This window comes from Monodon monoceros, unplaced genomic scaffold, assembly GCF_005190385.1.
Source record: "Monodon monoceros isolate NGI ecotype Baffin Bay Population unplaced genomic scaffold, NGI_Narwhal_1 Super_Scaffold_1, whole genome shotgun sequence".
Classification (NCBI taxonomy): domain Eukaryota; kingdom Metazoa; phylum Chordata; class Mammalia; order Artiodactyla; family Monodontidae; genus Monodon; species Monodon monoceros.
This window is the reverse complement of record NW_021703765.1, coordinates 61,146,577-61,213,019: the sequence shown is the minus strand read 5'-3', so window position 1 is coordinate 61,213,019 and position 66,443 is coordinate 61,146,577. Positions and strand designations below refer to the sequence as shown.

Here is a 66,443-nt window from a genome sequence, read left to right as displayed (position 1 = left end):
CCTGCAGGGGTGGCGCGAGCATGAATGGCAGGTCTCAGCCCTGCTCGCCCTCCTCACCCTCCTCCTGCAGCCGGCCCAGGACACCAGCCTGGCCCCCCACTCACCGATCAGCAGCCAGATGGAGAAGCGCACCCAGGTCAGGTAGCTCAGCTTCAGCATGAGGCAGATGTTGAGGAGAATGCTCAGGGCTGGAATCAGGGGCACCATGGGGATCTGAAGGGGCAAGGGTAGGGCTGGGCTGGGCTGCAGGGGAGGCTGCTGGCCCAGGGCCCAACTGCTCTAGAGGCCTCAGAGCCTTTCTCTGCCTCTGGAGATTCTGGAGACCAGGGCCCACTCACAGACACAGGTGGATGTGCATGCTGCCTCCCCAGCCTGTGAGCCGTGGTCATCCCACTGCAGCGGAGGATGCGGGGGAGAAGGGAGCTGGTGGGCTGACAGCAAGTGGGTGTTGGGAGTGGAGAGAGGTACCTGGAAGGTGTCCTGCTGGCGTTGCTGCTGGTGGGCCCCCAGGATGAGGAGACTAAGCAGAAACATGATGCTGCAGAGCAGAAGCAGCAGGATGTAGCCCCAGCGAGGGAGGTGCAGGGCTGAGTCCCCGAAGATCAGCACACAGCCCAGGGTGATGGCTGAGGCCACCAGGACGCAGATCGCTGAAGCCACGGCCACTCCAGGGCTGCACCTATCCAGGAAGCCCAAGTAGGGCCTGAGGGCTGGCCGCAGCTGCCCAGGCTCGGGGGCTGGGACCTGCTCGGTGCCCACCAGCTCTATGTGGTCTGAGAAGGAATTGTACTCCTTGGCCGCAGGGCGGGGGCTGGCTGGGCTTGGGGAACTGGACAGAGGGGACTTCTGGAATCGCAGCACGATAATGCTGATGGCCACGAAGGTGTAGGCCAGCAGTGTGCCAATGGACAGGAACTGGACCAATGCCTCGAGGTCCAGCAGCAGCGCCACCAAAACCGTGAGAACCCCGAACACCAGGATGCCTACCAGAGGCACCTGTGTCCGGGGGTGCACGTAGGCAAATGCCTGGAAGAATAGCCCGTCGGCGGCCATGGCGTAGATGATGCGGGGAAGGCAGAAGAGACCGTTGAGCAGGACAGTGGTCATGGCTGCAGCAGAGGGCGGGGGCTGGTCAGCATGGCACATAGACACCCCACGGGCCACGGCTGGGGCACCTCGGGAGCATGCGCACGAGTCTGCCTGGGTTCTCAGAGTGAGCCTGAGTGCCTATAGGGTGCAGGATTGTCACTACCCCAACCCAGGAGTGGGACACCTCAGTTTAGGTCACAGGCCACTGGGGAATCTGGTGAAGGCTGAGTACCTCTGTCCAGGAAAGGACACAGAAGCACACGCCCAGACCGACATACCATGTACAACGGGGAGTAGGTTGAGTAGGTCTCTGCCAACAAGCCTGGGTGGAGTCTAATAAGTAGCCCATTCCCGGGTCCATTATACAACTGGTAAAACTGAGGCCCAGCTGGAGATGTGTTCCCCGGGAGGCCAGGGCAGGACCCCACTTACCGCAGATGGAGCCAGTCGCCACGAGGTAGCCAGCCCAGCTGTAGCCCCGCTGGTAGAAGGCGTCAGCGAGCGCTGAATTAGGGTCCAGGCTGTGCCAGGGCACCATGAGGGTGAGCACCGTGGAGACCAGGATGTAGGCGCTGGCTGCGAGGCCTAGCGAGATGGCAATGGCCAGGGGCACGGCTCGCTTCGGGTTCCGGGCCTCCTCACTAGAGGCGGCAATGACGTCAAAGCCCACGAAGGCATAGAAGCAGGTCGCGGTGCCGGACATGATACCGGAGAAGCCGAAGGGTGCAAAGCCGCCCTCCTCCTTGCCCCAGTTGTGTGAGCGGGCGAGGACAAACCCCAGGATGATGATGAAGAGGATGACGACCATGCTGATGGCAGATAAGGTGTGGTTGAGCCAGGAGGAGACACGGGCTCCGCAAGAGACGAAGGTGGAGGCCAAAAGTAGGATGCCGGCAGCCAGGAAGTCAGGATATCTGGCCAGGAGGGGCACCTGCCAGATGCCCACATGGGCCTCGGTGAAGTTGCGGATGTGGTGGTCGAACATGGCGTCCAGGTAGCCGCTCCAGGCGCGGGCCACAGCAGCACCAGCTATGACGTACTCGAGCACCAGGTTCCAGCCGATGAGGAAGGCCCACAGCTCGCCCATGGACACATAGGTGAACAGGTAGGCAGAGCCTGTGCGGGGCACACGTGCCCCAAACTCAGCGTAACACAGGGCCGCCAGCAGGGAGGCCACCGCGGCCACAGTGAAGGACACGATCACGGCCGGGCCGGTTATCTCCTTGGCCACGGTACCAGTGAGCACATAGAGGCCCGAGCCCACCATGGACCCCACTCCCAGCAGGGTCAGGTCCAGCGCGGACAGGCAGCGCTGCAGCGATGTCTCCATGGTGGCCTCCTCCAGCGGCTTCAGCCGTTTCAGCTTCTGGCAGAAGCGCGCCAGGCCAGCAGTGCTGGGCAGTCCTGAAGCCATTGCAGGCAGCTGAGAGGAGCACCAAGCCAGCTGCTGGCACCTACCAGGGCCAGAGGGGAGTGACAGGCTGCCCAGCCTTCCGTCCTCCCTCTGATCCCACCCAGGGGTAGTGAGCCGCTTAACACTGGCCTGCCAGAGGGCAGGGCTGGGACAGGGGTGGGTGGGAGGCCCTCTCTGCCTCAGGGGCTCCATGGTGGAGCCGAATCTGGGCCTGTTGGTGGGGGTGGGGGGTGGACCCTGAGAAGGGGGCAGCCCCAGGGAGCATGGCTGGGAACCAAGCCCCTGTGATCTGGGATCCCAGAGCGAGGTGGAAACCCGAGGCTTTCCGGGAGCTGGGCCAGGCCTCCAGGACGCGGAACAGGAGCGGAGCTGCAGCCCTGGGCGTAGCCCAGGCGGCCACCTGGCCCCAGACATCGCGGTTCCCCCCTTCCCCGCCCCGCTGGACTGGAGGAACAGCGCACCTGACGCGAGCCGGGGCGCCCTGGGCGTGGCGCCAGATCCCTGGGCTCGGCGCTGCACTGCCGGCCCCAACATGCCGCCGCCGCCCCTGGAGCCAGTTTCGCCTCACCCTGTCCCCAGGTACCTGAGCCTTCGCCTCCTCCTGGGCCTGAATCTGTTTCCGCTGGACTCTGCTACCCACCTACTGTTGCCACCGCCGCTGCCGTCGCTGCCGCTCTGCACGCTGAGCCTGCCCCGCCTGCGGGTGAGGTCCGTGCGCAGAGCCCGCCCCAACCCCCAGGGCGCCAGACCCAGCACCGGGCCCCACCTCGCTGTCACAAACACCCAGGTAGCCCACCCCCTCTTAACTCACCAGGTCCTAGGGATGCCCTATCATTGTGTCTGCTTCACAGATAAGGAAGCTCAAGCCACCAGAGTGGCCTCGCAGCCAGGTGCAGGTCAAGGTCCAGGTCTGGGGGTGGGGGCCTGGAGCCCACCCGCGTTCCACTGGGGCAGACACCCTCTTTGATCCCTCCTCCCCACATGTGCATTCCACCCCGCTGGGCACCATCCAGCCACCCCCAACTCCGGGGGTATGGGGGCGCAGAAGTCAGGCAGGCCCTGGTAAGCTGAGGGTAGAGGTCTGGCTGAGTGGCCCTGGGCAGTCCTGACCTCCCCCGCACAGTGGGATGGCAGGAAGCCACCTCACACATTGACGAAGGAGTGCCTGGCTTCAGGAATGTCCTGTGAATTGGCAGAATGCACACTGGCTGTTCTGAGCTTCTTGTTACAGACAATGTCCCCAAAGGAGGCAGCAGTCTCCTGGAGACAACGCACAGCCCTCTAGCCCAGGATGCCCCTCAGGCCCCTGCTAGCCAAGGAGCACCTGCGTCAGGCCAGGAGGACCCTGGGGGACCCCACAGCAGCCCCCCACTCATGGATGTCAGTGAGAGGCACAGTGTACTGAGCATCTACACCATGCTTAGCCCTACATCATGGACAGTCCCCGCGTCCCATCACGTGACATGTTTATGACAAGGCATGTTTATTCCTGGGACTGAGGGGTCTTTGTCCTGCTCTTGCCACTTCTTTGAAAATGAAAAGGTGGGTGTGACAGGGTGTTTACTTGTTCACAGCAGAATGATGACAATCCATCCAAGCAAACCAAAACCAAAATGGATAGCCTTTTCTCCCAGAACTTTGTACGTGTTTTCAGGTTTATATGTGGTTTGTGGAATAGGATTTTAAGGGCACCTGCCACCTGTCTGCTTCAGTGGGCTCGTGACAGGATGGTGGACTCCCTGGTAAGATGGTGCCACTTGGAGCACTCTGCCTTAGCCAGCCCCCTTGCTCCCTTCTGTTATTTGGCTGATAATGTCTTGAGGAACTTCTCAGATGGGGTCCCACTTCCTGCAGGGAAGATGTCCCCCTTGCTTTTCTCCCATGTGGCCTCAACAGAACTGAGCAGGTGTTCCTTGTTCTGAAATGCCTCCACAAAAATCCAGAAAAATGCATTTCAGACCAAGACGGTTGGGCAGTTTTGTAACAGGAGGTCCCGAGACACCTTATTGATGACCCCTTGAGAGGTGGTGTGCGGTGCTTCATGGCCCTGACTTTGTATCTACCCAGAGAAACACTCTTACCATAGGCACTAACACCCAATGGATATTTGAGGCCAAGCACAATTGACGCAGTGAACTAAACTTCCAAGGGTATGGCTGGGACCCCTGTGAGCAAGGCAGTTACACAGAGGAGCACCAGGAGGATGCAGAGAAAATAAAGCACCAAAAAATAAAGGAAGAAGAAGGAGGGAACACTTCCCAACTCGTTCTACAAGACCAGGATTATCCTGACACCAAACCCAACAAAGACATCACAAGAAAAGTACAGATCAATATCCCTTAAGAATATAGATGAGGGGCTTCCCTGGTGGCACGGTGGTTAAGAATCTGCCTGCCAATGCAGGGGACATGGGTTTGATCCCTGGCCCGGGAAGATCCCACATGCTGTGGAGCAGATAAGCCCGTACGCCATAACTACTGAACGTGTGCTCTAGAGCCCATGTTCTGCAACAAGAGAAGCCATGACAATGAGAAGCCCGCACACCGCATGAAGAGTAGCCCCCACTTGCCTCAACTAGAGAAAGCCCATGAGCAGCAACGAAGACCCAACACAGCCAAAAATAAAAATAAAAAAATAAACTTATTAAAAAGAATATAGATGGGAATTCCCTGGCCATCCAGTGGTTAGGACTTTGTGCTTCCTGCAGGGGGCATGTGTTCGATCCCTGGTCGGGGAACTAAGGTTTTGCATGCTGTGGGCTTGGTCAAAAAACAGAGAGAGAGAATATAGATGCAGAATTTATCAACAAAATACTAGCAAATCGAATCCAGGAAAGTATAAAAAGGAGCAAGTGAGATTTATCCCAGGAATGCAAAATTGATTTAACATATGAAAATCAATCAACGTAGGGACTTCCCTGGTGGCACAGTGGACAAGACTACGTGCTGCCAATGCAGGGAGCCTGGGTTCAATCCCTGGTCAGGGAACTAGATCCCACATGCATGCCGCAACTAAGAGTTCACATGCCACAACTAGGGAGCCCGGGAGGTTCAACTAAGACCTGGTGCAACCAAATAAATAAATAAATAAATAAAATAAAATAAATCAATGTAATACACCATACTAATAAAGGACGAAAACCACATGATCATCTCAACAGACAGAAAAAGTATTCACCAAACTAGGAATCGAAGGGCTGTCCTCAACCTGATAAAGACCATCTACGAAAAACCTTCAGCTGCTATACTTAATGGTGAAAGACTGAAAGCGTCCTCTTCCCATCAGGAACATAAGGATGCCCGCTCTCACTTGTATTGAATGTTGAATACCACTTGTATTCAACATTTTACTGGAGGTTCTAGCCATGGCAATTCGGTGAGAAAATGAAATAAAAGGAATCCAGATAGGAAGAAGGAAAACTGTCTCTAGTCACAGATGACATGACCCTATGTATAGAAAATCCTAAAGAATTCACATACACAGAAATATTACGACTAATAATCAAGTTTAGCAAAGGTACAGGATTGAAGATTGATATAAAAGAATCAATTACAGGGACTTCCCTGGTGGTACAGTGGTTAAGAATCTGTCTGCCAATACAGGAGACGCAGGTTCGATCCCTGGTCTGGGAAGATCCCACATGCCACAGAGCAACTAAGTCTGTGCACCACAACTACTGAGCCTGCGCTATAGAGCCTGCGAGCCACAACTACTGAGCCCATGTGCCACAATTACTGAAGCCTGTGTGCCTAGAGCCCATGCTCTGCAATGAGAGAAGCCACCACAATGAGAAGCCGCGCGCTGCAACGAAGAGTAGCCCCCGCTCACCGCAACCAGAGAAAGCCCGCGCACAGCAACGAAGACCCGACACAGCCATAAATAAATAAATAAATAAATAAAAATCATTTACATTTCTATACATTAGCAATGAACTATTCAGAAATGAAATTAAGAAAACAATTCTGCTTACATAGCATCAAAAAGAATAAATTTATTTTTAAACATACTTAGAATAAATTTAACAAAAGAAATGCAAGACTTGTACATGGAAATGTACTAAACATCACTGAAAAAAATTAAGACCTAAACAAGTGGAAACACAGCCCATGTTCATGGACTAGAAGACTTCATATGGTTAAGATGGCAGTATATTCCCCAGATTGGTCTGCATATTCAGTGCAATCCCTATCAAGATCCCAACTGCCTATTTTGCAGAAGTTATCAAGCTGATCCTAAAGATGATATGGAGATGCAAGGGACCCAGAATAGCCAAAACAATTTTGGAAATGAACAAAGTTGGAGGACTCACACTTCTTTATTTCTAAACTGACTACAAAGCTACAGTCATCAAGACAGTGTGTTACAGGGACCTCCCTGGTGGCCCAGTAGCTAAGACACTGCATTCCCAATGAAGGCGGCCTGGGTTCAATGCCTGGTCACAGAACTAGATCCCACATGCCACAACTAAAGATTCTGCATGCTGGGACCAAAAGATCCCGCATGCCACAACGAAGATCCTGCACGCGGCAATGGAGATCCCGTGTGTTGCAACTAAGACCCGGTGCAGCCAAATAAGTAAATATTAAAACAAAAAAAGTGTGTTATTGAAATAAGGATAGACACATAGGTCAGTGAAATAGAATTGAGAGTCCAAAAATATGTCCAGTTAACTTTTTTTTAAATAAATTTATTTATTTTATTTATTTATTTCTGGCTGCATTGGGTCTTCATTGTGGTGCACGGGCTTCTCATTGCGGTGGCTTCTCATTGCAGAGCACGGGCTCTAGGCACACAGGCTTCAGTAATTGTGGCACCCGGGCTCAGTAGTTGTGGCTTGTGGGCTCTAGAGCACAGGCTCAGTAGTTGTGGCGCACGGACTCAGTTGCTCTGTGGCATGTGGGATCTTCCCGGACCAGGGCTCGAACCCGTGTCCCCTGCACTGGCAGGTGGATTTTTTTTTTTTTTTTTTTTTTTTTTGCTGTACGTGGGCCTCTCACTGTTGTGGCCTCTCCCATTGCGGAGCACAGGCTCTGGACGCGCAGGCTCAGCGGCCATGGCTCACGGGCCCAGCCGCTCCGTGGCATGTGGGATCTTCCTGGACCAGGGCACGAACCCGTGTTCCCTGCATCGGCAGGCGGACCCTCAACCACTGCACCACCAGGGAAGCCCTGGCAGGTGAATTCTTAACCACTGAGCCACCAGGGAAGCCCTGTCCAGTTAACTTTTAAATTTTTATAGCCAATTTAAATTTATGGCCAGTTTATGGCCTTTTGATTTAAAAAATAGACGTTATTTTTTAGAGCTGTTTTAAGTTTGCAGGAAAATTAAACAAAAGGTAGAGTTCCCACATACCCCCGCCCCTACACATGCACAGCCTTCTCCACTATCAACATCCTCCACCAGATTGGTACACTGGGTGTAATTGATGAACCTACATTAACACATTATTATCACCTCCAGTCCACAGTTTACTTCGGGGTTCACTCTCGGTCATGTACATGCTGTGGGTTTTGAAGAATGTATAATGAAACATATACACCATTACAGTATCGTGGAGAATTGTTTCTGCACTGTAAAAATCCTCCATACGTCACCTATTCATCCCTCCTTCCCCACTAACCTCTGGCAACCACTGATCTTTTTATTGGCTCCACAGTTTTGCCTTTTCCAGAATGTCATGCAGTTGGAATCATATAGTATGTAACCTTTTCAGATTGGCTTTTTTCACTTGGTAATATGAGTTTAAGGTTGTCTTATGTCCTTTGTTTTTTTTTTTTTATTTTTGGTCATATGTCTTTTCATGGCTTGATAGCTCATTTCTTTTTAGTGCTGATTAATATTCCTTGTCTGGATGTACAACAGTTTATTTACCCATTCACCTACTGAAGGACATTTTTTTTTTTTTTTTGGCCGTGCTGAGCGGCTTGTGGTATTTTAGTTCCCCAACCAGGGATTGAACTGAGGCCCTCGGCAGTGAGAGTGTGGAGTCCTAACCACTGGACCACCAGGGAATTCCCCTGAAGGACATTTTGGTTGCTTCCAAGTTTGGTAAGTATGAATAAAGCTGCTATAAACATCCATGTGCAGGTTTTTGTGTGGAAGTAAGTTTTCAACTCTTTTGGGTGAATACCAAAGAGTGTGATTACTGAATCATATGATAAAAATATGTTTAGTTTTGTGAAAAATCACCAAACTGTCTTCCAAAGTAGCCCACCAGAATGTTCTGTGTTCCCACCAGCACTGACTGAGAGTTCCTGTTGCTCCACATCCTCACCAGCATTTGTTGTTGTCAATGTATTGGATTTTGGCCATTCTAATAGGTGTGCTGTGGTATCTCACTGTTGTTTTAATTTGCAATTCTCTAAGGACATATGATGTTGAACATCTTTTGATATTCTTATTTGCCATTTGTATATCTTCTTTGGTGAGGTGTCTGTTCAGATCTTTTGCCCATTTTTAATTGGGTTGTTGGTTTTCTTTTTTTTTTTTAACTTATTTATTTTATTTTTGGCTGTGTTGGGTCTTTGTTGCTGCGCACGGGCTTTTCTCTGCTTGCAGCGAATGGGGCTACTCTTCGTTGTGGTGCACAGTCTTCTCATTGTGGTGGCTTCTCTTGTTGTGGAGCACAGGCTCTAGACGCGAAGGCTTCAGTAGTTGTGGCACATGGGCTCTAGAGTGCAGGCTCAGTAGTTTTGGCGCACGGGCCCAGCCGCTCTGCGGCATGTGGGATCTTCCCAGACCAGGGCACGAACCCGTGTCCCCTGCATCGGCAGGCAGACTCTCAACCACTGCACCACCAGGGAAGCCCATGGCAGGCGGATTCTTAACCACTGTGCCACCAAGGAAGCCCTGGTTTTCTTATTGTTGAGTTTTAAGTGTTCTTTGTATATTTTGGGTAACAGTCGTTTATCAGATATGTCTTTTGCAGCTATTTTCTCCTAGTCTGTGGCTTGTCTTCTTATTCTCCTGATGGCCAGTCGATTTTTGACAAGAGTGCCAAAACGACTCAATGGGGCAAAGAATAGTCTGGAACAGCAGGGTATCCTCATGCAAATAAATGAAGTTGGACCCCTACCTCACATGACATACAAAAATTAACTCAAAATTGACGAAAGACCTAAATGTAAGAGCTGAAACTATAAAAATGCTGTTGTGACTTTGTTAAATTAACATTTGTTAAGTGGAGCCCTGAGGGTGTTGGGTGAGGAATCTCTGATCAACAAAAGACCAGGAAGGAATTGAGAGAGAAGTTTGTTACAGGTTCTGGAAGAAGTACACCATACACTGTGAGGGGCCACACCAGGAGGCTAAGGCATAGTGCAGGCAGAAAGCATGGCAGGACCTAGGGGACAGGCTTTTATTAGGGTCTGCAGGTAGAGTGCTTTGGGGTTTCCAGGCTGAGTCTGGATTGGTCAGTTCAAAGCAAAAAGAGTGGGGTTCTGGCAAGCTTATCTGAGGATCACACAAGGGGCCATTCCTGGGAGGTGGGAGAGAATGCTTATCAGGAGGACAATTGAGGAATTCATATCAGGAACTTACATTATTTACCTGTGAGTCTGTAGGCTGTTATCTAGGGCATGCACTCTTGGGAGGGGTTAATAGCAGTTCAAGACCCCAGCAGGCTGCGTGGCCACACAAAATGGGTCCCGAGACAACAATGTTATCTAGTAGTTTAGCTAAACTCTAAACAAACTCTTACAAGAAAACATAGGAGTAACTCTTTATGACTGTAGATTAGGCAATGGTTTTGTAGGCAGGTAGGGTAGGAGGTCCCTGAAGGAAGAGAACCAGACATAATTTCTTGACATAACCAGATTAACTGGAACCTAAGGAATGACGGTGTTGACTTTTTCTGACCCTCGTGATCCAATCAGCTAGAGCCTGGACTCTGTCAACCTTTGCCACAATTCTAGGCTGAATTCTCCTCTGCTCAAGCCCCTTCATGAACATGTATGCACCCTCAGCTTAAGTCATCCTCAATTTTGCTGGTCAGAGAGACTCTGCTTTGGGAAATAACCCTGGTGTTCTCCTTACTTGCTGCAAGTAATAAATCCTTCCTTCTCCAGCTCTTTGACTTGGTGTTGTCTTTTGTTAGATACCCACCAAGGGGCGAATGCAGTTTTCAGGTAACGGTTTCACAAACATGACACCCAAAGTTCAAGCAACCTAAGAAAAATATAGATGAGTTGGAATTCATCAAAATTAAAAACTGGGGACTTCCCTGGGGTCCAGCTAAGACTCAGCGCTTCCACTGCAGGGGGCGCAGGTTTGATCCCTGGTTGGGGAACTAAGATCCCGCATGCTGCACGGTGCAGCCAAAAAAATAAATAAATAAAAACAAAATAAAAAACTTTTGTGTTCAATGGATAGCACCAAGAAAGTTAAAAGAGGGAATTCCCTGGTGGTCCAGTGGTTAGGACTCGGCGCTTTCACTGCTGTGGCCACGGTTCAATCCCTGGTCAGGGAACTAAGATCCTGCAATCTGCGTGGCTCAGCCAAAAAAAAAAAAAAAAAAAAAAAAAAGGAAAAGATTAAAATCCACAGAACAGGAAAAATTTTGCAAATCATATATCTGATAAGGATATTGTATCTAGAATATATAAAGAACTCTCACAACTCAACAACAAAATGATAAATAGCCCAATTTAAAAATGCACAAAGGATCTGAATAGACATTTCTTCAAAGAAGACATACAAATGTCCAATAAGCACATGGGAAGATTCTTAACATCATTAGTCTTTAGGGAAATGCAAACCAAAACCACAGTGCGATGCATCCCCTAGGATGGCTGTTGTCAAAAAGTCAGATAATAATAAGTGTTGAAGATAATGTGGAATAATTGGAACCCTCGTACACTGCTGCTACGGTAAGTTGGTGCAGCTGCTTTGGAACACCACTGGCCAGTGGTTAAGACTCCGCGTTTCCAATGCAGGCAGCACGGGTCAGGGTAGGATCCCACGTGTCCCGCAGTGCAGCCAAAAAAAAAAAAAAAAAAAAAAGAATAAAGTGGTGATACCACCCAAATAAATCTTGAAAACATTATGCTAAGTGAAAGAAGCCAGTTACAAAAGACCACATGTTGTCTGATTTTATTTGTATGAATAGGCAAATCTATAGAGACAAAGAGTAGATTAATGGTTTCCAGAGGGTTGGGGGGTGGGGTATGGGAAGTGACTGTTAACATGTACAGGGTTTCTTTCTAGGGTGATTAAATGTTCTGAAATTAGATAGTGGTGATGGTTGCACAATTACGTGGATACCAAAAAAAACCACGGAACTGTACATTTTAAGCTGGTGAGTATTATGGTATGTGAATCAAGTTGTCATAAAAATAAAAGATTAAGGGACTTCCCTGGTGGTCCAGTGGTTAAGACTCTGCACTCCCAATGCAGGGGGCCCGGGTTCGATCCCTGGTCAGGGAACTAGATCCTGCATGCCGCAACTAAAGATCCTGCATGCCGCAATGAAGATCCCGCGTGCCACAACCAAGACCTGGTGCAGCCAAATAAATAAATAAAAATAATAAATATTTTAAAACTAAATAAATAAAAGATAAAGCACCAAACTGTTTGCAAGAAAGAATTCCAGGGACAAGAAGGGCTGAGTGGCCAGAGAGAGATGAAGCCTCTGGTTGGTACACAGAGGAACAGACTAAGAAGTTGGGAGACCATTGTTTTCCCCTAAACTGGCCCCTTCTGCATTGCTTGACTCAGGTAAAGGCCATTACTCTCCCAACTACTCTTAGTCACTGAGACTATGTACCTACCACATGTGACCCAGATGTCCCTACGTCCTTTTGCCTCCTGGAGCTCCCCTTTCTGTTAGCATCCGAACAACGTGGCTCAAATAGCTCCTTTATCTCAGGTATCCAGGCCCTCCCCAGCTTCCAGGAGCTTTTTTGGGGGGAAGCGGTTGAGGCAAAAGAAATCTTACATTTTTCCCATGTCATCGCTATCTTTTCCTCCACTCTTGTCTGTCTCCTGCAGCTTTTGTCCTCTCTTGTCTACATGCTAGCAGCCCCCTCCCCCAGTCTGCTATTCTCCCCAGGGCCAAATTTAGCCCAAATTCCACCGTTCAAAGTCCACCACCATGTTGTTGCATATTACCTTTCCAAAATGACCCCCATTACTCCTCACCATGAGCTGGTTTCCCAGCTCTTCCTTCTTTTTTTTTCTTTTTTCTTTTTGGCTGAACCTCTTAGCTCGCGGATCTTAGTTCCCAGACCAGGGATAGAACCCATGTCCCCTGCAATGGAAGCATGGAGTCCTAGCCACTGGACCACCAGGTGGTGGTCTCTCTTCCTTCTTTATGTCCCCCGTCCCTGGCAATGACAGTCATGTCTGTCCCCACCTGTTCCAGTCCTTACCAGGGGTGCATTCTCTCCCCCATTTCCTGTCGGCCCCTCTGCCCAAGGCTGGCCCCGGTTCCTTGCACCGATCCTGTTGGACCTCCCTGGGAAGAGGAGGGCTTCTGGACTTCCCTAGCTAGCTGCCCAACCCTTCTAACCCCCTGACTGCACTCTGAAATCTGCCAGAGCAAGGGAGGAGTGGAGCTGAAGTTAGTCCCGCTGAATCCATGGTGGTGGTGTGTGTTGCTCAAACCCAGACCGTTTGATCTGCTACTATGAACATTACCCCAGGCCTCTGTTGACCTAGCAGTCGTAGGCAGGGTAAGAAATCTGCATTTTGCATCTACATTTTAAAATTTGTTTACTTTAAATTAGCATATAAATGTATGTTTATAAATTATTATAAGTAATTTGTATTTATTTATATTCTCTTTATTTAACCCCTTTTTGGTCCTCCCTTCTCCACGAAGATTCTAGCTCATTCAGGTTGTGCTTAGAAGAGCCAAGAAGGGGCTCTTCTCTGTGGTGTAAACACAGATTCTCTCATGAACCAGCAGCAGGAGTGGGGGGATCTTGGGAAGGTGGTGAACTGAGGATATCAGTCCCCCTTCCAGGAACCTGGGAATTTCTGTGTCCTTTCGCCAAGGTCTGTGGGTGGGTAGTTCTCTGGCCTCCTGCAATAACCACCTGTGGAGTCTCCTGCCCCATCCTCCCCCTAAAAATGGCCAAGCCAACCCGCCTCTGCTGCCAGCTGGCTCCCCACCCCCCCAAAAGCCAGGCCCCCCCGGTCTAGCTGAGGTCAGCCATCTTCTTTACTGCCATTCTCGGACCTCCCTGTCTCCCGCCTGCCTTGCCCACCCACCCTGCTTGGCTGCTTGTAAAACTCGCGATACTTTGAGACCCACGCATTAGTCCCATTTCCTGAAGGCGGAACTACCCTCCTCAGCTTCACAGCATCTCCTTCCGGGAGTCTATCATGTGGTTGCCACAACGTGCTCTGGCGCGAGTCGGGGGGTACTGAGGTCTGCACCAGTAACAGGCTGCTAACCGAATAGTCTTTCCAGGTATCTGCCAAGTCCGCAAAGCCCTTTCAGTTACCAGCCCTGTCCCTTCTCACACCCCGGGCAGCTCTGCAGGAAGACCGCATTTTACAGACAAACTATGGAGCCTCCCTCACCCGCAGCGACCAGGTGTCAGCCCGCAGCTTCCAGCCGATGCAGCATGAGACCTTCCGGTCGCCATTTCCCGCCCAAAGTGACGACCAATCAAAAGCGAGTTCGCCCGTTGAGGAAACGGCCAATCGCCATTGGGGTCCTGGCCTGGGGTCCGCCCCCAAAGTGGTCGGAGCCAATGGCAGTTGCGCGGCTGGCAAGCCAATCAGGACACAGCGTGTGGTGCGGCTGGTCGGCAGTTGGGCGCGTGGCGTCAGACTGAGGAAGTTGGATTGTAGTGAAGCTAGGTGGTGACCGCCATGGTACGGGGCGGAGGGGCCTAGGGGACGGGCCAGGGCGGGCGGCAGGACCGTGGGGGACGGGCCTGGATGGGCAGCAGGACCTTGGGGGACGGCCCTGGACCGACGGTGTGGCCTTGAGGAACGGGCCTGAACCGGCGGTGGGGCCTTGGGGGATGGGCCTGGACCTGCTGAGGGGCCCCGGGGACAGGCCTCGACGGGCGGAGGGGCCTAGGGGATGGGCCCAGGTGGCGCGGTAGTGTCCGGAATGTGCATGTCAGGGGCAGGCGCGGGGCTCACTCTGCAGATGCAGTAAGCAGCCCCTGCCCTCGCTGTTCCAGACTCTTCCTTCTCGAGGCAACGGTCCAGGGTTGCTCTTGAGCTCTGTCATTTGTCTCAGCTGTGCTGTGAGCTCGCGAGGGCACTTACAGAAATAGGCCTTTAAATAAGAGTGAGAGAAGACTGTATATGCTGAAAAAGTTGCTTTCTCCATTAGATAGGGTTGTGAGTTGTTTGGCCGCTCCACGTGGCATGCAGCATCTTGGTTCCCCCACCAGGGATCGAACCCGTGACCCTTGCATTGAGAACTCAAGAGTCTTAACCACTGGACTGGCAGGGAATTCCCCCTCCCTTCCCCCCTTTTTTTAAGCAAAACTAAGCAAACAGGAATAGGTAAGCTTATATCTCCCCTTTCTCGCGCCTTGTTTTTTCATTGTGCAAACAGTCCGGCTCCCTCCGTGTCAGCATGCAAAGACCTGCGTCCTTGTTTACTGCCATGTAGTATTCCAGTGTGTTGTTCTGCGTCTTCAGCCTGTTCTGAGTCGCTGGACATGTGGATGTTTTCCAGTCTTTTATGCATGGAGTTGGAATGAGGAATCTGTGCCGGCAGTTTCCACTGGTGTAGGTGTATATGGGATACCACAAGTGAATGGTATATAGTTTCAGATTCCGTTCCATCAGCAACACACATATGAGAATTCCTGTTTTCCCACATCAGGGTAGGCTTCTGCCTTTAATTTGTTCAGTTTTATGTCCTCAGGTCATAGGGATCTAGTTAATTGTTGAATTAATTACATTAGTATTTTGCACACCAATGGAACTCAACCAACACCTCTGTCATTGTGCACATCTAAAACCTTTATGTGGAGAAAGGCTGGAATGACCCCTGACAGGGCTTTACCTGGCCTGGTTCACGTCTTGCTTGTTCCCAGTTAATTGAGGCTGATGTCATCCCAGCCTCTGTGTTCTCATCACTGCGGTAGCTTCCAAACTCTATTAAGAGTACTAGATAATAACTCACACTAACATCTGCATTATCCCTTTGCAAAAGTTGGTTTTGAGGCTTCTCTTATTGGTTATTGAACAGCATGACATCAAGCTGCTCAAATTTTTTTTTTTTTGTAGAGGTGATATATTACAAGTATAAAGAAGAGGTATCTGCTGTTACCTGACAGGTAAAAGGAAGCTTCAGGATTAGAAGAAATTTGTGCATTTCATCATTTTTTAGGAGCTGTTATTTTTAGCAAAGCCTTTGTCTTAAATAAGAAAAATACCGTGGTTAATACTTTTAGAAGAGCTGTTCAGCCGTTGTTTGTTGGTATAACAGGGTCTTCTCAAGTTGAAATGCCTAAGTTCACAGTACTTAGTTTAACCAACTAAATTAGGAAACGTCTAGTGAGGGGGAGGTGGTGATGAATTGGTGTGAAGATAACCTAAACGAAATTACACTGATCTCTGGGAAAATGTCCATTACAGATGCCTTCCCTTTGTGTTAGAACGGTTTGTGTCTCAAGATGAATTTAATGGGAATTCCAGCAGTAGAAATTTTGTTTTAAATCCTACTTTATGCATCCTAGAGCCTCATCACAAAGTTGAGTACCTTTTGGAGAATCTACCCAGCCTCATAAGGGTAGATTTTTTCTGGCTCAGTATTGCAGTTTGCTTGGAATCGGACTATCAGCTATGATTTGGCCCCTTGTCTTTCAAGGATAAGACTAGAAGCTGAATTTCTAGGCTTCCAGACCATCACTCTTAAGGGTTAGGAGATTATAAATCTGGGATGTGATCGTAATTGTATGATGAGAAGATAATACCCGTGTTTAGAATTATCTGTTTCATGATGTGGCCATTTTGATGGCCTATTTTCTCTTCCTTCAGGTTATCTCCTTTTTTTTTTTTTGACCGCACCCCACACGGCTTGCGGGATCTTAGTTCCCCAACCAGGGATTGAACCTGTGTCCCCTGCAGTGGAAGTGCCGAGTCCTAACCTCTGGACCACCAGGGAATTCCCCAAGTTATCTCCTTTTGAATGCGCTTCAGTAGTGTGTGTAAGGAGTTTGTCCATTTCATCAGTGTTGTTGAATTCATAATATTCCTTTATCCCTTTAATATCCTAGTAGTTATAGCCTCTTTTTTGTTCCTGATACTGGTAATTTGTGTCTTCTCTTTTTCTGGGTCAATTTGGCCAGGGGCTTATCAATTTGATTGTTCAGCTCAAAGAACCAGGTTTTGGTTTCACTGACTTTTCTCTCTTTTTATTTTCCTGTTTTCTGTTTAGTTTATTTATGCTAGTTATTATTTGCTTTTTTCTGCATAATTTGGATATTTGCTCTTTTTCTAGTTTCTTAAGGTGGAAGCTTAGGTCATTTAATTTGAAATTTTTGAACAAACTTTTGTGTCTAAGTTCATGAGGGGTATTGGTCTGTAGTTTCCTTACAGTGACTATCTTTGTGTTTTTAAAATTTATTTTTATTATTTGTTTATTTATTTATTTTTGACTGCGTTGGGTCTTGCTGCACACGGACTTTCTCTAGAAGCGGTGAGCGTGGGCTACTCTTTGTTGTGGTGCACGGGCTTCTCATTGCGGTGGCTTCTCTTGTGGAGCACGCGCTCTAGGTATGCAGGCTTCAGTAGTTGTAGCATGGGGGCTCAGTAGTTGTGGCTCACGGGTTTACTTGCTCCGAGGCATGTGGGATCTTCCCAGACCAGGGCTTGAACCTGTGTCCCCTACATTGGTAGGCAGATTATTAACCACTGTGCCACCAGGGAAGTCCAGTGTCTTTGGTTTTTGTATCAGGGTAATGCCTCAGGGAATGAGTTGGGAAGTGTTTCTTTCTCTTCCATTTGCGAGAACAGTTTGCAGGGGGGAAGAAATTTTCCTCTTCTGGGTTCTTCTCGTTGGTCTAATAATCTGATGACAGAAGACAGATTAACGTGAGAAAAACAAATTTAATTTTGTACATATGGAAGTCCTATAAGTATAGGATCTAAGAATTGACCAAAGCAGGCTGTTTATATACCTTTTTAGACAAAGAATCAGTAATTTATGAAGATTTGAGGAAAGAAAGGGGTTTTTGCTTGGGCTAGCAAGTTAATGAAGAAGTAACAAAGTTTGTTTATGCAGCTTTCTCAGCCTTAAATTCCCTATCTCCAGGGATCATGATGCCTCCCCATGGGAGCTTTGTTTCCTGCTTTCAGGGGAACAAAGGGTCAGAGTGTTCTTCTTGTACCAGCTGATTCTCAAGTAACTTCTTTTTTTTGTAAAATTTTGTTTATTCATTTATTTTTGGCTGCATTGGGTCTTCGTTGCTGCTCACAGGCTTTCTCTAGTTGCAGTGAGCAGGGCTACTCTTCGTTGCGGTGCGCGGGCTTCTCATTGTGGTGGCTTCTCTTGTTGCGGAGCACGGGCTCTAGGCGCACGACTTCAGTAGTTGTGGCATGTGGGCTCAGTAGTTGTGGCTCGTGGGCTCTAGAGCGCAGGCTCAGTAGTTGTGGCACATGGGCTTAGTTGCTCTGCGGCATGTGGGATCTTCCCAGACCGGGGCTTGAACCCGTGCTCCCTGCATTGGCAGGCAGATTCTTAACCACTGCACCACCAGGGAGGTCCCTCAAGTAACTTTAATTCAAAGTAATCAATATGCCACCAGCATATTTTGGGGTGGCCTGCCCTGAGCTCCATCAAGTTTTATAGGTCATTGATTTTATGCCTTTATACACATACATGTTACCCTCTGAGTACTATTTTAGCTGCATCCCACAAATTTTGGTATGTCATGTTTTCATTTTTATTCCATTCAAAATACTTTCTAATTTCCCTTGTTATTCATTTCCAAATATTTGGGAATTTTTCAGATACCTTTGTGTTACTGGATTTGTAATTTAGTTCCAATATTTAGAAAACATATTTTGTATTATTTGAATATGTTGTGTTAATCAAGACCTTTATTAAGAAGTGCCTGGGGGAAAAGAAGAAAAAAAAGTGCGTGGGGAATTCTCTGGCAGTCCAGTGATTAGTACTCCACACTTCCACTGCAGGGGCACAGGTTTGATCCCTGGTCAGGAAACTAAGATTCTGCATGCCGAGTAGCATGGCCAAAAAAAAAAAAAAAGTGCAAGTTGTAAACTTTTAATACAAATTAAAAATGAGGTTCCTAAAAACTGAAGTTGCCGAGATATGAAACAATTTAAGAACCTTTAAATATATATTGAGAAAAGCCAGGCTTTAAGAAAAACCAGGTTTGTCATTATCCAAAAGAGATGTCTTTAAGTAAAAGCCCATGCTGCATAGATAATGCAGATGGTGCTAGTGATCTGGTCAAGCACTTAAGGTCTTCAGCTTCCATCTTTTGTTCATTTCTTTTTATTTATTTATTTATTTATTTATTTATTTATGGCTGTGTTGGGTCTTGGTTGCTCCGCGTGGACTTTCTCTAGTTGTGGCGAGCAGCGGCTGCTCTTCATTGAGGTGTGCAGGCTTCTCATTGCGGTGTCTTCTCTTGTGGAGCTCTAGGCATGCAGGCTTCAGTAGTTGTGGCACGCGGGCTTCAGCAGTTGTGGCTCGCGGGCTCTAGAGCGCAGGCTTAGTAGTTTTGGCACATGAGCTTAGTTGCTCCGCAGCATGTGGGATCTTCCTGGATCAGGGATCGAACCCGTGTCCCCTGCATTGGCAGGCGGATTCTTAACCACAGCGCCACCAGGGAAGTCCCGTTTCATTTCTTATTGCTGCAATTTCATGTTCATTCTTGTTGGATGACTAAACCAGATGTCGGTAGAGATGGTTAGTGGGCTTTTACCCAGCCCACCCTGCTCACTCAGTTTATCCCAGTCTGCCTTCAAGTGCTGCTACACCACTTCACAACAATATATCAATACCTCCATTTCCCCCTCCTTGGCCTTTATGCTATTGAGTTGTTTTTTTAAAAATAAACTTATTTATTTATTTTTGGCTGTGTTGGGTCTTCGTTGCTGCGCGCAGGCTTTCTCTAGTTGTGACGAGTGGGGGCTTCTCTTCGTTGTGGTGCGTAGGCATCTCATTGCGGTAGCTTCTCTTGTTTCGGGGCTCGGGCTCTAGGGGCGTGGGCTTCAGTAGTTGTGGCATGCGGGCTCAGTAGTTGTGGCTTGCGAGCTCTAGAGCGCAGGCTCAGTAGTTGTGGCGCACGGGCTTAGTTGCTCTGCGGCATGTGGGATCCTCCTGGACCAGGGCTTGAACCCGTGTCCCCTGCATTGGCAGGCGGATTCTTTTTTTTTTTTTTTTTTTTTGCGGTATGCGGGCCTCTCACTGTTGCGGCCTCTCCCGTTGCGGAGCACAGGCTCCGGACGCGCAGACTCAGCGGCCACAGGCCCCGGACGCACAGGCTCAGTGGCCATGGCCCATGGGCCCAGCCGCTCTGCGGCATGTGGGATCTTCCTGGACCGGGGCACAAACCTGTGTCCCCTGCATCGGCTGGCGGACTCTCAACCACTGCGCCACCAGGGAAGTCCTATGCTATTGTTTGTTGTATGTTACTTCTATATGAGTTGTAAACCCCACAATAATAGATCTTTATTTTTGCTTTATCGTTCAATTATTTTTTTTTCAGTTTTTAACTTTATAGCATTACCTTAAACGTGTAAAGAGTTAATCTTATCACACTACACATGGCTGAATTTATTAAAGATATAAATCACAAATGAGGGCTTCCCTGGTGGCGCAGTGGTTGAGAGTCCGCCTGCCGATGCAGGGGACACGGGTTTGTGCCCCAGTCCGGGAAGATCCCACGTGCCGCGGAGCGTCTGGGCCCCGTGAGCCATGGCCGCTGAGCCTGTGCATCCGGAGCCTGTGTTCCGCAACGGGAGAGGCCACAACAGTAAGAGGCCCGCGTACCACAAAAAGAAAAAAAAAAAATCACAAATGAGTGACACAGTTACTTGCTACATATTCTTCCCATTACAACGGACAGGTTCATTAATCATACAGTGTATTTTATTATTAGAAGCTACAAAGGAGATCAAATCTCTAGTAATTTTTCTCCTTCTCTTTGATTAGTGTGTTGTTTCAGTGTGCAGATAAAATATAGTGTTAGTCACCAAGAGTCTCATGAGACTTTCGTTTTTCCAGTAAGAATATCTTTGTTAATTTGCAATGTAAAAATTCCCTATATCATTCTCTAGATCATGCATCATTTTCCATTAATTTGGTCATCAGATCAGGTAAAAAGTCTGTGTGCACCAATTTGCAGAAGTGGTCATCCAGAAGTAAGTGCTGGGCTCAATTATATTTTTTAAATATGGTATAAAGTCTTTTATATTTGCCCACATATTTAGCAGTTTTGTCATTCTTCAGTCCAATTTTGCAGTTACAATTTTCCATCTAGTATGATTTTCCTTCTTCCTGGAGAAATTCCTTTACCATTTTTTTTTTGTAGTGGTGACTACTACTCTCAGCTAATGATTAATTCTCTCAGCTTTTGAATGCCTGAAAACGTCTTCATTTTGCCTTTTATTTTAATTCTGTTGAGGTATAATTGACAAAGTATTCACTGAAAGTGTATAATTTGACAAGGTTTAATATTTATTAACATCTTGATTATCCATGAAATCATCACCTCAATCAAGATAATGAACATATCCATCACCCCCCAAAATTACCTGGTACCCCTTTGTAAATCCTTCCTTCTGCCTCACCCCCTTTCCCTCCCCCACTAATCCACATTTCTGTATTTTCTAGGATTTTATATGAATGGGATCATTGAGTTAATTTGTTGTTGTTTGGATTCTTTCACTCACTATAATTATTTTGAGATTCACCCATGTTGTTGCAACACGGTTCATTTTTATTGCTGAGTATCTCCTTTTTTGTGTGTGGTAAACTACACATGACAAAAGTTACCATTTTAACCATTTTTAAGTGTATAATTCAGTAGCATTAAGTACATTTACATGCTGTATAACCATCAGCACTATTTCCAGAACTTTTTCATCATTCTCAAATGGTCTTAGTATATAATCTGCTGGGGAGTTTTTTAGTTTTTATACAATTTTTTAAAAATAAATTTATTTATTGATTTATTTATGGCTGTGTTGGGTCTTCGTTGCTGTGCACGGGCTTTCTGTCATTGGGGTGAGCCGGGGCTACTCTTCGTTGAGGTGCGCGGGCTTCTCATTGTCGTGGCTTCTCTTGTTGCGGAGCATGGGCTCTAGGCACATGGGCTCAGTAGTTGTGGCTCGTGGGCTCTAGAGCGCAGGCTCAGTGGTTGTAGTGCACCGGGCTTAGTTGTTCCGCGGCATGTGGGATCTTCCCAGACCAGGGCTTGAACCCATGTCCCCTGCATTGGCAGGCGGATTCTTAACCACTGTGCCACCAGGGAAAGCCCTTTTATACAATTTTTAAAGTACACTTTTCATTTATAGTTACTACAAACTATTTATAATCTGTTGTTAATCTCATCCAGTGTGTTTTTCATTTCAGACATTGTCTTTTTTTTATCATTAGCAATTTGAGTTAGGTCTTTTTTATATCAAACATGTCTCTCCTTATCATGCTCATTTTTTCCTGTACTTTCCTGAGCATGTAGATATATAATAGTTATTTTAATGTCCTTGTTTACTAATTCTATCATCTGTCATTTCTGGGTCTGTTTTTATTGATTGCTTTTTCTCTTCATATGGTAATATTGTCTGACTTTTCTAGGTTTTATTTTTTAATTTTCTGGTGTATATGGTAAGTTTAGGTTGGATACCAGACATGAATTTTACATTATTGGGTGTTAGAGTTTTTTGGCTGTTCTTTCAACTGTTTCTAGGCTTTTGGGAGGTTGCTATTAGTATACCTGGGAACAGTTTGATCCTTTTGAGGCTTGCTATTCAGCTTTCTTAAGTGGGTTCAGACCAGCCTTTAGGGTTGGCCTCACTTGGCCCCACTACTGAGGACTCCACCCAGTGCTCTGTGAGTTAGGATATCTTTCTGCCATGGCAGGTGTGAGCTCAGGGGTCCCTCCCCACCTGTGCTGAGCAGCCCACAGTGGGGACTCGGGGGCCCCCTGCTGATCTCCCTGAGCTCTCTCCATGCAGCTGTCTCTCCTCCAAATAGAAAGCCAGCACCAGGCTTTCTAGCTGCCTTGACCTCTCTCAACACAGGATTCTCTCTGCTCACCTCAGGGAGATCCCTGGGTTTCTCCTCTCTCAGCTGCAGCCTGGACAGTCCCCAGCAGCCTTCTGGGGCATCTGTAGGGCTTGCCTTGTTTCCGTGCTCTAAGGAATCACTTGCTGTCTTCTGCTGCCTATTGTCTAATGACTGAAAAGTGTTACATCATGTTTTTTTTCTAAGCCATTGTTAATATCAGGTTGGTAAATACAGCCTTAGGTGGAAATAAAATGGCTTGACTGCTTATTTGTATAAATTTTTAAAAATTTATTTATTTTATTTTTGGCTGCATTGGGTCTTTGTTGCTGCATGCAGGCTTTTCTCTAGTTGCGGCGAGCGGGGGCTGCTCTTCGTTGCGGTGTGTGGGCTTCTCATTGCGGTGGCCTCTCTTGTTGCGGAGCACGGGCTCTAGGCGCACGGGCTTCAGTAGTTGTGGCACATGGGCTCAGTAGTTCTGGCTCACGGGCTCTAGAGCACAGGCTCAGTAGTTGTGGCGCACGGGCTTAGTTGCTCCGCGGCATGTGGGATCTTCCCAGACCAGGGCTTGAACCCGTGTCCCCTGCATTGGCAGGCGGATTCTTAACCACTGCGCCACCAGGGAAGGCCTTGTAAAAATTTTTAACGTTTTTTATTGATTGCTGGGAAGATGTTTTATTTACTTGTTTATTTATTTATTTATTTGGTTGTGCTGGGTCTTAGTTGCGGCAGGCAGGCTCCTTAGTGGTGGCTCGCAGGCTCCTTAGTTGTGGCAGGCGGGCTCCTTAGGTGTGGTATGCGAACTCTTAGTTGTGGCATGCATGTAGGTTCTAGTTCCCTGGCCAGGGATCAAACCCGGGCCCCCTGCATTGGGAGTGTGGAGTCTTAACTGCTGTGCCACCAGGGAGGTCTCGCTGGGAAGATGTTTTTAATGGCTGTATTCCTGTTCACAGTTCAAGTGTGTCTCCATCCATGCTCAGACATAAAATGACCATTGGAAGCTCATGGGAAAATAATGTCTGATAAGACGTTAAGAAACCAAAAGATTTTAGAGATATTAATTTAAGACGTTGGGTCTCATTTGCGTGCCACATAGTGACAACTGCCTTGAAGCTGAGGGGGCCTCACGTGTATATTCTCGTTCCCAGCGCGAGTGCATCTCTATCCACGTGGGGCAGGCGGGGGTCCAGATCGGCAATGCCTGCTGGGAGCTCTACTGCCTTGAACATGGAATTCAGCCCGACGGCCAGATGCCAAGCGACAAAACCATCGGCGGTGGGGATGACTCGTTCAACACGTTCTTCAGTGAGACCGGGGCTGGCAAGCATGTGCCCAGAGCCGTGTTCGTGGACCTGGAGCCCACCGTGGTCGGTAGGTACCCTTAGACTTAGAAGGGGAAGCACAGAACCTTTGCTGCGTTCCTCCAGATCAGAAGCCCGAGGTAGTTTCCAAGGGGAGCTGCCAGGAGAGAGCACCTTTCAGTGGTGGCCACCCAGGAGAGAACAGAATGTCACCTTAGAGCCCGTGAGACCCAGGCCACAGAGGGCGCCCGGCAAAAGTCACGCTGATGTCTAGTATGTCAGGGCCATTTCAGCAACACCCCGGGTGTAGCTGTGGGTGTGAACAAAACACGCACACGCAGAACCGCCTGTGCGGTGTGAGCATTCCCTCGCCTTTGGGAACTGGCCACACTGGCATTTGTTCCTCGGGTTGACTGGACCTTCCCGGAGCCATAAACAGCAGATGAGGCATGTGTATCACACGGAGACCTTTTCTGTGAGACGCTGACACTGCTGGCCTGCGAGGCGCAGCACGTGCCTGTAGAATTGAAGGTTTCCCCGGACCTGGCCATCCCGGTGAGTCAGCGACCGTCCTTAGAGTCTCGGGCACGCTGTCCTCTCTGCAGATGAAGTGCGCACGGGGACCTACAGGCAGCTCTTCCACCCGGAGCAGCTGATCACCGGGAAGGAGGACGCGGCCAATAACTACGCCAGAGGCCATTACACCATCGGCAAGGAGATCGTCGATCTGGTCCTGGACCGGATCCGCAAACTGGTGAGAAGGGCCCTGGGAGGGCCTCCTGGACAGGAGGGGAGGCCCGGGATCTCCCCGGGACATCACTTTGGCAAAACCCAGCAGAACCATGAGTGCAGGGTCTTCCTTTCCGGTGTGGCCGCAGTGCGTCCACGTCTGTAACTGCTAAGTGTGATGTGTGTTCCCTGTGGATGGGTTGAACCCGTATAGTGAACCTGCAGAGGAAGAGTGTGCCGTGACCGGGGCCTGTGGGGGCCCGTGGGAGTGGTGGCACGGCTCGTGCGGGCGTGGCCTCACGGCCTCTGCTGTCCCGCAGGCGGACCTGTGCACGGGCCTGCAGGGCTTCCTCATCTTCCACAGCTTCGGGGGCGGCACCGGCTCGGGCTTTGCGTCTCTGCTCATGGAGCGGCTCTCGGTGGACTACGGCAAGAAGTCCAAGCTGGAGTTCGCCATCTACCCGGCCCCCCAGGTGTCTACAGCTGTGGTGGAGCCCTACAACTCCATCCTGACCACGCACACGACCCTGGAGCACTCGGACTGTGCCTTCATGGTGGACAACGAGGCCATCTATGACATCTGCCGGCGCAACCTGGACATCGAGCGGCCCACGTACACCAACCTTAACCGTCTGATCGGGCAGATCGTGTCCTCCATCACGGCCTCCCTGCGCTTTGACGGTGCCCTCAACGTGGACCTGACGGAGTTCCAGACCAACCTGGTGCCCTACCCCCGCATCCACTTCCCCCTGGCCACGTACGCCCCAGTCATCTCGGCCGAGAAGGCCTACCATGAGCAGCTGTCCGTGGCCGAGATCACCAACGCCTGCTTCGAGCCGGCCAACCAGATGGTCAAGTGTGACCCTCGCCACGGCAAGTACATGGCCTGCTGCATGCTGTACAGGGGGGACGTGGTCCCCAAAGACGTCAATGCGGCCATCGCCACCATCAAGACCAAGCGCACCATCCAGTTTGTGGACTGGTGCCCGACTGGGTTCAAGGTAGGCTGGGCGGTAGCGCATGTTTACATTCCGCCTGTGGCAGATCCTGGGACGGGGTGCTGCCCCTTTGTGGAGGGTACCCTGATACAGGGAAGCCAGGCTGGGTCATGGATTAGTAAGTTGGGGGACAGTTCTCATTCTTTCACTGGTGTCTCTAGAACTTCCTTCCTGAGTCATCACGTGATACAGCTCTGTGAGTGTATTTTTACGGAAATTATCTGGAGGAGTTCTTGGGTGGAAAACATAGATTGATTTAGAAATAAGATGTTTTTTCTTATAGTAATTTTTCTTAGAATATAAATGTAGGAATTTTCTGGGCGTTTTGGTAATTTATGGGGATATTTGAACTTGGGGCACTACTGTAAACTGACTGTTGTCTCTGAATTCTGCTTGATTCCATCGGCATGTAAAAATTACATCCAATTTAAGTGTCGTATGGAACGTTTGATTTACAGCACTGTCATGAATCCTTCTGTGGAGAAGTGGAGATTGGGGAGCCTATACAGTGTGTCTTGGGTTGTCCTTAGACCCAGCTTGCTCCGACCTTCCACTGGACACAGGACAGAAACCTTGCTCCTTACTTGATTCCCAGCCTTCCCTCTGGGAATGGAATTGTGCTTCCCTGAGCCCTGCTCTTAGGGCCTCCGCTGGCTCAGACATTCGCTGCTGCGGTGGGTTCTTACCTAGGAGTCTGGGTTTCTTCCTCTGGTCCAGGGCTCAGCACAGCTGGCCGACCCATCACCTGGTTTTGTTAATGGTTTCATGTGAGCACAGCCGTCCCCACTCATTGGCTCATTGCTGTGGCAGCTCTTGTGCTGCAAAGACAGGGTTGAGTATCCGTGACAGAGCCCCTGTGGCTCAGCAGCCTAGAACGTGTGCTGTAGCCCCCTTGACAGACCCTGTATCTCCTGCCAAAACCTCTGGTCATGTGATCCCTGGTCTGAAGCTTGGACTGCCTCTCCCTTGGTCCCAGTGCTGGGATCTCGTTCCCTCCCTCTTACTAAGCGTTCATGTGGGCCACGTCCATGGCAGTGGTCACACAGCGTCAGGGACCTCTGACAGTGTGCTTGTTACTCTGCTGTGTACACTGTTTGTTGGGAAAGCAGGGGGTGTGACCTGCCCTCGTGATTCTGCCACAGTTGTGTTCTCTGGATTTGCCTGGGTGGAAAAGGCTCAGCTACAGACATTAATCCCTATCTTGTTGAACCCTCTGGAGAAAATAACATATGAAGAATCCCAAGCAGTGTCCCTTCTTAGAGGGAAGATAGTCCTATCACCTGGGTACCTATCACGTCACAGTTGCTGGGACACAGCCCCTCCAGCAGCTTGGGTGTGAGCCAGGGTGGCAGGCTCTGGGGCTCCTCTTTCCATTTTCCTTGTCTGGAAACCAGAACCCTGCTTTCCTGGCACCTTGCCTGGCACACAGCTGGGCCCAGAGTACAGGGTGGCCCCAGCCTCCCCGGGTCGCCAGTGGGCACCTCCATGCCTTCTGTTTCCACAAACGCAGCCACCATTCCTGGATTGACGGAAGCTTCACGCAGTGCCTTCTCCCCTTCTTTGGCAGGTGGGCATCAACTACCAGCCCCCCACGGTGGTCCCAGGGGGAGACCTGGCCAAGGTGCAGCGGGCCGTGTGCATGCTGAGCAACACCACGGCCATCGCCGAGGCCTGGGCCCGCCTGGACCACAAGTTCGACCTCATGTATGCCAAGCGTGCCTTTGTGCACTGGTATGTGGGGGAGGGCATGGAGGAGGGCGAGTTCTCGGAGGCCCGGGAGGACCTGGCAGCGCTGGAGAAAGATTACGAAGAGGTGGGCGTGGACTCGGTGGAAGCGGAGGCCGAGGAAGGGGAAGAGTACTAAACGGGAGGGAGAGGCTAGTGGCCCCCTGTACCCCGCCAACTGTCATGTTACAGATGTTTATCTACAGTTTCTGAATTAAACCTCTGTCTCTTGTGCTCACCTGGAACACGCTCATCTGTCCACAGGAGCAGGGAGGACCCCTCTGCTGGGCCATGTGGACGGCTGTCCAGCTGCTTGGGCTGCGCTGCTGGGGTGGGTGGACCTACATCTGTAAGGAGCCTCTGCTTGTGTGACGTGACCCAAGGGCAAAAAGTCAGTGTTTCCAATCCAAGGTTTTAAAACAAATAGTTCTAGGAAAACTGAGTTAGGTTTTTCAATTGAATTTGCCATTTTTCAGGCTTCTTTATTGACGGGACAAGTGGACTAAGGTGTAAAAGCTTAGAATTGGAGTTTGAAAACCTGAGGTCCATGTAAACCTGTAAAACTGGGGCAAATGTGGAAGGTCAAGACATTTTGGGGGTAAGGGTTTTACTGGATTCTCTGTGGCATGCGTGACCCACAGAGGGTTAAAAGCTCTAGGTCACAGCCCTTCTGTGCTCAAACCCCTGCTGCACCTGAGCGCCCTGGGAGGGCCTCAGTGAAAAGGCAGAAGACCTGGTAATATGCACATTTTCTCACAGGCTCAAAAATGAGGTCTGGGAGGTGGGGTCACTGGTTGAAGTCACTTGGTTGGTTCAGCTGAAGCATGACGAGGACCAGCACACAGAACTAATTCTAAATCTCTGTGCCTTAATATATTCAAAAGGTAACAGAAGACATCTTGAACAGACCCTCAGGTTTTCAAAGAGGTTTATTACCAACAGGAGGAGCAGCCTGTCTGAGAGGCTGGCGGCCTGCGGTGGGCCCGTGCAAATCCTCTTGCTCAGGTGTTGCTCCGTGTGGGGCTCTTCCCCGGCCCGCCCACCTTGGGCAGCCTGGTGGCGCTGGGCTGGCGGGGCATCCTCTGGCTGGATCCTTCCCGGACACTGCGTTCTGGCAGCGTCGGGCCTCCGCCAAGGGCACCGCTGCCTTTGTTCCTCCCTGAGCAGACACAGAACACAGGTGTTAGCAACCGGGCAGAGGCCACCTCGCAACACCTATTGTCTGTGTCCCGAGAGCAGTGCCAGGGGCAGCTCGGCGTGTCGACCCCCAGCAACTGCCCTCCCCGCCAGACATGGTGACGCAGGAAGCGTGTTAGTCAGGCTTCTGGATTTGGATCTTGGAAGCTCTTCCTCATACATTTTCCTCCCTCTCCCCTCAGTGTTCTACAAATATTCAGGTTCACTGGGTCCTATGACTGGGCTCCTGCTGAGGACGCGCCCTGTCCATGGGGCGGTCACGCTCAGGTGCAGAGCACAGCTCTGGCCGCTCCCCCACTGGTAACCTGCCAGATTTAGCCTGTCTTCTGCCGACAGCCAGGAAGGTCTGCAGTCATGCCTGGGCCAGTGCCTGTGGCATCAGCAACAGAGAGGACCCCGGGGGACAAGCGTGCCTGGGCCACAGTCCCTCCCCGCTGGGCCTGCTTCAACCTGGGCTCTCCTTCGGCCCGCAGCTCTGACCCCCAGCCTCCATCCCGGTTTAGTCCAACAGCCTGCAGTGGGGAACGGGGGGCTCTTGGACAGAAGACATGACAGTTTCCTAGGGGCTTGTTGTTTCTGCTCACCGGCTGTCACTTGGGCAAGGGGAGGGACCTGCATTTGAGACTCAAGTCCGTGCTCTAATCCTCACACCTAGCTTCTCCCCAGGACTCCTGCAGGGATAGGATGGCCCTTCTCAAGACACTTCCTGGGAAAGTTCTTCCTCAGAGAGCAGGAGGTCTGTGCTGCCTGGCACGGGGGGTGGGTTGCAGTGGCATCAGCTTGGAACCCTGAAAGCTTGGGTTTTCCTGGCGTTGCTTCTCCCCAAGAGCCCATGTGTACTCTATTTGACAGAAGTGTAGTAGTAATGGGTTCCCCAGTGCCGGGTGGAGTAGACAGGAGCATGTGGTAGGGTGAAGCTGGGCCAACTCTGTCCCAGTGACTCCCGGAGACAGAAGCAAAGAGAAGCATCACCCCTCATCTCTGGTACAAATGCTAATCTTCTGGTCCCCACTGATTGACCCTGTGAGTACATGGGCCCCACCACTCTGCAGGGTCTCCCAGTGTGCCAGTGCCCTGCTCAGGCCATGCTTCCCCCTCCCCACCAAGGCTGAGCCAGGCCAAATCAGGTCCGTGGAGCCCGTGGCTTCGCCCCCGGTGCCGGGTTCTCCCAAAGCACAGCTCAGGCGCAGCTCCACCGCAAGCAGCAGGGTGGGTCCCAGCTGCAGGCCTCACTTTGAAGCCAGCTTTGCTTTCGCTTGCACATGTGTGAGTTTCCTCTCCCCCTCAGTGTAATGACCAGGGCCCCTCTGGACACTCAAGGATGAGAGGAAACTAGAAAAGAGCAAGTAATGTTCATCTTTAAATCTGACGAGGCCGATAAACCCTGGAAGTAAGAAACCAATGTAACTTTGAGTCATAGAAGGTGTCAAAGAAAACTATTTTAAGGATGAAAATAGCCCATTTATCCAGCTCAGTGTGATTCTTAGAACCCTAAAGGAATCACATGCTTTGGGCATTCGTGGGGAGACCCACTCAGGCCTCATTTTACACGCGGCTGTGGAGGTCAAGAAGGTTTGCAGAGCCCAGTGGACCCAGCAAGGGGCATCTGGGAGCTCGTCAGGCCTGCTCCAGCTCCCTCCTGACAGGGTTATTAGGGTCCGATGGAATGCAGTGAGGACTGGGGCTGAGCCAAGGGTGACCACAAGCTGCGGTGGGGGTGGTGGGGACATGCTCCCAGGCCTGGTTCCTGTGGGGCCCTCTTAAGGGTCAAAGACAGATAAGGGTGTCTGTTAAAAACAGTCCGGTTTACCCTCCTACCCCTGAAACCAGCTGTGGCCACTCAGTGTTGGATGCCCCCTAATGAAGCAAATGCCCCAAATTCACCAGCCCATTGCCACCCGTGACTCAGGGGGGGGGCCCTGAAGCTGGGGAACCACCCAGACCAGGTAGGACCCACTCTGCCATTGACCTTTGGAGTGGCCCCCCGGGATCCCTGATCACCCACCCTGAGAGCTCTGCCACAGAGCTGGGCAGGAACGAGAATTATAGAAAGCCCCAGAGCGCTTTCTCCTGGGTGGTGGGCGCACCCCGTTATGGAGTCACACAGACAAGATGGCTGCTGAGGCCAAATGTCAGTGACCGGCTGTGAGCCAACACTGAAGGCATGTTGTGTGCGGAGGGGTGGGGGGACGGGTGGGTGAGAAATGAGAGGGAAAGAATACACCACAGCCCTGCTATCTGCAAGGCCAGCTGGCGGGGTCTGGTGGCCAGGGGTGTGCAGAGCACACAGCAGGGGCTTGATCGGTGCTTCCAGAACAGATACAGACAGAACAATGCACAACACGGACTGCACGTGTGCGCTTTAACCCTTAACTCAGCCCACACTTCTGGGGAGGTGATCCCCACATGGACATGCCTGTGACTCCTCCAGGCACACGGCCCGATGCCGTGTTGGGGAGAAGCTCAGTGTGAGTGCTCTGCAGCTGTGCTGCCCCCAGAGATGGGCTGCGAGCCACCTGCGTGGTCTTTAGCTTTTTTAAGAGCCATGTTAAAAAGTAAAAGAAACAGGAAATTGACTTAAATGTTTCAATTAACCCAAACATCCAGTATGTCATTTTAGCGGGTAATCAGTATAAAAGTTATCCATGAGGTGTCCATTCCTTCTGGTGCCAACGCTCGGGTACCTGTCCTCATGGCTCCACACACCAGACTCCACCTTATGCTTTCTGGGGGGGACATCTTTTTAGAATGTGTGGTTTCCCTAAACTTCAACAGCACCCAACTGAACCTAACTCCACGTCCTTACGAAGACAAGCCCCTGAGCTCTCAGGACAGAAATGGTGAGCCTGACAGGTCTCACAGGGCACCTGGATGGCCAGGAACTCAGAGAGCGAAGCCCTTGAGTGGGGCTCCAGCCCTTGGTCTGGGTCAATCTCACTCCGATTCTGAGGGAAACCTAAGGCCAGCTGGCTCCAACGTTCCCAAACCCCCACCACCAGCCTAGACCACCAAGGTCCCCCATTGCTTACTCTGTGACAATGCTCCTTATTTTCTCTACCCAGATCCTGCCATTAACCAGGTGACCAGAGATCTGTGTGGAGAGATGCTTTGACATGCAGCCTCAGAGATCTATCTCATTGGTGGCCTCTGCCTCTCGGCCTCAGTGTACTCCTGGCACGGCCCCTTATCTGCCCTCTACCTCCACTGGGCATCTCCCCAGGGCCTCAGTGCCCTTGTACCCTGGCTGGTGGCCACCCAGCCCAGCAGGACCTATGGCCTGAGCACTCAAGGGGAAACGACCATGTGGGGCCCAGTGCCCCATGCCTCTCCATTCCCTGGCCCGGGGCTTCCTCCCCACCTCCCATCCCTCTATGCAGTGCTCCCAGCCCCGCACCCCAACACACCCTTGACTGCACCCTCTCCCTCCCTCCCCCCACACCCTAGCTCAGCCCCCTCCCAGGGGATGCAGCAGCGCACAGGACTCTGCAGCTGGTGCAAGGGCCCTGCCCCCAGCTTGTTTAACTCCTGCTACTCCAGCAAGGCCGGTGCTGTCCTTCGAGACTGGACGCCCGTCACTGTCGGTATGTCTAGCCACTGGACAGACAGCGTGTCCACCCTGCAGCCCCACTGTGCCCTCAGCACTGAGAGCAGGCCTGGCACTGAGCAAGGGAGGGAGTGGCAAAACACCTGAGTGAGGGGATCTCTCTCCTTTAGTCCCCACGCTCCTCAGGCCCCCTGTCCAAGCTCCAGGCACTCCTGGAACAGCAAGGTGGGTGATGCAGTGAGGGGCACGTGGGAGGGTGCAGCTAGAGCTCCCATGGGATTTCACACTCTAACACACCAGCCTCATCGTGCCTGGCAGTGCCTGGAAGGCACCCCCAGCTCAGAAACCAGGCAGTTGAGGGGACCCATGGTCTGATCCTCCAGGCAACCAGTCCAGGTGGGTGATGACATCTAAGAGGCCCAGGTGCCTGTCACACCTCAGGCTTTGCTCTCCACAGCACACCATGCTGTCCCTTCCCCGCCCCTTGGGTGTCCTCCTCTGGGCTGGGGGCAGCTCTACAGAGTCTCACCAGCAGAGTTAGCCTTTGGGGACGGGGTGTGGGCCTGTCCTGTGAGCACTGCACTTGTCTCTAGTGAGCGGAGCTGTGAAATCACGCCCTCAGTCCCTAAGCTGCGGGGCAGGGATGGCTCACTGGGTCCTGCCCTTGCAGCTCAAAGCTGCTCTGGCTTTCTGGGGGCCACAGCAGTTTCCACGGAAACAGGAGAGAGTACCAACCCCCAGAGATAAACCAATAAACGCAACCTGCAAAAGGAGAGAACAGGCAGCAAGAGAACCGGAGGGAACCGGGGGGCCCCGGAGAAAGAGGCGAGTGCGAGGCAGCTGGGCCGTGGAGCAGAACTGGAGAGGCCGCAGGCTGCAGGGCCGAGGAAAAGGAGGGCCTTGCGGGGGGGGTACAGTTCTCGGCAGAGAGAAAGGAGGCTGCTGGAGGTCAGAGAGAGACACAAAGAGAGCAGACAGCGTGCATCAGTGAGGAGGCCTGCACTCCAGTGCCCAGGGCCTCTCAGGACGGGGTCACGGGCGCCCAGGGCCAAGGCACACCCACCCACAGGGCCCAGCTGCCCTCTGCCCCAACGTCAGCCCCTTCTCAGGATGTTTCTGGCTAAGGAGCCAGCCTGGAGGTTCTGCTGCATTTCAGAGGGTTTTTGGGATGGGGAGCAGAAGTTAACACCCGAAGCGGATTAGAGCTCCATCATGACACCCTGGTCACCAGCACCTGCTCATCCCCCAGCCGTGACCCTCCAGACTGAGGAGGCCCCTCGGGCCTCTGTACCCTGCCAGCCATGGCTTCCAGGCTGCGCCCACTCACAGCCCAAGGATGGAAGCTTCGCTGTCCAGATTCCTGGGTAGGACCTGGGCCGGGTGGGGCGCCAACAAGGGCACGCAGGAAAGCCTCTGCCCGCCCTGCTCCCTGAGGACTTCCGCAGAGGCTATACAGGCCATGAGGACAGGAACCAAAGCTGCCTTGTTCCCACGTTTGAGGGATAAAAACGTTCAGAGCAAAGGTGGGGAGGAACTGGGGTCGCAAAAGTCCCAGACGAGGTCTAGCCTGCCTGGGTCTCCCACCCTGTGTCCTCCCGATCTGGAAGTGCACCCTCAAAAGGTGGCAGCAAAGTCGAAGCTAGGGACGAGAGCCCAAGGGGCCAGACCTTGGATGGGCCCAGCCTGTCCTGGGACAAGAGGAACAGAAAGGCCTGCACTCACGGCCAAGCCCGCGCGGTGCCAGGCGCTGCTCCCCTTCCGCCCCCGTCCCCCTCCCCGCCGCCCAGGCCCGGCTCTGACCTCGGGTCTCAGGCACGCTGGGCGTGGGCAGGGGCGCCGCCGCGGGGTCCTGGGGCTCGCTCGCCAGCCTCTGCCCGGCGCACATGGACTTGAGCATCTGGAAGACTGCGAGGGGCGCCACGTTTAGCTTCAGCAAGTCCACCAGGATCCTGGCGAGAACACACGCTCCGGCAGTGAGCCCTACTCGCCCGGTCCGGCCGTCCCCGGGGACCCCGACTCCCCCGGGACCCCGCCTCCGCCGGGCGCTCACTTGAACACGTCGGGGTCCATGGCGCCGCCCGCCGCCTGCGCCAGCTCGAACAGCTCCATCTCCTCGGCGCTCAGCACCTTCTTCCGCCGCAGCGCCAGCTTCTGCAGGGCCGCCTCCAGCCCCGGTGGCGGCCCCGGCCCGGGCCCCGCGCCCGGCGCCGCCATCTGCGGACCGCAGAGGGTGTGCGCCGCTCGGTCCGGTCCCCGCTCCGACCGGCCCCGCCCGGTCCGGCCCGCCGCGCCCCCTACCGGCCCGCCGCGCGCCCCTCTCCCCGCAGCGCCCACGCCATCCGGCGCTCAGACCCGGGCCCGGGCGGCTGCAGGCGTGCGTAAGACCGGGCCCTTGGAGACGGAGCTTCCCCGCGCGCTAGCCGAGGTGGCGGCACCCAGTACAGCGCGGGCATTCTGTGGGCGCTCAATAAATGCCCATCGGGCCCAGAGCGTAACTGTTCCGTGCCGACTCCCCGGTAGGGGGCGCGCCTCGAAGCCCTAACGCACCGACACGTCTTTGCGCACGCGCGCTCCTTACGGCGGATTTCCCCGCTGCGCACGCGCGTTCCGAGGCGGTCCTTCGCTTTGCGCACGCGCCTTTTACTGTGTCAGCCAGAGGAGGTGGCGGCACATTTCCTGCTAGGCCGGGGGAACGTGACGCCACGCGCAGCTTGATGACGACATTTCGGCGCCGGGTCGCTGAATGGCGGCCTCGGTCCTTAAAGCCGGAGACGCTGTGGTTCCTTCAGGTGAATGGTGGGAATCGCGCGCGGTCCGGCCTCGCGTCCCGGCGGCCACCCCGAACTTCCGCCGAAACCAGCTCTGTTCCCACGCGAGCCCCGGTCCTCGGGCCGGGCCGGCAGGGCGCCGAGGGCCGGACTGCGCCCTCCCGTCGCCTTCCCGCGCACCTCGCACGCCCCACCCCGGTGGGCCCGCGGTTAACGTTCGCTGCGCGCGGTGGAGGAGGGAGAGTCTGGGACTCAGCGAGCGGTGTGGAGGGAGCGGGGTGGGTCTCGGCCCCGGCCCGACCCGATCCTTCCTCGCCTCCCCCGGTGTGGGCCGTCTTTGCGGAGCCTCAGTTTCCGCGTCTGTGACACGGGGGCCCCGGCGCTCCCTTCACGGGGCAGTAGTGAGCGGCAGGCGGAAGCACGCCCCGCTCGCAGCGCGGCCAGAGGGAGGCCCTGGCGAGATTGGCGTTGACGGGGCTGCAGCTCACGGGAGGGACCCCGAAAGCGGATCGGAAGCCGCTCCTGAAGGCAGCGGGTGTGGAGGTGGCGGGATGAAGCGGAGGCTGGGCACACAGCGCAGGCGGCGTGGCGGGGAGACGCTGCCCTCTCCCCAAGGAGGGGCGCTTGGGCGCCTCGGGCTCATTCCTTCAGCCGCTACCTCTGCAAACTTGCTCTAAGCAAGGAGCAGCATTTAATTCATCATCTCTAAAGCTCTGCCCTTAGCAAACAGTTCAGGGTTTTATGTCGCTTTGATCGTTTTGGAGTAGTGCAGTGTTCCCTGGACCACTTGGTTAAGGACTGAAACGTTTTATTTAAGTCATCCTTAAAACTGAAACCCATAGCTAGTTTAATTAGGAGTTGAACAGTCTCAGTGTTACTGAACTCAGACTCGGCTCCTCCCAGCTCAAAAGCCAATACTCCAGAGACAAGTGTTGGTACAAAGGAAAGGTTGCTTTACTCAGAAGGCCAGCAACCGGGTAGAAGGTGGATTGGTGTCCCAGAACACACTCCAAAGATTCTGCTCAGCCGTGACAGTTTTTAAAGGGAAGAAGGGAAAGAATCTCAGAATCGAGGCAGAAGGTCAAGCTCTGCGTCATTTTCCATTGGGTGTGGACTGGCTGACTCCTCATGAGCTTTCTTCAGATGTTATCTTGCCTGCGTGATCTCCTGCCGGATTGCACAGGGAGAAGCTGGGGGTAAAGAGCTAGTCATTCTTTAACTACTTAATTTTTCATTCCTACTTCTTTTAATCTAGGGAAGGAATCAATAGGTTAAGCAAGGTATTATGTGCATTCAGTAGAGCATATGTCAGGAGTTAGGTTAAGTGTTGCCTGGTGACCTCATTTCTATAAGGTTTGAGGCGAACAGAAATGGGCAAACAGGAACGGGGCAAAGGAGCTGCTTACAGATCCCCACTGTCTGACATCATTCCATTTCTGTGGGATTAGGGGCAAAGGCTCATCTTCTGTAACTTCTTCATGCTGACATAGCGCGCAGTATTCTTAGAGTGGAAGATGTCAACGTGAGTCTGTGGCATCTCTTTGCTGACAATTTTAGTTGCCTGCTTACTAAAAATTGGGCAGAGCAAGCTACAATTATTTTGATGCCCACAAAGATATAGATTATTATGAGCAATAACGTTAATCTCATTGTCTTGAGGCCAGTTTTTTGAATCGTGCTAGCCACAGATGGAGCAGCTTATGTCATGGCTACTGTCTGGTCATCATGCATTTGGCTTTTTCCCTCTGGTGGCAGTTATAGTATCTGTAAAACAACTCAGGAGTGTACATCAGACACTGAAGGATTCTGTGACTCTCTTGTCCTAATCGTTAGCTGCTTGAGCCTGCTCTTTTGTGACTCAGGGAGACCTGGGAAGCTTCAGCTTTTCTACAAACAAGAGGCAGGGGACTTGGAGGGGCCTTTGTACAGGGGTGGGGAGTGTGCAGGTTTCTGCTCGGTTTCATGGGAAGGTGTTCATAATGCCTCAGCTGCCCACCCAGCCTCTCCATCCACATACACTGCCAGTTGCCGCATCAGCACCGTTCCTCAGGCCATGGGCAGAGCTGTGCCAGGAAAGCCATCAGCAGCTCATCAGTGGGACTTGCATACTCCCTCTCTGCTCAGTCCGAGTCTGGATATTTTCAGTTTCTGATTGGGGGCACAGAGAGGTAGGATTCTGGAGAGCTACCCCTGATTTTCTGGTGGCTGTTCAAAGCCTCCATTGGCAAAGCTGGCTCGTCCCCTTCCTTCCTTTTCAGAGAGCACAAGTAAGACAGAGGAGATGTGTCCACCTGTCTCTATGGGAGAGTAGTGAGGAGGTCTGTGGGTTTGAGTCTTGGCTCTGCCATTCCCCAGCTGGCGGAGAGCAAGTGATTTTTCTCTCTGCCTCCATTTCCTTATCTGTACTGACCTCGTAGAGTTGTTATGAGGATGTATTTTCTATTCTTGCTTAACAAACTTTGCAGCTTAAAGCTGCATCTGTTGGTTATCTCATGGTTATGTGTCAGAAATGCAGGCTCAGCTGGGTTCTCTGCTCATGGTCTCTCAAAGCTGAGATCGACCTGTTGGCCAGCTTTGCTCTTATCTGGAGGCTCTTGGGAAGAATCTGCTTTCAAGCTTATTCAGGTTGCTGGCAGGATCCAGCTCTTTGCAGTGGTAGAACTAAGGTCCCCATTTCGTTGCTGGCTATGAGTCAGGACTGCCCTGTATCTTACGGCTCTCACACTTGAGACTTTAATTGTATCTGCAAAACCCCTTCACAGCAGCACCTAGAAGAGTGTTTGAATGACCAGAGACAGGAATCTTGGATGGCTGTCTAGAATCCTGCCTGCCTGCCACCGAGGATTAAATGAGAAATGTATGGAGAACCCTCAGAACCAGGCCTGGCATGTGGCAAGTGCCACACAAGCTTAACCAAGTGTTCCCAAGGGCTCCCTGCCACAGACCTGGCTCCGGGGCTGGACCCTGTGGACGGCAGGCACGTAAGCAGCATTTCTGTAAAGCGTGGGCCTTGGCAGTGCAGTGGTGCTGAGCTGTGCAGATATTCTCCTGGCCTTGTGTGTCTTGTGTGGCAGAGGTTGAGGTTTTGTCTTTGTCTCTCTGCAGTGGTCCTCTAAGACGGCCCGTCTGGACCCTGCCCAGGAGGCTGCCATGGCCTTCCCCCACCTGCAGCAGCCCAGCTTCCTGCTGGTAAGTGTCAGCTGCCCGCCCGCGTGCCAGGGTGATTGTCGCTCTGCAGCGGAGGGACTTGAGGGTTTTGCCACTGACTTGAAGAACTGTCCAGTGGTGACGTTTTGGGGGGATGTGCTGGAAATAACACTGGACTCAGGTGAGAACCCTCAGGCTCGACTCTGCCCTCTGTTGGTGCAGGACCTTGGGTTTATGCAGCTGCTGAGCCCTGGTTTTCTCATCTACAAGAGGAGTTGATTGAAATGCCGTTTCCTCAGTCTCCTGGGGTGCGGGGAGGAGCAAGGGAGAAGGATGTACACCCACATTTTCATGTCTTGTAAATCCTTACACGAAAGCGAGGTGTTTTAATGACCGTAACTGTCATTGGTGAAAAACGGAAGGAGGCTGCTGTGCTGGGGCACTAGGCCTGCACTTTTTATAAACCTGTATTTGGAAGGATGTTCTTCTTCAGTGCCCCTCTAGAGCCAGCAGATCCGACCCAGGCCTGCACAGCCGGGTGTCTGCCTCTGACCGAGACCCTGTGGACCCCATCCTCGTGTGGAGGTGGCCAGGGCCTTGGATACCCTGGGCAAAGCCTTTGTGGTTAGAAACCTGGCCTTTCCTCCTGATGTTCATCCATGTGCACAGGGCCTTCTTCCCTTTGTGGTCAGAAAAGACGAGAGTTTTCCCTCACTCCTGATCTGGGGTACATTTCCTTCTTGTCCTGAATGTTTTCTGGGTTCTCCGTCACCAGAGTGTTGGCATTTGGCTGAAGCTGTCTGTGGTTTTTGGCCTGCTGCGTCTCTGAAGGTAACAGATAAAGGACGTCTTGGGTCAGAGGGCCAGTGACAACAAATGGTAGCTCACAATCACAGGGCTATAAATGGTGGGTGGTTAGCCCCGGGGGAAACTTCCCATTCACGTGCACACACGGTGAGTGCTCTGATCTGTGTGGGGTCCCCCCCGGCTGCGGGGCTGACCCAGGAGCCAACCCCCTGCTTGTGGATTGGATCCGGGTGGATTTTGTTCTCATGATGTGCAGCTCTCTGAGGTAGCTGGGGTGCCTGACAGAGGGAGCTGGGAGCCAGCCTGGAAAGTCCTGGCCTAGAGAGCACAGGACCCTGGCCTCGCCTAGGGGTGTCCTGTAGGCCCTGGACACACGCACGACCTGATGTGTGAGGTGCTGGGCAGTCAGGCCAGTGCTATGTCTGATTCCTGCCCGTCACTTGGATTACTGTTTGTTTATTTGTTTTTAAAGATTTATTTATCATTTATTTATTTAATTTATTTTTGGCTGTGTCAGGTCTTAGTTGCAGCGTGCAGGATCTTCGTTGAGGCATGCGGGATCTTTTGTTGCAGTGTGCGGGCTTCTCTCTAATTGTGGCTTGCAGGTTTTCTCTTCTCTAGTTGTGGCGCACAGGCTCCAGGGCGCGTGGTCTCTCTAGTTGAGGCGCACAAGCTCAGTAGTTGTGGAGCGCCGGCTTAGTTGCCCCGCAGCATGTGGGATCTTAGTTCCCTGACCAGGGATCGAACCCGCGTCCCCTGCATTGTACGGCAGATTCTTTACCACTGGACCACCAGGGAAGTCCCTGGATTTCTGTTTTGACTCGCACCAGAATATCAGCAAAAGCTGCAAAGCAAATGTGCTCGCTTTATTTTGGTTTTTTGTGTCTCCTAGGCTAGCCTGAAAGCCGACTCTATAAGTAAACCCTTTGCACAGCGGTGCCAAGACTTGGTTAAAGTCATCGAGGACTTTCCAGCAAAGGTACAGTTCTGCAGCGTCTCTTGGGGGCGTGTCTCACACACTCCTGGAAAAGCATTCTTGCAGCCCCTGCCTCCCACCTCTGAGCGCTGCTCTGCGGAGGCCTGACCCTGTATTGCAACTCTCACGTTTGTGACACATGTAAACATGTGACCACGACCACGTAGACCAGGCTTTCTCAGCCGTGGGCCTTCTGTCCCACATGGGACACTTAGCAGTGTCTGGAGGCATTTTTAGTTGCCACATGGGGTGGTGCTGCCGGCCCCGAGTGAGTGGAGGCCAGGCGTGCTGGCATCCGTCCCCTAGGGCACAGCACAGCCTCCAGGACAAAGACGCGTCCACCCCCAAATGTCAGCAGTGCCAAGGTTGAGCCCTGCTGTAAGTACTGAAAGTATGTGTTTACGCCACACCCTGAATTGGCAGAGTAAGTGCGGGTCAGTTCAGGAGGCCCGCCTGGACCAGGAGTTGCCACCAGATGACAGGAAGGGCTTGCCCTGAGGAAGAACGGATGGTTCCACCCTTTTTAGTAAAGCTCTCTTCGGGTCAAAAGTTTCTGGCATTTTTATTTTTATTTATTTAATATATTGATTGATTTATTGGCTGCGTTGGGTTTTCATTTTGTGCCTGGGCTTTCTCTGGTTGCGGTGAGCGGGGGCTACTCTTTCTTTTGGTGCACGGGCTTCTCGTTGTGGTGGCTTCTCTTGTTGTGGAGCACAGGCTCTAGGCGTGCGGGCTTCACTAGTTGTGGCTCGCAGACTCTAGAGCGCAGGCTAGTAGTTGTGGCGCATGGGCTTAGTTGCTCCGTGGCATGTGGGATCTTCCCGGACCAGGGCTCGAACCTGTGTCCCCTGCATTGGCAGGCGGATTCTTAACCACTGCGCCACCAGGGACATCCCCACTGTGGGGTCTTATCCTCCTCTTTCCCTGCCCGACCCTTCTGCTTGATCCCTGCGGTAGTTGGGGGTGAGGGTGGGTGGAGGCCTAGAAGCAAGTAGCAAGAATCACCCAGAGCATTTTGAACCTAGTGGATCTGGAAATTTGAACTGCCCCCCCCACCACCCCCAGAATTTTTAAATAAACCTTTTAATCATACGCTGGCTTATTTAACGGGGTCAGACATGAAGCAGCCACGCAAGCACAACAAAAGAATCCACAGCTGCTCCTGTGGGCGCCACTGGTCCTGCTGGTCTCCAGGCCAGGGAGTGACGTCCTTGGCCCAGAGCCAGCAAGGGAGGCAGGCAGTGGTCCCCAGGAGCTTGCCCAAAATCTCCCTGTGCTGTTGCAGGAGCTGCATGCCATCTTCCCATGGCTGGTTGAGAGCATTTTTGGCAGCTTGGATGGCGTCCTGGCTGGGTGGAACCTCCGCTGCTTGCAGGGCCGCGTGAGCCCTGTGGAGTACAGTATCGCCATGGAATTCCTAGACCCCGGGTAGGTTGGTCTGTTACCCCAGAGGGACTGGACTTTCTCTCACAGTGATCTTGTTTGCAGTCACTTTTAAGGAACCGTCAAAGCAAGATGGTTCACGGTTCATTTGCCCTGTTTTTGTTGTTCATGTTCAGGGGCCCAATGATGAAGTTGGTTTATAAACTTCAAGCTGAAGACTATAAATTTGATTTTCCTGTCTCTTACCTGCCTGTAAGTAAGCTATGGTGGTGAGAGCCAGGCTTGGGGCCGGGTGCCCCACGCAGTGGCTGCAGTGCTGGTGGGTGGGCAGGGGCCTGCAGGGCTGTGACAGTGGCCGGAACGTCATGGTATCTTTTCAGGGCCCAGGAGCCATCACAGATTGGAACTTCAATGGTTTTTTTTTTTTTTTCAAAGGTCATCTGAACTCTGCCAGTGGGAGGGCCTGGTTGGCTCCTGGCTGAGTGGCAGGGCCACGTGACTGGTAGCTTTGTCTTTCTGAGTTTCCAGTCCTGTGGGGGCGAATTAAGGGGTGGCTCACTCATGGGTATGAGAAACAAAGCAGACAGGATCCATCGAGTGCCTGGCTGGGTCAGAGATGCACACAGCTGCAGCCCCACTGTGGTGGGTCTGTGTGAGGACGAAGGGACAGAGTCTGTGTGAAGCTTTTTTGCACAAGCACCGCACAGAGGACAGCACTGTTCCCCAGGGGGGTCTGTGTGTTGGGCTCCTCGGCAGCCTTCCCAAGGGCCACCTCTGTCTGTCCACAGGACCCTGTGAAGGCGTCCATCCAGGAGCGTGTTCTCCCCGACAGCCCTCTGTACCACAACAAGGTCCAGCTCCCCGCAACCGGGGGCCTTGGCCTTCACCTGGCCCTCAGTATCCTTTGTCGGCCCCGCGGTGGGGGAGGCCGGGCGGCCAACACAGAGCTGGGTGGGGGGCCCCGACAGCCCTGTCATTTGCCCCCTGACATGGCCCTCAGATCCATTCGAGTATTACATGTTCTTCTTTGCTTTGAGCCTCATCACTCAAAAGGTACAGAAGGGGTGCCTCTGAGCTGGGTTTGCTTTACTGAAGCCCCCGTGCAGGGAGGGGCTGAGGCCCAGGGCTTGTGTCCACACAAAGAAGGGCTGGGCCAGCCGTCGGCCTGCCTTCCTCCATTTCTCCTCCCTTTCCTACCTCCTTTCCCCGGGTCCCCCTCCCTCCAGCCTTTGCCCCTCAGGCCACCCTCACTTAGTGAGGATGACAGGCTGGGGGCAGGCTTGATGGGCCATGTGGGGTGGGCTGGTGCCCTGAGTGGTGGTCAGGGAGGCTTTCTGTAGGAGGTGGCTACTGGTGTGGGCAGGGTGGGGGGATGGGGGTGTGTGTGGGCTGGTCAGGACTGAGGGGTCTAGTCAGGCCCTTTGTGGTGGGGGCTTTTCTCCTGGCACCGCCCTGTGATTGCTGGGTCAGCAGCCTGGGGCGGTGCCCACAGCCATGTGCTCACAGGAGCTTTGCTTTCCAGCCGCCCCCCGGGGCCCTCCACGTCCGCACTTCAGACTGCGCCTACTTCATCCTGGTGGACAGGTACCTGGCGTGGTTCCTGCCCACAGAAGGCAGCGTGCTCCCCCCTCTCTCCTCCAGCCCGGGGGGGCCTAGCCCCTCACCGGCTCCCAGGTGAGTGGCTGAGATGGCCTGAGCCCAACACTAGGTAAGGCCTGGCCCTTCCTGGTTGGAGGGCTTTGCTCATGGGGACAGTGGTGCCGCTCCTTGTCTGGAGCACTTGCTTTTTTTAGGCCTGAGATTCTGCAGCCCCAGCTGAGCACAGGCTGGAGGGCGGGGTGAGGGGGACGTCTCTGAAGCAGGCAGGTTCTGTGGCCCTGTGGACGGGGCCTGGCTCTGGTATGGGAACGGGCCATGTTCTGCTTGTGGCCGCCCTCTCCACACGCGGCACCCAAGCCCCATGCCCAGCGGTGAGCAGGGTGGTGAGGGACTCAAAGCCGAGAGCTGATTGGCAGCGCTGGGCGATTGGTCCTGGAGAGGAGGGGCTTGTGGGCAGCGCTGAGCTGTGGCCAAGTGAGACTAGCAGGGACCTGTGGACTCGGGAACCAGGCCTTTGCTGAGCCAGGGCCTGTGGTAAAGAGCCGCTGGCACGGGCAGAGCAGGAGGGGAGCGTGAGGCCGGCCTGTCCAGGGGTGAGGAGCCTGTGCTCCTCTGGCCCTTGCCTCACTATCCCCCGCTCCTTCCCTGGAGGCTGCAGCTCTTTCCTGTAGGTGCTGTCCCCCCACATCTGCTGGCACGTGCTGTGCCGTTACCCCAAACTCGTGTGGACAGAAGCTCCCAAGGAAAGGGGATGGCGAAGAGGAGTGCGGGGGAGGGGCTGCACAGGTGTTGCTGATGCTGCGGCCTGGGGAGTGGGGGCCAGGGATCTGGGGTCGGGGGAGGACCGAAGTGTGGCCTGGATTCACACCCCCTCAAAGGCAGACTTCAGCTGCTAGGCAGTTTTCTGGGCTGGATTTGATTTGTTTTCACAAAATAATTTCAGATTTTACACGTTGCTACATATAACAAAGAACTTTCACAGGCCCTTCATGCCTGTTGATTTCCGAGTTGTTTTATTCTGTTTAATCTGTGTGTGTTTTTTCCTGGGCCATTTGAGTAAGTTATAGACACGACGCCGTTACCTCTTAACATTTCAGGGTGTGTTTTCTGAAAGTGTGTGCATCTCTGTAACCACGGCCATTCCGTTCAAATCAGGAGGCAGTGTTGCTGCCAGGCCACCATCTCATCCCCAGACCCCACTTGGGTTTCACCAGCTGCCCCACTCATGGCTGTCACGCAGCTGGGTTCCGTGCAGGGTCACTTCCCGCATGCGGCTGTCTCTCTGTTGTCCAGAAGGTCCCACAGCCTTTCCTGACCTTGACAGCTGGTGTGTGCACAGTGGGTTCTTGGGTGTTTCCCATGATTAGGCCCAGGTTGGGCATCGTTGGTGGGGGCACCGCAGTGGCGGCCGTGGTGCCCATGAGCCCACTTGCTGGGCTGAGGGTGATGCCAGGTTTTCCTCCTGTAAAGTTAACGAAGGTCTTTGGGCCTCAATTAGTGAACGGGGGACTTAGTGGGAAGATCCACTGAGCCCCCGCTCTTGTCAGCAGTGTCGGCATCCCTCATGGTCTTCATTTCAGCCAGATCCATTGTGAATAGGGTGGTTGGCAAACAACGCTTTTCTGGTCTCACCCGTCCTGCATTTATCAGTGGGCAGATGTGGATGGAAAATTCACTCTTCTGTTTGTTTATTCACACATAGCAACGTGGACTTGAGGGTCGTTGGACACTTCCACGGGTTGTACTTGTCGCTGCTGTCCTGGGTTTGAGGCCCAGATTGCCGTGGCCACACCCGTGGGAGCCTGCCGACAGAGATCTTCTGTGTCTCCCTCAGGACGCCAGCCGTGCCTTTTGCGTCCTACGGCCTGCACCACACCAGCCTCCTGAAGCGACACATCTCTCATCAGACGTCTGTGAATGCAGACCCCACCTCCCACGAGATCTGGAGGTCGGAGACGCTGCTCCAGGTGAGAGCCTGGGTGCCTTCTCTGTTTCTGTTTCAGATAAACTGCTCAGCACTGCGCACCCCAGGGTGCAAGGGCCTAAAGACTGCCCCTTGGTCTGGGGGTGGCTGTCAATTGTTAGTGTCTCTGCTGTGACTGATGAGAAAGAATTTGCCCACCTGTCTCACCTCTGTGTTACTGGCAGTGTTTTCACCCTGGGACCCCCTGTCCACAGAGTCCTATTTTATTGTGGTGACACGATGGCTGCGCAGCCTTTCACTTTCCAGTGGCTTGGGTCACCCTCTCTGACCGCTACCGTGGTTTGGGAGGGGTGGATAGTAAGCCCTGCTGCAGCAGCGTGTTTAGGGCACTGAATGGGGGGGCCTCCCCTTGCTCAGCAGGACCCCATCCCCTCCATGCCAGGGGGCCCCAGTGGGGACGGCAGTCCTGTGTGTGACCTTATGCGGCTCCAGCAGACCCCAGGCCTGTCTCTTCAGCGCCACCTTGGAGATATTCTGCTGTTCTGATGCTGGATTCCAGGGCTGAGTGGGCCACCACAAGCATGGCTTGTTGAGAGCCTGGAGTGTGGATGAGATGGGGTTCTGATTTTATTTGGGAACTGAGGTAAAATACACATAATGTAAAATCTAAGTCTTAACCATTTTAAAGCATATAGTTGAGTAGCGCTAAGTATGTTTACATTGTTGTAATGGGTTTTCAGAACCTTCCTATCCTGTAAGACTGAAAGTCTATACCTGTCAAACAGCAGCTCCTCAGTCCCCCTCCCACCAGCTCCCACACCCACCACCCTGCTTTGTTTCTGTGAATCTGACCCTTCTCGTTGCCTCTGTCAGTGGAATCACACAGTATTTTTCTTTTTAATGACTCACTGGCTTCACTCAGCATAATGTCTTCAAGGCTCATCCACGTTGTAGTATGTGTCAGAATTTCCTTTTTAAAGCTGAGTTAAATTCTGCTGTGTGTGTTTAACTATGTTTTGTTTATCTGTCCATCTGATGGACACTTGGGCTGCTTCCACCTCTTGGCTGTGGTGAACATGAGTGTGCAGTTCTCTCTTTAAGACCCTGCTTTCCGTCCTCTTGATTATCTGTTCTGAAGTGGGATTACTGGGCTGTATGGTAATTCTGTTTAGTTTTTTGAGGACCTGCCATGCTGTTTTCCATGGTGGCTGCACCATTTTTCATCCCCACCAGCAGTGCACAAGGGGTCCAGTTTCCCCACACCCTCGGAACACTTGCTGTTTTCTGGGTTTCTGACTGTGGCCACCCTAATCGTCGTGACTGGTCTGCTCTGCCCTGGTGATGTGGTGCTAAGCAGCGTTTCACGTCCTTGTTGGCCACGTGTGTATCTTATTTGGAGAAACGTCTATTCAAGTCTTTTGCCCATTTCTGAATTGGGATCTACTTTGTTGTTGACTTCTAGGCATTCTCTATATAGTCTGGATGTTAATCCTTTTTCAGATACATGATTTGCAAATATTTTCCTCCATTCTGTGGGCTACTTTTTTACTACGTATGTTGTGTCTTTTGATGCACTAAAGCTTTTAATTTTCATGAAGTCCAGTTTTTTCCTTTGTTGCCCATGGTTTTGGACTTACATCTAAGAAATTACTGTCAAATCCATTGTTGTGAAGCATTCCCCCACGCTTTCTTTTAAGGCTCTACAGTTTTAGCTCTTATATTCTAGGTCTTTGATGCATTTTGAGTTGTTTCTTGTTTACGATGTAGAGTGAGGGTCTGACTGTGCTCATTTGCATGTGAGCACCCTGTTTTCTCAGCAGCACATGTTGAAGAGGCTGTTCTTTCCCTCATTGAATGGTCTTGACGGCCTTGTCAAAGACCTTTTGACCAGCTGTGCTCTTTTGCAGGTTTTTGTTGAAATGTGGCTTCACCATTATTCTTTGGAGATGTACCAAAAAATGCAGTCCCCTCACGCCAAGGTATGTTGCTGCCACGGTTTATCTTCCCACCTCCCGCGCTGGCCCTGGTCAGCCTGCTGCTGCTTGTCCTTGATTTCAGTTAGTTTCAAGGACTGGCTAGTGGGACCCAGCAACCTGACATCTCACCTCCCTCAAGTGCTGAGCAGCAGGCAGGTTGTCTTCTGTGCTGGGCTTGCACCCTGGCGGCTGAGGCCCGTTGTCTCTGGGCCTCCCCATGCTACTTGCAGAGCCCTCTCCGTGGCAGCAGGAACAGATGTGGTTGTGGTGCTCGTGTTCTGGGGCGTGGGAGCCGTGGGTGCCTTTGGGAGTCACAGCGCCTCCTGCTGTCCTGCTGCGGTGGCGCCCAGCAGACTCTGCCCACCTTGGTGGCCCTGCTGCCCTCCATGTCCTCCAGAGCAGCGGCAGCAGCCCTCCTGGCGGTGGGTGGGGTCTGACACCCTCCTGCATGTGGCCTGGGCTGTCTCCTCCTCCTCCTCTCCTTTTCCTCCTTCCCTTGCTGGGCAGCTCATGTGTGTGCAGAGGCCTGGAGTCCCTGGCCCCCTCCCGGGGTTGTGGCCACAGGGCTGGTCGGGGTAGAACAGTTCTGTTGAGTTAGGGAGAGGTGCTCAGGTCCACAGCCTGCGCGCAGGACTGCAGTGTGCCGCTTCCGTGCAGCAGTTTGCTCCTTAGACTTTGCTTTTGCCGCTGCCAGTCAGACTCCTCAAGGGCTTCCTTAGGAATTAAGAATCTGTGGGTCACATTGGAACAGTGGCCTGTGCCCTTCCCTCGGTGGTCCTGCTCCCCAGCCCAGGGTTCTGCCGCACGGAGGACTGGGACGCAGACCCAACACTCCTCTTAGAGCACAGGGTGTCCCAGCCTCCGTCCTGGCCCCGCACAGGAGGAGGAGGAGGAGAACAGGGGTGGGGCCCGGAATCCATCCTGGGCCTCTCGCGTCGCAAAGTGCCCACCATGCCCCCGTCTGCTTCCAGAGTGCACTTGCTGCTGCACGTTCCTGCCGCTGCCCGGCGGGCAGGGCTGGCTCCCCTGCGGGGCGTGCGGGGCTTGGTCTCGCAGAGGCTGCTTCGCGGTGTCACCTTCCTGTCTGCACGTCTGTGTCGGGAGCCCGGGGTAGCCCACCCGCTTCAGGTCTTAGCCGTAGCTCTGCCGGCCAGAGGGCCCTTCCGAGCTGCTGGTCACCTGGGGGAACACCGAGTCCATATGGGGAGGGGTCTTCCCGCTCCTCCCCATGGTCACAGGAGGGTGAGGGCTGCTCAGGTTGACTTGGGTCGGTGCGGGGGGGGGGGCACCATGAAGGCCCCACCAGGCGCCAAGAAACCTTCTGCCGTTTGCCACCTGTTGAGGCCGAAAAACAAAACCTGAGGAGGCGGGGTGTGTGGGAAACCGCGGGGTCTGCTTCATCCAAGGCCCCTGCCGTCTGTCCAGGCCTGCCCCACACCACGTGGAAGTCCTTGCTGGCCCCACGTAACCCTGGGGTCAGTTTGCCGGGTTTTCTGGGTGCAGGAAGTGCAGCTCCTGGAGCTCCCTTCGTGTGGCTGTGGCCGGGCTGGGTGCAGGCGCATGCACGCTCCCTGCAGGGTGCTCTGGGCCCGGGCTGGGGCCTGAAGGGGGACCGTGGGCTCCCCATTTCCTTGCTGAGTGCGGCCGTGCCCCTTCCTGCCCCAGCCCTGCGTGTCTCTGGCTGTGCCTGTCTCCCCAGCGTCTGGCACGTTCCTTCAGGCCTCTTCTGTGTGAAGCATGGCGCTGGGGCAGGAGGCGGGCCCTCATGGGGCAGGACATGAGCTGGGCCGGCTCTGGCTGTGCTTAGCTGCAGGGAGATAGGGTGGAGGTTCTGGTGTTGGGGGCGGACGGTGTGCCAGCTCAGCTGTTACCTCTGGCCTCAGGGTTCCAGCTGCCTCTGGGTGTGTGTGGCTTAGTGTCTGGGGGCTCCTGGTGAGGTAGAGGGAGGTAGAGGTTGGTCTTACCAGAATTAGAACCAGTAAGTGTTAGCACCACGTTAACCATTTCCAGGATGTGGGGCCTGGTGCCCCGTGCACAAAACCTTTCAGGATGGGACTCTGGGTCTTTAACACGTAGGAATTGATTCCATCATGTGCTGATAAATTTCTTTTCCGGACAACCCAGGAAGTCCAATAAATTACATATTTTTCTCTTCTGGGCAGAGGCCTCCATCTAGAACTGGCTTCTCAAGTTTCTTTACTGAGCCTGGGTCTTCGGGCCTTGGTGACCAGCATCGTGTCCCAGGGAGGTGGCTGGGCTACTGACATGTGCTGCACCCAGTGCAATGGGGTCGGGCTGACCTCGGGGGCTGGAGGGGCCTCCCAGGTGACCTTGCGGTTCTGTCCTCCCTCTGCCTGGCAGCTGGAGGATCACGCCTGGAGGGGGTGGTTGGCGTCTCATTGGCCTGATGCTGCTGGGCTGTGATTGTTTGGATTGTCACTGACTTGTGCTTTTGTTTTTTGTTTTTCTTGTCCTTACTTCTGGGCTCTTTCTCATTATTTCTTTCTCTCCCCTCCTCCTCCCCCCGCCCTCTCTTCTTGGCTTCTCTGCTGTTGTCTCTCAGCTGGAGGTCCTGCACTACCGACTCAGTGTCTGCAGCGCCCTCCACAGCCCTGCCCAACCCAGCCTCCAGGCCCTCCACGCCCACCAAGTACTGGCCGCTTTCATTTTGTTCCCTTTCACCCCTGCCCCATGGTTTAACCCCAGAGCTCATGTCCTGCGCAGTAGCCAGGGTCTGGCTGGGGGCCGGCTGGGGTGACCAGAGACCAGTTTCAAGCACAGCCAGGCCCTTCGGCCTGGACCTGGGTTCAGGGTGTGCGGCCACATGGCTGGGAGTGATGCACAGGATCCCACTGGCTGTGGGGGAGGTCACCGAACCCACCTGGCCAAGCCCCAGGCCAACCAAGGTGTCGAGTCCTCGGGTGTCTTAGGGCTCCGTGCTTAGCCCCGTTCGTGGGGGCAAAGTAGTGTGGCCTTTGCAGTACAGGCCTGGTGCTGGGGACTGACCAAGGATGTGGAGGCCCTGGGGCTCATGGGCGGTGACCTTGTGGGGACTGCCGTCTGCTTAGGCAGGAGTGACCAGGGATGGACTGTGGTCAGTGAGCTGGGTGTTTGGGGCCAACGGCATTGTGAAGTTTGCTGCTCCACGACACGACCGCTGGGAAGTCTGGTCGGAGACGTGTGTCTGGAGCTGTGCTCACGGCCAGGGATCTGTCCCCCTCACCCTAGGTGGGGCCACACACCACTGAACTTGAATTTGAGCAGATGTGGCAGCTGCGCTGAGGAGGGAGAGAATGTTCCAGAAGGGGTGCCGAGGGCGGGCCACATGCAGAAGTGGGTGCCACTCAGGCCTGGGCTGGGGAGGGCCTCACCTGGCAAAGAGCAGGGCCCCTGCCTTCACCTCCACAGCGGGAGGCCTGGCCCCGTAAGTGTCCACATGCAGCTGTGACCAGGGGCTCCTGTGGGCATTTGGCTCAGGGAAGGGAGGCACTGGAAGAAAGCACTTTGACAAATGTAGAGAGAAAGTAGCCCAGTGGTGTCCAGTGTGGTTGCTGGGCGTGGGGCAGGGAGTTGCCCCTGCAAACGTGGAGGGCGGGGGCGAGATGCGGTGGGGGTTTCAGTTCCTGGGAACGATAAAGGGGATAGTTCCCTAGGCAGAGTCACGGCCTGGCACAGAGGATGCTCTGTGGTTTTTTATTACTGTTAAAGTATCCCTTTTTTTTTTCCCAAAACGCTGCAAATCCACCATATAATCTAAAAATAGACACATGCAGAAGGACATTACCCCCCGCCTCCCCCCCCAGGCATAGCGGCCTTGGGGTGTGTTGCATGGGCCTGTGGAGGCATTTCCGTGCCAGGGAGGCCTGTGCAGACCGTGCCCTGGGCAGCGGGGGGCGGGGGGGGCTGCCGGTCAGTGCCCAGCTTCCTGCACGTAGGGCCGGGAGCCGCCTTCACCCCACTTGGCATTGCTCACCTTGGGGTGAAGCTGCCAAGAGCACTTCCAACAAGTCTGTCGAGGCCCGAGGGTTGGGGGTGGGCGTGGGGAGCAGGCGGCCGGCCCCCAGGCTTCCCCCGTGTATGGGGGGTCTCAGAGACCCTCCTGGCCTTTGTGAACCGAAAGCTGAGCTCGCAGGACTGAGGGCGTTTGTCTCAGAGGCTCCATGAAGGGGGTTGAAGTGCAGGGAAGCACATGGCAGAGCTTCTGCCCCAGTGGCTGTCCCAGGGTGCCATGTGCGGTGCATCCATGGGGGGAGAGGTGGGCACAGCCCAGCACGAGGTACTGACGAGGGCCCTCCCCCCAGGAGTCCTTCATGCCCACCGAGGAGCATGTGCTGGTGGTGCGGCTGCTGCTGAAGCACCTGCACGCCTTCGCCAACAGCCTGCGGCCCGAGCAGGCCTCGCCCTCTGCCCACTCCCACGCCGCCAGCCCCCTGGAGGAGTTCAAACGGTGGGTATGGGCTGTGGGCAGGGGGGCAGTCACCTCGAGCCCTCCTGGGACTGTCTCCTCACTGCCACCCTGGCCCAGAGGTGGGTGGGGGCCGCCTGGCTGCTTCTCGGGCTGGCCTAGGAGAGGCCCCATCTTGCTGCCTCCTCTTCCCCCTTCTTCCCCTGTGGCAGGAGAGCAGCTGGCTGCTCGGTGCTGCACCTCACCCCCACCCCACCCCACCCCGGCAGGGCAAGGGCCGTGGCCTGACTCCCAGGCCAACAGGGCCAGCAGAGCTAGCGATGCGTGGGCCGTGCTGAGCTGAGGCGCACACAGGAGCCACACTGGATCGGCCACGTGTGTTGTGTGTCCCTGGAATGTTCTCTAACTTCTCTGAACTTTGGAATTTCCTCTGAGGAATGGGGCTAAAAATAGGAGGCCTTGCCCCCAGGGGGTGCCAGGCTCCCCTGAGGTGATGCCCCCTCTCCCACAGGGCCGCCGTCCCGAGGTTTGTCCAGCAGAAGCTCTACCTCTTTCTGCAGCACTGCTTTGGCCACTGGCCCCTGGACGCGTCGTTCAGAGCTGTGAGTGTTGTCCTACGGCTTTTGCCCTGCGTGTGTGTGCATGAGGGAAGGGAGGCCTTGGGGGCCTCTTGTGCTGTTCCGCCAGCCGCGACCTTGAACCCAGCTGTCCATGCAGGGTGGGTTCCCAGCTTCACGCACTGCCCTCCGCTGCACTCGGGGGAAAGCCTGCTGGGTGACCTGTTCTGAGGGGCCAGGCATCTTGAGGGGGCACGGGCTCCCCCTGCGCCCCTGCTCACCTGAGCGCCAGCCACCTGCCCCAGCTGCACGTGTTTCCCCAGGTCCTGGAGATGTGGCTGAGCTACCTGCAGCCCTGGAGGTACGCACCTGAGAAGCAGGCCCCGAGCAGCGACTGCCAGGCCCGGAGTGTGTCAGAGAGATGGTGAGCCCAGACCCGAGGTCCTGCAGGCAGGGGGCCCGGGCCACCCCCTTGTCCCCTGCTGGGACTTGCCCAGGTTCCAGGATTGCTCTCTTGGGGACAACGGGCGGCCTCTGTCCTTCTGTCCCTTTCCCACATTGACTCACATAAACCTCCCCATAGCCCTTCCTAGCCAGCCCTGCAGTGTGGCTGCCCCGCCCCCAGTGGCCTTGTTCCTGGGAATGGGCCTCGTCTGTGGAGGATTCTGTCCTTGGGGCCTCACCTTTGCCCACTTGTCCTGCCCCCTCGTGTCACCCCCGGCCCCTCTGCCACCATTCGTGATACCTGGGGGAGACCAGAAGCTGAGGAGAAGCCCTGATGTCCGTCCGCCCGCAGGGCGCCCTTCGTGCAAGAGAACCTGCTTGTGTACACCAAGCTCTTCCTCGGCTTCCTGAGCCGCGCACTGCGCACGGACCTCGTCAGCCCCAAGAACGCACTCATGGTGTTCCGCGTGGCCAAGGTCTTCGCGCAGCCAAACCTGGCTGAGATGATCCAGCGGGGTGAGGCCCCTGCCAGCCCTGTCACCCGTGCGCTCGCGGGGGTTGCGTGTGTGCCCCACAGGAGGGGAACGGAGCTCTGAGCCGCATCCCCTGGTGGCTCATAGTGGCTTTGGGAGGCTGTGGGCTGCTGTTGGGCTCTCCTCATAGCTACTCCCCTGTGGAGATGGGTGGGGGTGGAGGGACTTCCGGGAGCTGGGCCTGCGCCATGCGGTCACTGCCCTCGGGGACCTATGGTGGGACCCGATGTCCATGCTCTTGGAGCCGCAGCCAGGCTCACATCCTGCCTTCCAGGCGAGCAGCTGTTTCTGGAGCCCGAGCTGGTCATGCCCCACCGCCAGCACCGGCTCTTCACGGTGCCCACGTTCACTGGCAGCTTCCTGTCGTCATGGCCACCAGCCATCACCGACGCCTCCTTCAAGGTGAAGAGCCACGTGTACAGCCTGGAGGGCCAGGACTGCAAGTACACCCCAATGTTTGGGCCCGAGATCCGGGCACTGGTGAGTAGTCGGGGCCCTCTGGGCCCTGGCATTTCACACCCCTTCCCTGTCTTGTTCAGTGGAGTCTAGTTTTTTTCTGATGATAGATGCACCCTCTTGGAAAGTGCACCTTAGTCCTTAAAACTCATTTTAAGTTTTCCATCGTGTGGAAGCCACCCCTGGGCTGTCGGTGCCATGAGGCGGCCCCGAGCCAGCTAACCGCCCACCCACCCACCCACAGGTCTTGCGTCTGGCTCAGCTTATCACACAGGCCAAGCAGACGGCCAAGTCCCTCTCTGACCAGCATGGGGAGAGCACGGCCGCCCGTCCCTTCCTGTCGTGGCTGGGCTTCTACCCCGCGGACACCAATGGCTCCTACCCAGGCAATGACCTGGATGAGATGGGGCAGGACAGCGTCCGCAAGACGGACGAGTACCTGGAGAAGGCCCTGGAGTACCTGTGCCAAGTGTTCCGGGTACGCCCTTGGCCCTGCTCACCTCCCCCAGGTGTCACATGCCTGGGCCCCTCATTGCCGTTTGAGGCCCAGCGGGGGGAAGGCCTCCCTCCACCTTGGAAGTGACGGCAGGCATCTCCCCGACAGCTCAGCGAGGCCCAGCTCGCCCAGCTCACACTCGCCCTGGGGACCACGCAGGATGAGAACGGGAAGAAGCAGCTCCCAGACTGCATCGTGGGGGAGGACGGACTCATCCTCACACCCCTGGGCCGGTATCAGGTGAGGCCCACATCCCGAGGGGTCGGGCTTTCCAGGGCCCTCTGTTCAGTGTGGCCATGGCTCCCGGGGGCTCACCTCCTGCTGCTTCCAGATCATCAACGGGCTTCGGCGCTTTGACATCGAGTACCAAGGAGACTCGGAGCTGCAGCCCATCCGGAGCTACGAGATTGCCAGCCTGGTCCGAGTGCTCTTCCGACTGTCCTCCGCCATCAACCGCAGGGTGAGTGTGGGAGGGAGGGCCGCCCCCCCGCCCCGCGAGCGGCAGGTGAGAGTGGGGCCTGTCTGTGCTCTAGTTCGCAGGTCAGATGGCGGCCCTGTGTTCGCGGGCCGACTTCCTCGGCAGCTTCTGTCGCTACCACCTCCTGGAGCCTGGGCTGTCGGACAGGCGCCTGCTGAGCCCCGTGGGGCAGGGGCATGCGGCCAGCCTTGCCCGGGGCCCCCGGCTCAGCCTGCGCTTCCTGGGCAGCTACCGGACGCTGCTGGCCCTGCTGCTGGCCTTCTTCGTGGCCTCTCTGTTCTGCATCGGGCCCCTGCTCTGTGCCCTGCTCCTCGTGCTGGGCTATGTCCTCTACGCCATGGCCATGACACTGCTAACCGATCAGGGCAAGCTGCACCAGCTCTGACTGCAGGCCGGCCACCACCCCCAGGCACCAGGGAGGCCACTCTGCACCCAACACCTGTCACCTTCGTGCTTCCAGGGGGCGTTTTCTTGCAGCCCTGGAACCATCTGAAGAGAACCTGAAAAGCGAGGGCAGGGCCAGGCAGAGAGGTAGCCACACGGGGCGGGCAGCCTGCCGGCCCTGGGCCTCCCCGTTTCCTCAGCCAGAGGGCCTGCAGGGCGACGCCTTTCTCTTCCTCAGCGTGTGAAGCTCAGGAGTTGGGCCTCCCCGGATGGCCTGCGGCCTCTGCCTTTGCCGCCCTGGAGGTGGGCGGTGAGGCCCCAACATGGGAACCCAGCCTCTGGCTCCAGAAAATAATCAGGCCCTAAAAGAGAGCCCTAAGAAAATTAGACAATGGTTCTCTGTTTCGTGATTTTAAACCTGATTTTGCTGCCACGTTTGGCAAAGTTAGGGCCACTGTATTTTCCCAGTAGTTCCAAGTCTGGGCCATATGCCTGCTTTTGAGGAGAGACCCTCCGAGAACACAGATGCCCCCAGGCCACAGAGCAGGTCGTCAGGGCTGTCACCACCTTGTTCCCTGTGGGTGGTCTACAACCAAAGATGGTCAAAAGCATCATTTGTATCCTCAGTCAAATCAAGCACTCAAAGACACTGATTTTTTGGTAAGATTTAAATATCCAAAGTATATGACAAATGCGAGTTCACTGTCAGAAATCCTCACAGCATCTCACACGCGTTTCATTCTACAGATGACGCACCAGGGAGAACTTTTCAACTGAGATTTTTAAAAGCCTTAGTCTTTGGTGTATTTTTTTAAGTTTTCAAACTGTAAGTATTGGGCTTTGTATTTTGATGTAAACTCGGAGTAGTGGCATTTGGGGCCTGTGACCAGTAACCAAACCAAACTTGTAACCGACCATGGATCTGAATAAACCTGTTCTCGGTCCTGAGTCTTGTGGTGCCTGGCCCCGCCCCCAGGGTGGCCTCCTACATGGGGTCCTCTGCACACTCAGGGGCTGCGGAGATGCCACTGGGCACCCAGCGTCCCTCACCATGGGATTCCCTTGGGCAGATGCAAACACGGACGTGGCTGTGATGGGACAGGGCAGCCACTGACAGGTCTGAGATGTGAGAACACTGCCTACAACTCAGTGGGGCAGACATGGTCTTCATACTAAGAGCTAGGATCCTGGGACCCGTGTTGCAATTTCTGTGGCTTCTGCAGGGGTGCGTGTGACCAGGGAACCGAAATGCACTCACCAACCCACATGGCCTAGCCCGAGTGTTAAATGTCCCCCTTTCCCTGGGCCAGGCAACTGCTTTGGTCAAATTCTATGGAAATAGGAAGTAAGACAGAGTTTCTACAAGTTCACATTGATAGATTACGGGCTTTTGTTAACAAACTTCGTGAGATGATGGTCTGGGGTCTGCTGTCCGTGGCACCGGTCCCTGATGACGCCTCTTCTTGGCCTCCCCTGATGGACATCCGCCTGCCTGCGAGGGTAGGACCTGCCCCTCCACAATCTCTCCAGGGTTCTGCTCGCCCCCAAGCCTCACTTCACCTACACACCCATTAACCATAGAACAGCCACCTACTGCGTGCCACCCTCAGCTGTGCTGGGACACGTGGGGGACCTCATGGTGCAAAGTCCAGAAGTCAAAGATCGAAGCAAACACTAAGGTCAAGGAGGGGCCAGCAGACTTACCTGGTGGCGCACTGGTTAAGAATCCGCCTGCCAATGCAGGGAACACAGGTTCAAGCCCTGGTCCGGGAAGATCCCATTTGCCGTGGAGCAACTAAGCCCATGTGCCCCAACTACTGAGCCTGTGCTCTAGAGCTCGCAAGCCACAGCTACTGAAACCAGTGCGCCTAGAACCCATGCTTTGCAACAAGAGAAGCCACCGCAATGAGAAGCCCGCACACCGCGATGAAGAGTAGCCCCCACTCGGCCAGGGTGCCAGTGGTTGGGCCTGGGGCCTGGTTTTGGGGAGGGTGGTTTGGGGCCCATGGTGCTCAGTGGCTTGCGCCCAGGGAGCTGAGCGGATGAGGGCGATGGGGACCCTACCTTCACGATGACCCCGAGGTAGTTTGCGGGGCTCTAGCTGCACAGTAGAGAAAGGCATGGATGGAGCAGAGGCAGAAATGTCACTGAGCCAGATGCTGAGACGCCGAGGTTCACAGCAGAGAAAAGAGGCTGCCTACCCAAGGGCCGAGGACGGGTATTTACAGGATGAGGCTGAGGCACAGGAGGTGGGGAAAGGTGATTGGAAATAAGAAAATGGTGAGGCAGCCGTTCTGTGAGGGACACAGGTTCTGAGGGGCAGTGCCTGGCCTGACGGCATAGGTGGAAACTAAGTCCCGTGACTAGTTTACAATTAAATTCTGGTTCCCTTCCTTCCCGGCTGCGCGTACATGGTCACGTTTGCCTCATCAATAAAGAGCAATGCAGGTCAGGTGCCTGGAGCCTCAGCTTCCCAATAAGCATCACGTTCACGTGCCATTCTGAGTCATCTTCCGGGGCAAGATGGCCTGTACAGGTTACAGAGACAGAGACCCCCAGGTCACAGACGATTAAGGTGATGAACCCCAGCCCCTTTATACGTCCCCTTTAAAAACCACTAACTCAGAGGCCACGTTGCAGTGGGTCTGAGGCCTGCCCCCCACTCCCTTGCTCGGCACCCTGCAAACAACATCCTTAGTTTGCTGCAAAGCCTGCCGTCAGAGGTTGACTTGCTGCCCGCAGGTACATGAGCCCAGTGCTCGGTTTCAGTTGGAGGGTTGGTGGTCCTAACCACTCACCAGCTCAGCTCGAACTGGACACAGCTGATACCAAGTTCCTGAAGCAACAACTCAGGCAAAAGTCTTACCGTTTAGGCCCCGTGCCACTCAGAGGATACGCAAATTTTCATAAAAACAATTCAAGCGATGCTGCAACTAGAGAAAGCCCGCACACAGCAACGAAGACCCAACGCAGCCAAAAAAATAAATAAATTTTTTTTAAAAAGCAGCTGTTGTTAAAAAATTGAAGTGAACTTGGTCGGGGAAGGCAGATCATAGGTGGATTGGATCTAGCTGATGCCAATCCTCAGGGCCCTTGGTTTCAGAGCTGCAGCAGTGGAAAGGCGGGGGGGGGGGGGGGGGGGGTCGCGGCGGCGGGGGGGGGAGGGGGGGGGGGGGGGGGCACATCGAGGGGGGACACACCCGAGAAGAGGCTGCTGGCCCGGCTCCCGGAGGTCAGGCTGAAGATGGGGGTTGTCTCCGTGTTTCCCCTCACCTCACCGAAGCCTCTGGTGGTTTATGCCAACTGCCCAACCCCTCAGCTCCCCCAACACCCCGATTTTCACCCTCTGGCCACCACCCCAACCGCTGCCAAAGGGTCAAACCTGGTTGCCTCTCAGAGCCCCCGGCTCTGGCCTCCGGGCGGCATCTCCCAGCCCCGCAGCCCACGCTGGACTCACTGTCCTTCATGACCTGTTTCCCATGAGGCATCCAGTAACATCCAAGCGTCTGTGTCCTACAGAACGTCCTCCGGAAAGCTTGGGGTTTGTGTATCTGAAATCTCCAACAAGACCCGAGCTTGGGGCAGCCAGTCAAGGGGGAGCTGCTGACTCAGCTGGCCCCACCACCCGGAAGTGGCCTCTGACCTCCCCTTCCAGGAGGCCAGGGGTTTCTGCTGGGCTCTCAGGTGGTCTCTGAGGGTCTGCACCCCCTCCCTCCCCACCAGGGGACCCCCGCCCCCCCCAAGCCTCCCCTTCCCTCCACCTCCCAGGCTGGACTAAGAGCCCCCTCTGTACTCACCCGCCCTGGTCCACAAATAAAAGCAAAGAGATACTTCTTGTCACTTGTGTGATGCTGGGCACTTCAAGATGCTGAATAAATACTTGTGACTGATTCTCCGACGTGTATGTTTGCTCCTTGTGGACAATTATTGTACTTTTTCTCTCCAGCACTGAGCAAGCACATAGTAGCTGCTCAATAAATAACTTATTTTACCTATTATATACACATCCAGCTTCTCACATCTCAGGAATCAAAATATGAACTATTGGATAAATTAATTTGTACATGAGCAGAAAAGGATTAGGATAGGAAAAGGTGCTCTTCAGTCTAACGTTGAACAAAAACCAACGAGGAAACGTGTGGTCACTGTGTTGAAGGGACCTGTCCAACATTCAGATCATAGACGGACGTATAAGAAAGGGCTAAAACTAGAACTGTCAAGAGAAAACACAGGAGTAAATATTCATAACTGTGAAGTACTAATGGTTTTTCAGATATGACACCAAAAGCGCAAGTGACAAAAATTCAGAGAAATGAAACTATGTACAACAATATACATGTTTTCCCATCATATTACTTTTTTTTTTTTTTTTGCGGTACGCGGGCCTCTCACTGCCGCGGCCCCTCCTGTTGCAGAGCACATGCTCCGGACACACAGGCCCAGCGGCCATGGCCCACGGACCCAGCCACTCCGAGGCATGTGGGATCCTCCTGGACCGAGGCATGAACCCGTGTCCCCTGCATTGGCAGGCAGACTCTCAACCACTGCGCCACCAGGGAAGCCCCATATTACTTTTTTTTTTTTAAACCCTTTTCTGCACATTGCTTTCCCTGTTCATAAATTGGAAATGTAATAACACTTGCCTTGACAAATTTATTTCAAGGATGAAATGAGATAATGCACAGGAACTCTAGGCTCTTATATGACTGCAAAGGAGTGGAGGGTGCCACATCGCAGCCCTCAGCTGTGGCTGAAAAGATAGTCATCATTTCCCATGTGACACTTGTTTACTTAAATCAGCAGGTAATTCCAATTCTAAAAATATTCCCCCTGAGAGTCAGTAGGTGAAAACGTTTTCTCCCTGTTAATTGAAGCACATCTTACGGTGCTGACAATTGGTGCAGCAGAAGGAGCCTCCTCTCGGACTGCACACCTGGCCCTTACTGTCACTGGAACAGTCAGCCTGTCCTTGATTTTGCCCTGGAGGGTTAGGATGGCCCAGGAGAGCAAAAATAGGATGAGCCCAGAAAATACTGTGTAGCAATAAAAAACAAAGGCAGGCAGCTCATGGAAGCAACCTAAATGCCCATCAGCAGATGAATGGATAAAGAAGATGTGGTACGGGGCTTCCCTGGTGGCACAGTGGTTGAGAGTCTGCCTGCTAATGCAGGGGACACGGGTTCGAGCCCTGGTCTGGGAGGATCCCACATGCCACGGAGCAACTAGGCCCATGAGCCACAACTACTGAGCCTGTGTGTCTGGAGCCTGTGCTCTGCAACGAGAGGCCGCAATAGTGAGAGGCTCGTGCACCGCGATTAAGAGTGGCCCCTGCTTGCCACAACTAGGGAAAGCCCTCGCACAGAAACGAAGACCCAACACAGCAAAAATAAATAAATAATTTAATAAACTCCTACCCCCAACATCTAACAAAAAAAAAAAGAGAAGATGTGGCACATATATACAGTGGAATATTACTCAGCCATAAAAAGGAACGAAATTGGTTCATTTGTTGAGACGTGGATGGATCTACAGACTGTCATACAGAATGAAGTAAGTCAGAAAGAGAAAAACAAGTATCGTATATTAACGCATATATGTGGAACCTAGAAAAACGGTACAGACGAACTGGTTTGCAGGGCAGAAACTGAGACACAGATGTAGAGAACAAATGTATGGACACCAAGGGGGGAAAGTGGCAGGGGGGTGGGGGTGGGGGTGTGATGAATTGGGCGATTGGGACTGACATGTATACACTGATGTGTATAAAATTGATGACTAATAAGAACCTGCTGTATAAAAAAATAAAATTCAAAAAAATAAAAATAAAATGCTAAAAAAAATAAAATTAAAAAACAAAGGCAGGAACTCATGAACTCCCTGGAATGTTCTCTAAGACCTGCTGTTAAAACATAAACCAAGGACTTCCCTGGTGACGCAGTGGTTAAGAATCCGCCTGCCAATGCAGGGGACACGGGTTCAATCCCTGATCTGGGAAGATCCCACATGCCGCAGAACAACTAAGCCCGTGTGCCACAACTACTGAGCCTGGACTCTAGAGCCCGCGAGCCACAACTACTGAGCCCGTGTGCCACAACTACTGAAGCCCGCGCGCCTAGAGCCTGGGGTCCACAACAAGAGAAGCCACTGCAATGAGAAACCCGCGCACCGCAATGAAGAGTAGCCCCCGCTCGCCGCAACTAGAGAAAGCTTGCACGCAGCAACAAAGACCCAAAGCAGCCAAAAATAAATTTTAAAAAACCAAAAACATAAACCAAGTTGCAAAGCAATATGTCTGTTATGATCCCATTACATACACAGAAACAGTTGAAGGCCACTGCAGACAAATGAGTCCTACCCATAAGTGTACGAGTGTAAGTATGTAAACACAGAGAAGGCTCAGGCAGTGGCCATGCCTCGCTCGTGACAGGGAGCAGGGTGGACTTGGATTTATCTGCATTGTTCGAATCATTTCTACCGAGGAGGATATACTTCTGTCCTTGACTCCATCACATTTGTCTATTTCTCTGCATGTCTGGTATTTACTAGTGTAATTCAGACCTTGCCGATGATGTGTCATTGAGACTCTGGGTTCTGTTATCATTCTCTGAAGAGTGTTGAATTCTGTTCTCTAGACAGTTGAATTATGGGAAGATCGCCATGGACTTGTGGAGACTGGGCTTTAAGTTTTATTACGGCAAACGTATTTTGATCTTTTCCTTAGTCTTAGTGCAAATCCCTCATTTCTAAAACACAGTCTTTATTCCCAAAATGTGGCCCTTTGGGGCCAAAATGGAAAACTGAGGCGTTTACCAAGCTTCTCTATCAGTTTCCAAACTCGGTCTCCCCTGGAGTTAGGCCATTTCGGCCTCCAGCTCTGTCTTGCCCTGGGACCTTTGGAATCTTACCCCTACATGTGCATTTCAGGCCAGCCATGTACTTGAAGGGGGTTTTATGGCCCCAAACTTCCCAGCGCCCCTCAGTTTGCATCCTTCGCCCTCTCCAGCCGATAAGGCTGTGGCTTCGTGTTCGGGTCTGGCTGATCAGGAGACCTCAGGAGAAAACAGCCGTCTTTCAAGAGCTGCCTTCCTCCAGTTTCTGCCTGCTTTTTGCTCTTCTCCAGTGCTTTCAGACAGCTGTTTCATGTATTTTGTCCACATTTCATAAAACACGAGGGTTCTGCGATTATTGCAAGTGGAAATTCTACCTTTTGATTTTTGAATCAAAATCTTACCATCTAAAGTCGTATCATCTTGTAATTGTATCATCTATTCAAAAAGTGAACTATTAAAACACAACCAGTGGGACTTTCCTGGCAGTCTAGCGGTTAAGACTTCTCCTTCCAATGCGGGGGGTGCGGGTTCAATCCCTGGTTGGGGAGCTAAAAGCCCACATGCCTCGGAGCCAAAAAACAAAAAACAGAGACAATATTGTAACAAATTCAACAAAGACTTTAAAAATAAATGGTCCACATCAAAAAATATTATAAAAAGCCAAAAAACCCCACAAGCAGTGAACAAAACTAAATATTAAGACCTGTAAAGGCAGACGATTCTCTGTGGTTTAAGTCAGAGAATGCCATCCAATTAAGTCAGGTGTATCACCCAGGCCCCGCCCCGCTGCACACCTTGTCCCGGGTACCCAAGCCTCGCCCCTCAGGCGCCCCGCCCTGCCCCGGCGCCCAAGCCCCGCCCCGGCCCCGGCCCGTAGCACGCAAAGCCCCCCTCCGGGGGAGCCCGTTTCCATGGCGACGCCGAGCTGAACGTTGGTAGACGGGCCACCGAGTGGGCGTGCATCCGCAGCGGAGGCGGCTACATGAGCGCGGCGGGGGTGGCGGCCGGGCTGTGGCCCCCCAGCTCGGGGATCCCGGGCTCCCGGGGCGCGTCGCACCCGCCCGCGGTCCCTCCGTACCCCGGGCAGCACGGCGCGCCGGTCGGGCTCAGCGAGGCGCAGAAGCGGGCGCTGGACCTGGAGAAGAGGCTGCAGTTCCTGCAGCAGCAGCACTCGGAGACGCTGGTCAAGCTCCACGAGGAGATCGAGCACCTGAAGCGGGAAAACAAGGGTGAGGCGGGCGGCGCCTCAGACGGCGCTCAGACGGCGCACGAAGGCTGAGGGAGGACGCAGGGCCGCAAGTCCCACCCCGGCCACTCGGGGCTCGGCTCCCCGCCCCAGCACCAAAGCCAACTGCGGGGGGCGGGTCTGGCCGCGCCATTCCCGAAGGTAACCCGGCCCGCCTCTCCTCTCCAGGCAGGGTCAGGCGGCCTCCTTTGAAAAACTTGTAGAAGTGAAACACACCCCCAAATTACGCGTATCTAGCTTAATGAATTTTCACAAACTAAGCACACCCAGATCCGGGGCCCCAGAACGATCCCTGACACCTGGGTCATCCTGACTCGCCTCTGTCCCCCTGGAGCCCAGGCCCCGCATGACAGAGACTGCTCTGTAGACGTCACGGATGGAGGAATGGGTTCCTGGAGAGGCTCTCACACAGGGGCTCTGGCTCAGGGAGCAGCCAGAGGCATCACCGACCCGAGGGTGCCAAGGCAAAGGCTTGGTCCATGGAGCAGGGTCTCTCAGGGGCTCAGCAAGGAGGAGTGGGCAGGGAAAGCGAAGCTTCTTTTCTCAGAGTAGCCATGAGGAGGGCCCGTGCTTGTTTTCAGATCTCCACTACAAGCTAATCATGAATCAGAAGCCACAGAAGAAAGGTAAGACAGGCCCACAGGTGCCTGATGGGAAGTTACTGCCCTCAAGAGCAGGCCCCCCAGACTGCTTATGCCCACGCGAATTATCCCAGTGGGGAGGGGGCCTGGACAGCCAGACCACTCCCAGCCATGGTCTGGGTGACTTCATGCACCCAAGCACAGCAAAGTGCCACTCTTGGGGACCCCAAAGCCTGAGTTCTGTGCAGCAGGGGCAGTGGACAGAGCAGCTGGGGGTCAGGGGGCTGCCCAGGTTCCCCCCTCCCCAGCCCTGGCCTCACTATCCTGGTGAGCTTTCACTTGGACTGCTGCCCCAGGCTTCCCCAGCACAGCCCCAGCCCCAACCCCTGGTCCCTTTGGCCTTGGGGCAGGAAGCTCTGGGCACACTCCTTCCAGGGTTCTCCCTATCATCTCCACAGCAACCATGGGGGCATATCATCACCTGTGGCCCACTCACCTTGCCTGTCCCCTAGCCCAGCCTGGGAACAACCAGGTCGAGTTTTGGGCTCCCCTCCCCTCTTACTTTTGGGACCAGGTCTGACATCGGGAGGTGGTCTGAGTGGTGAGTGGTGCCCGCCTGGAATGCCCCAGTCTGGGGTGTGCCCAGGGCTCTCTTCCTGGGAGATACGCAGAGGATGGGGTGGTGAGGGCCCTTCTCCAGTGGGGTGGCACAGCTCCAGCGAGCTGATGTGGGCACGTAGTGTCAGGGGTCCCCTGATGGGACCTCGAGAGAGGGCGTGCTCCCATTCAGGTCCCACTGCTTCTTCCGTCCCCAGCCCCATGGCCCTGGCTCCCTCTGGCACTGGCGGTGTCTGGGGCTGCCTCACCAGAGTGTGGGGGAGGGCTGGGACCTGCAGAGCCAGGAGGCGGGCACAGGTGGGCCTGGACCTTCAGCCACGGCAGCCGTGCAGAAGCGCTGGGACCTGCAGGGATGGGAGCCTCATTGCTGCCACCTTCTGCTGACCCCAAGCAGCCCCCACAGGCAGCATCTCCAGTTCCAGCTTTCAGTCCAACAAGTCCATCTCGAATACAGTGGTGTCAGGTGAGCACACCAGCACCTCTGTGCTCAGGGTCGGGGAAGAGCAGGTACAGACCTCAGGGCCCCCGGGCCTGAAACGGCAAGTGGGGTGCTGAGCCGAGTGCTGAAAGCCCACGGTGGTCCTCTGTGGGGCAGACCTCGGGAGAGCGCCTCTGCCAGTCCCCATGGGCTTGGGGGTTAAGGAGTAGCTGAGGGACCAAGGAGGGTCCCCAGGTGCCCTGTGAGCTGAAACCTCCAGGAGGGAGCTGAGGCCAGGGGACAGGTTAGTGGGTCGGCTGGAAGGAGGCCTGAGGACAGGCCACAAAAGCAGGACAGGCTTGGCTGCCAAGGCAAGATGGTCAGTGTGGGGCATGAGTCAGGCAGAGCGTGTGACAGAGGAGCCCCGAGTGGTCTTCATTGCTGCTCACTGTGTCCCTCAGAGCAGACAGGACATGGGTGGGCTGGCCCTCCTACAGAGCCTGGATTTGTGGCATTTTTGCTGAGTGAGGGGCCTCATCCCAGGAGAGCAGACCTGCACAGGCTGGGCCACCCAGACCTTCCCTTCCGTTTCATTTTGCCCGAAATGGGGTTCAGAGTCAGGGAACAGATGCTGGCTACCCCACCCCGGCCTTTACCGAGGCCCGTGAGGAGACTGCCCCACGGGGTGTGTGGGGCTCTCCCCACTTCAGCTGCTCGGGGAGCCACCTCCACCACTGCGTCCGCTTCAGAACATTTAGGCACCCACAGGCTTCACCCTACTCCCGCATCTGTGCCTCCCAGCGGCCCTCAGAGGGAGGCCATTACCATCTCCCCTTTACAAAGAGGAAACTGATGCAGGGGTGGGGCCCCTTGGGTGCATACAGCTGACTGATGCCCAGTGACTGGCCCTGTCTGCGTCTGAACCTCAGCCAACTCACAAGGCAAGGCCAGGGCCCAGCGCACCTCCTCTAAGAAGCAAGACTCGAAAGCTGACGTTCCCCAGAAGTTGGACCTGGAGGAGGAGCCCTTGGTTGCTGCCCTGCTTCACAGCAGCAGGGTGGACAAAGCCCTCGGGGCACAGGGGCTGGCCAAGTAAGGCTCCGTGAGCCCAACGGGACAGGGTTGCATTCAGCAGGTTCACACCCTGGAACCAGCCAATTGCTTTGCCCTTCCAAACGGGCAGGTCTTCAGAGGGAAGCAAGCTCATGAAAGCCGGGCTTACCCATCTGGTGGACCCTGCCTTCTCCTCTCCCCTGGGGGTCCTGCACGGTCCCTGCGCTGACCTGAGCCCGCAAGAGGGGCCAGCAGCAGCCGCTAAAGCATTCTCTCAAAGCACAGAAACAAAGTAACTTGGCCTCCACATTAGCTTGCTTTTTGCCAAGAGAACCGTGAGTCAGGTTTGGGCTCCACCCTGAGAGCTGTGCTGGCCTCTGGAAGGCACAGGGCCAGCAGACCAGAGCAGGACCAGTCCCCGGTGACACCCGAGTTCCTGGGACTTCCTGGGAAGCAGCAGTGAGCCTGGACTTTGCATCCGAAGAAGGGACCCTGTTGTCCCCTGGGTAGTGCCACCAGCAAGCCAGGCTCCTGCTTCTCTGCAGTCTTTAGGCTCCCCCCTCCACCAGCACCCTGGGTTTGTGGTCAGGACTGAGGGCAGCCAGGCAGCTCAAACCACATCTGACTCTTCAGTGTACCTTGAGGGGGGAGGAAGTGACGGGCCCGGGTCAGAGCCAGCCCCAGAGACCCACCCCCGCCACCTGGTGCCTGGAGCACCCTGGTAGGCGGAAGGGAGCCAGGCCCCCAGGAGGCCGTGGAGATGACCCTCTTACTCACGCTGGAGCAGGTGCTGCCCCGAGAGGGGGTGTGAGAGATCACCTCCGGTAGGCCGCCTCTGGTCTGCTCTAATGGCTGTTTCAGAGACAAAGTGGAGAGCTCTAATCCAGCAGCCACCTCGGTGGCCGGCAGCCTGCACAAGGGCAAGCAGGTGCCAGGGGTGCCCCCCCGCGATGAGACTGCCCCTGCACCTGTGCAAGCCCGCCACACTCCAGCAGTGCGAAGTGGTCATCCGCCAGCTGTGGAATGCCAACCTCCTGCAGGCCCAAGAGGTGAGGCTCGGCTGCAGGGCGCCCCGGGGCCCCCGCAGCCCCACCCACCGTGTCTCTTCTCCCTGCCTTCCAGCTGCAACACCTCAAGTCCCTCCTAGAAAGGAGCCAGAGACACAGGGCTGCCCTCGAGGAGGCCGGGCCC

At 54.0% G+C, this 66,443-nt stretch overlaps 5 protein-coding genes and 1 non-coding gene across 13 annotated transcripts in view; 4 read left to right on the top strand and 2 right to left on the bottom strand.

Moving 5' to 3' along the window:
* The window catches only part of SLC7A4 (solute carrier family 7 member 4), a 2,792-nt gene extending 172 nt beyond the window's left edge, over positions 1-2,620 (bottom strand). The window contains exons 1-4 of one of the 2 annotated variants that reach the window (XM_029231436.1): positions 1,522-2,619; positions 469-1,109; positions 105-213; position 1 (exon numbers count right to left, since the gene is read on the bottom strand). The exon at position 1 is cut by the window's left edge and continues 172 nt beyond it. In XM_029231436.1, coding sequence (XP_029087269.1) covers position 1; positions 105-213; positions 469-1,109; positions 1,522-2,503 — 1,733 coding nt within the window. In that variant the 5' untranslated portion in view covers positions 2,504-2,619. Of the gene's footprint in view, positions 214-468; positions 1,110-1,521 lie in introns of both variants that reach the window. The other variant, XM_029231429.1, reaches the window with a different exon arrangement.
* Positions 2,621-11,853: 9,233 nt separating this feature from the next.
* On the top strand, positions 11,854-11,926 carry TRNAG-CCC. The gene has a single exon. It is a non-coding gene; the product is annotated as a tRNA-Gly (tRNA).
* Positions 11,927-23,832: 11,906 nt separating this feature from the next.
* LOC114898676 (tubulin alpha-3 chain-like) lies at positions 23,833-27,653 on the top strand. The gene is made up of 4 exons (XM_029228589.1): positions 23,833-24,050; positions 24,586-24,734; positions 25,030-25,710; positions 27,275-27,653. The coding sequence occupies exons 1-4, from the start codon at positions 23,930-23,932 to the stop codon at positions 27,569-27,571; spliced, it is 1,248 nt and encodes a 415-aa protein (XP_029084422.1). The 5' UTR covers positions 23,833-23,929; the 3' UTR covers positions 27,572-27,653.
* Positions 27,654-28,343: 690 nt separating this feature from the next.
* Positions 28,344-34,435, bottom strand: MZT2B (mitotic spindle organizing protein 2B). The gene is made up of 3 exons (XM_029228603.1): positions 34,224-34,435; positions 33,974-34,122; positions 28,344-28,591 (listed from the first exon to the last, which is right to left on the bottom strand). The coding sequence occupies exons 1-3, from the start codon at positions 34,385-34,387 to the stop codon at positions 28,434-28,436; spliced, it is 471 nt and encodes a 156-aa protein (XP_029084436.1). The 5' UTR covers positions 34,388-34,435; the 3' UTR covers positions 28,344-28,433.
* A 397-nt stretch (positions 34,436-34,832) lies between these two features.
* Positions 34,833-54,641, top strand: SMPD4 (sphingomyelin phosphodiesterase 4). 7 transcript variants are annotated; one of them, XM_029225341.1, is made up of 21 exons: positions 34,922-34,962; positions 37,704-37,922; positions 38,047-38,130; positions 39,788-39,874; positions 41,157-41,299; positions 41,431-41,506; positions 42,043-42,151; positions 42,255-42,307; positions 42,777-42,928; positions 44,688-44,820; positions 46,685-46,756; positions 49,317-49,403; positions 51,055-51,200; positions 51,670-51,760; positions 52,039-52,139; positions 52,512-52,675; positions 52,967-53,172; positions 53,393-53,626; positions 53,753-53,884; positions 53,976-54,104; positions 54,178-54,507. In XM_029225341.1, exons 2-21 carry the CDS (start codon positions 37,797-37,799, stop codon positions 54,505-54,507), a joined length of 2,655 nt encoding a protein of 884 aa, XP_029081174.1. In that variant the 5' UTR covers positions 34,922-34,962; positions 37,704-37,796. The 7 variants fall into 7 exon arrangements, with proteins under 7 accessions (XP_029081190.1, XP_029081174.1, XP_029081219.1 ...); XM_029225349.1 differs by lacking the exon at positions 34,922-34,962 and adding an exon at positions 35,361-36,137; XM_029225357.1 differs by lacking the exon at positions 37,704-37,922 and having other exon boundaries at positions 34,833-34,962.
* A 7,592-nt stretch (positions 54,642-62,233) lies between these two features.
* LOC114899781 (coiled-coil domain-containing protein 74B-like) overlaps positions 62,234-66,443 on the top strand; it is a 4,702-nt gene continuing 492 nt past the window's right edge. Inside the window, 7 exon segments of the mRNA XM_029230842.1 lie at positions 62,234-62,565; positions 63,164-63,208; positions 64,185-64,244; positions 65,129-65,291; positions 66,114-66,186; positions 66,188-66,301; positions 66,375-66,443. The exon segment at positions 66,375-66,443 is cut by the window's right edge and continues 11 nt beyond it. Of these exon segments, the coding sequence (XP_029086675.1) occupies positions 62,319-62,565; positions 63,164-63,208; positions 64,185-64,244; positions 65,129-65,291; positions 66,114-66,186; positions 66,188-66,301; positions 66,375-66,443 (771 nt within the window). The 5' untranslated portion in view covers positions 62,234-62,318.

What these genes read in the sequence shown, in the direction of transcription:
- MZT2B (XM_029228603.1), bottom strand. Translation starts at nt 34,387, where the DNA reads ATGGCGGCGCCGGGCGCGGGGCCCGGGCCGGGGCCGCCACCGGGGCTG. An exon ending in ATGGACCCCGACGTGTTCAA is followed by an intron (nt 34,123 to 34,223) that starts GTGAGCGCCCGG and finishes TGTTCTCGCCAG; the next exon opens with GATCCTGGTGGACTTGCTGA. An exon ending in CAGCGTGCCTGAGACCCGAG is followed by an intron (nt 28,592 to 33,973) that starts GTCAGAGCCGGG and finishes GTGTCTGCTCAG; the next exon opens with GGAGGAACAAAGGCAGCGGT.
- LOC114898676 (XM_029228589.1), top strand. Translation starts at nt 23,930, where the DNA reads ATGCCAAGCGACAAAACCATCGGCGGTGGGGATGACTCGTTCAACACG. An exon ending in TGGACCGGATCCGCAAACTG is followed by an intron (nt 24,735 to 25,029) that starts GTGAGAAGGGCC and finishes GCTGTCCCGCAG; the next exon opens with GCGGACCTGTGCACGGGCCT. An exon ending in GGTGCCCGACTGGGTTCAAG is followed by an intron (nt 25,711 to 27,274) that starts GTAGGCTGGGCG and finishes CTTCTTTGGCAG; the next exon opens with GTGGGCATCAACTACCAGCC.
- SMPD4 (XM_029225331.1), top strand. Translation starts at nt 37,790, where the DNA reads ATGAGAAATGTATGGAGAACCCTCAGAACCAGGCCTGGCATGTGGCAA. An exon ending in CTGGACCCTGTGGACGGCAG is followed by an intron (nt 37,919 to 38,046) that starts GCACGTAAGCAG and finishes GTCTCTCTGCAG; the next exon opens with TGGTCCTCTAAGACGGCCCG. An exon ending in TGGACGCGTCGTTCAGAGCT is followed by an intron (nt 51,761 to 52,038) that starts GTGAGTGTTGTC and finishes GTGTTTCCCCAG; the next exon opens with GTCCTGGAGATGTGGCTGAG.